The sequence below is a fragment of the Gossypium hirsutum genome, chromosome A08 (genome assembly GCF_007990345.1).
Source record: "Gossypium hirsutum isolate 1008001.06 chromosome A08, Gossypium_hirsutum_v2.1, whole genome shotgun sequence".
Taxonomy (NCBI): domain Eukaryota; kingdom Viridiplantae; phylum Streptophyta; class Magnoliopsida; order Malvales; family Malvaceae; genus Gossypium; species Gossypium hirsutum.
In genome coordinates, this window is record NC_053431.1 from 65,478,457 (window position 1) to 65,550,545 (window position 72,089).

At 35.3% G+C, this 72,089-nt stretch overlaps 1 long non-coding RNA gene, 1 other non-coding gene and 1 pseudogene across 2 annotated transcripts in view; 1 reads left to right on the forward strand and 2 right to left on the reverse strand.

Moving 5' to 3' along the window:
• Positions 1-1,028, reverse strand: part of LOC107952595 (uncharacterized) — a 1,095-nt gene extending 67 nt beyond the window's left edge. The window contains exons 1-2 of the long non-coding RNA XR_001698857.2: positions 972-1,028; positions 1-82 (exon numbers count right to left, since the gene is read on the reverse strand). The exon at positions 1-82 is cut by the window's left edge and continues 67 nt beyond it. This is a non-coding gene — a long non-coding RNA (uncharacterized lncRNA). The remainder of the gene's footprint in view (positions 83-971) is intronic.
• Positions 1,029-37,886: 36,858 nt separating this feature from the next.
• LOC121205420 (small nucleolar RNA R71) lies at positions 37,887-37,993 on the reverse strand. The gene has a single exon (XR_005900498.1). It is a non-coding gene; the product is annotated as a small nucleolar RNA R71 (small nucleolar RNA).
• A 615-nt stretch (positions 37,994-38,608) lies between these two features.
• LOC121205026 (uncharacterized) lies at positions 38,609-46,777 on the forward strand (annotated as a pseudogene).
• Positions 46,778-72,089: the final 25,312 nt, after the last annotated feature.

Sequence of the window (72,089 nt, forward strand, 5' to 3'; positions counted from 1 at the left end):
ACCAGAAGAAAATCAAACTCTCAGAACAGGTGGCCACTTCGAATTCCCTCACAGCTCCAAGCCCACTATGGTTGGGGATTTCCTGCGTGGATGAAAATAAAAGGGGTGAGTTTGGGGAAACTCAGTGTGTAAGGAAAACCCATTCAAAGCCCAAGTCAGCTCCAGCCCATTGGGCCTAAGCCCATTCAGGTAACAGTGGTACTGGGCCAGAGCCCTTTTCAGATTACAATAAACTGGGCCTTAGCCCCTTATTCAGATAACAATATGGCCCATAGGCCCATTTCAAAATACATGCAACATCAATAACATATGCAAGCCCATTTGGGGAGACTACTCAACCCACCAACCACTACACTCCACCCATACCAGCCATACACTCCATGTGGGGAATAGCTCAACCCACCTAGCCCACCACTCCACAGTTGCAGCATTGCTGCTCAGTTAACAGTAAATTGAGGCAAAGCTTCCAGTACGTGGACAAGCCACTTTCAGTACTTCCTCCGTCAATATCCCAATCCCATGCATCAGATAATAACAACATGGCATGCAGTAAATAACAACAGTCAAACATGCATTTAGGTCAATTTAACCCTAGGGGTATTTCGGTAATTTATCTACTAGGGGTAAAACTGTAAATTTTCCACTTTTAAAGGTATTTCAGTAATTTATCTATTTTAGGGTTTTTCATGCATATTCCTACCTTTCACGTACTACAAAATCATGTACCGAGGGTTTTTACCGAATTGGGCCCGTTGGCCCATCATTCCAATTTTGGCCCATTAAGCCCAAAAATATCGAGGGCACAGAAATCATGCACTTTGCAGTCCAAATTTTGCAGCTTACCAAAAACATTAATCGATTTACCTCACGAGCATTCGCACACTCGCAAATCTACAAAATACCGGTTTTCGGCATTTCGTCTTTTCGACTTTTGCCGATCCAGACTAAGAAAGAGGGTGTTAGTTACACACCTGTTTGCGACGATATGCTGACGAGATCCACACACGAACCGCCTACAATTGGATTACTAACACGTTAATCTAACTATTCAAATACAAACTACGTATTAACCCCTTACAATATTCGGCCAACCACACCTACAGATCATAGTAAGCTTATAAGAAATCAATAAGCAACTCATTAACAAATTTTTGTCAATGTTTACCACATAATCATAATTTCACTGCAAGCTGTCTTCCTGAGCAATAGTCACTAAATCATTTATAACTGGAGCTACGAAACTCCAAATCAAGTGCCGTTAATTTTCCCTGAAAATAGACTCATATATATTCTATCCATAAAATTTTCAGAATTTTTGGTTTGGCCAATAAATACCAGATTTTTCTTAAAGTTTCCCATGTTTCATTGTTTGATTAATCTGACTACTCTTTAGTACGAATCAAATTTCTCATCGTAAAGAATTCAAAATATGTTCTCGTTTATTTCATTTGAAACTAGACTCATTAAGCTTTAATTACATAATTTATTCACCTTCTAACTCATCTCTCACAATTTATGGTGATTTTCCAAAGTCACGTTACTGCTGCTGTCCCAAGCAGATTTATTACCAAATCACTCTTTCACACATAACTTGCATGCATGTTATTTAAACATGTATATCACCAATCAATCATCACATATCTATGATTTTACTTAAGTATAATCTCCATTTCATCATTTTAAAGCACAACATGTTAGCCGATTTTTCCCTTTAACATCTAAGGCACATGCATGCTCATTTGTTTGGCTCAACTTCACCTATCTTCCATTTTTTCATCAAAAGAACATGAAACAACAACCATTTCCTTCATTTTAAGTCATGACTAAATGCTCACAACACAACTAAAAACCAAAATATGCTTCAAGAGTTAAGGTAGAATCAAGAAGAACTCATGAACATCAAGATAGAAGCAAACTACCATGAACTTACCTTTAATTTTCTTCCCCAAGTGACCGAAAATTCAAGAGCTTTCTCCTCTCCTTTCTCTTCTCTAACTTTCGGCTATGATGAACAAAGATGGACAAAACTTTGTTCTTTTCACCCCTTTTTCTTTTAATAAAATTTCATATTTCATCCATTTAATTTTTTAATACAAAAGACATGAAATGCCCATCATGGAACATTTACCTAAACCATTATTATGGAACATTTACCTAACCCATTATCATGGAATATTTACCTAATCCATTATCATGGAACATTTACCTAACCCATTATCAATTTGTACCATGAATTATAGATATCAAGTGCTCATATTGTCTACAACAACATGATGGCTGGCCACTTCATGTAAAATGGGAGGTTTGTCATGCAAATCCTCCTATTTTGCACTCCTATTTATTTGGTCACTTCAATTTAGCCTATAGCATTTTCAACCATTTTCACATAGGTTCTATTTCATAATTTCACTCACAAATGACAAAATCAAAGCATGAAATTTTGCCAACATTCACAGAATTCCCGAAAATTGGGGCGTTACAGTTTCTCACCTGGAAACTCATTCAACATAAATCTCAGGAATTTCCCTTATAAAACACCACTTTGGTAAGGAGGAGGGGGTCGTAGGGCCTCGGTCTCAACTCTCATATACATGTAACACAGTTTTCATCATAGCAATCATATTTCAATTATGTCATTCATTTCGAGTAACTAACATTCATATTGATTTTACAGTCACATTTTGTAGTTATCTCATTTAAACAAGTGTACTTATACATGTATTTCAATGTTTCCTAGATAATATTACTTATCCATTCATTAAATCAGACAAGTCAAGCACATAATATCATATAAGGCCAAACAAACATGGATAAGTATATCACAGTCTAAACTTTCATCTTACACATCATCATATACATATCATTACAATCATATATATCAGTCCAAGCAATTTAATACATTTACTCAAGTTATACGAGCTTACTAATCATAATCATCCCAACCAATATACATGAATATTCATCTTATCAATATTTTTGATAAGTTACTCAAACACATGCATTTGTTCAAATAAATCAATCATATACATCATGGAATTATCTATTAATCATAGATAAGCTCATTTCACCATGTACACATTTCATGAATCCTCATTCGTACCTTTCCAAGTTTCAGGTCGTCATGACTATACTTTACTCGAATATTTTAGCATCACATTCAATATGGTTGGTGTAGCTCGGTTGGAGAGTACCTTTGTCTAAACAAAGTGGCTCTCATACGCATCGGGAGACAACACACTATCACGGATTGGTGGCATGTATAATTGGACTTTTACACATGCTAGGTTAGTCCGAGAATTGACTAAACCATAGCTCTGATACCACTAAATTAACACCCCTCACCCGTATCCAACGTCGGGACAGGGTTCGAGGCGTTAATGGACTTAAACATTCACAACAACACATAACATATTACCAACCATGCATGGCAAACAAGCATATGCACATCACCAATATCAAACATAACATAAATTCCTAGATTTATAAGTCAAAGTCATTAGCTCACTAAAGACCAATATATTTGGCCAAATTATAATAACACATGTTATAAACTAGGTCCCTATACATGCCACTCACTTGATATTTCTAGCATATGTGTTTATACTGTCAAGAAGTTGGCTTGATAGTGTGATGCTGCCTCCGAAGATCTCTAACCCTGAGCTAACCTGACAACATTAAAAGAAATGGAAAGGAGGGGGTAAGCTTTACACTTAGTAAGCTCGCATGAAATAATAATAAGCAATGTACAAACATGCTTTCCATAGTAAAATTAACCCAATTGTACATTTACACGTTCTGGTTAAGCTTCTTTCTTGAGTCACAGTCACTAAATCATTTATATTTGGAGTTACAGAACTCCAAATTAAGATACGAAAATTTCTCCAGAAACTAGACTCATATATCTTTCCACCATAAAATTTTCAGAATTTTTAGTCCAGCCAATAAGTACACTTTATTATTAAAAGTCTCCCCTGTTTCACTGTTTAACAGCTTCGACCTTTCTTCACTAAAATTTATTTATCTCATATACGAGACTCAAATAATGTCCCCGTTTGTTTATATTAAAATTAGACTCATAAAAGATTCTAATCATATAAATTATAGCCCATAATTATTTTTCTACAATTTTTAACAATTTTTCCAAGTCAGAACAGGGGATCTCAAATTCATTTTGAAACTTCTCACAAATATTAGAATATCACATAATATACAACTCTTTTGCTCCCCCTGTTTCTTTTAGATAACATAGACTCATTAAGCTTTAATTCAATAGTTTATTTTAAATTTAATTCAAATTACACAATTTTTGATGAATTTTCAAAATCACACAACTGCTGCTGTCCAACACAGTTTTACTACTAAAATTCACTCTTACATAATTTCACTTAATCCATTTTGTCTTATCGAAGTTCACTCAAATATCGAGCATATTGCTCAAAATTTTCTTAAACATATACCTGCACTTATTCATCATATAATCATGTTCACATGTATTTTTACTTAATCGATTTTCCCGCTGAATTCTTCGGAATAATAACTGATACTCAATTGCCTGAACCTATTTTCACACTTGTAGACAAGGCTATCTGGTACGCATAGTAGCCTGCACTTAGTACTACACATGCGACCAATTATTCGGTACACGTAGTAGCCTGCACTTAGTACTACAAACGTGGCCTAACCATTTGATACACGTAGTAGCCTGCACTTAGTACTACACACGTGACCTCACAATAGATCATTCATATCGTTTCTATTCCGAAGGCTCAACCGGGAAATTCCTCAATTTTCAACATGTTACAATTTATTCATAGTCCTTTTTCAATTTGCAATTTACAACAAATAATCATTCTATAGGCAGTCACATTTCATATGATAAAAAAATATAATAAAATAAAAAGAATCAATAAATTATTTACGTACAAACTTACCTCAGATCCAGAAATGGCAATTTACCATTCTAGTCCAAAACCTTGTATTTTCTCGATTTAAGCCCAAATCTCGATTTCCTTGATTATTAAGCTTGGAAGCTTGGCCAAACCCTAACCATGGCTGTTCTTGGTACATTCTGTTGTAGCAAGAAGAAAGGGACACATTTGGAGTTTAAAATTTGTCTTTTAATTCATTTTACTCCTAAATGACCAAAATGCCCTTTTTACTATTCTTTCAAAATTTACCCAATCAAGGCCATTTTTGTGCAATAGGTTATACAATGGTTTAATTTTCATTTAAGGGACCTCCCATTTAAAATTTCATAACAATTTGATACCTCTAACATGTAGAACTCAACATTTGCACTTTTTACAGTTTAGTCCTTTTCATTAAATTGAGTGCCCAAACGTGTAAATTTTCGAACGAAATTTTCATGAAATTATTTCGTGAAATCGTAGACCGTAAAAATATAATAAAAATAGAATTTTCCTCATCGGATTTGTGGTCCCGAAACCACTATTTTGATTAAGCCCAAAATCAGGATGTTACACCGTGAATCTAATTTTCCTTTAGCTCTATCCAATACAAGGGAGTTCGAAACTTCCGACCATACAATGCATCATAGGGTGCCATTTTTAAACTCGTCTGGAAACTATTATTATAGGCAAACTCAACAAAGGTAATTACTTTTCCCAACTACCTTGGAATTTTAGAACATAACATCTCAACATGTCTTCCAAGGTTTGAGTCACTCTCTCGGATTGGCCGTCAGTTTGTGGGTGGAAGTCGGTACTAAAATTCAATCTTGTGCCCAAAGTTTCTTGCAGTTTTCTCCAAAATCGTGAGGTAAACCTTAGATCTCTATCCGATATAATTGATAAGTGTACTCCGTGAAGTTTCACAATTTCAAAAATATAAAACTCAGTTAACCTATCTTGTGAGTAGTTGGGACATACTGAAATAAAGTGAGCAGACTTTGTCAATCAATTAACAACGACCCACACTGCATCTTTCGTTACAAAATCCACGGTAATTTGGTCCCATTTCCACTTCGGAACCATGACAGGCTGTAGTAATCCTGAAGTTACTTGGTGATCAGCTTTCACTTGCTGAAAAATTAGGCATCTCGCAACAAACTCGGAAATATCCCTTTTCATACCATTCCACAAATATATTTTCTTCAAGTCGTTATACATTTTAGTACTACCGGGGTGTACTGATAGACGACCACTGTGCCTTATGCAAAATCTTATGAATCAACTTGGTATCCTTATGAACACAAATCCTATCTCGGAACATCAAGCAACCATCAGAATCAATCCAAAAATCAGATCCAGTGCCTGAGTCGCACAGACCTCTCTTAGCTTGTAAATCATCATCACTATTCTGAGTTTCACAAATCTCTTGGAGAAACATCGGCCTATCTCTCAACTCTGCTACAAATGCACCATCATCTGATAAAGCTAACTGCGCACCTATGGCTCTTAAAGCAAATAAGGATTTTCTACTTAGGGCATCGACGACCACATTCGCCTTTCCCAGATGATAGTTGATTACTATCTCATAATCTTTTATCAACTCTAACCATCTTCGTTGCCTTTGATTTAAGTCCCTTTGAGTCATCAGATATTACAAACTCTTATGATCGGTGAATACTCGGCATGTCTCACCATACAAATGGTGTCTCAAATCTTCAATGCAAACACAATGACGGCTAGTTCCAAGTCATGTTTCGGGTAATTTTTCTTATGCGGTTTCAGTTGTCCAGATGCATAGGCTATCACTTTGCTTTCTTGCATAAGCACACACCCTAATCCATTCAAGGATGCATCACTAAAAATCACAAACTCCTTTTTAGGCTCAGGTTGAACTAGTACTGAAGCCTCAGTTAACAATACTTTCAATTTCTCGAAACTTTGTTGGAATTTCTCTGCTCACTTGAACATGACACCCTTTTGTAATGGCCTCTCCATTGGAGTAGCAATCATTGAAAACCCTTTGACAAACCGTCTGTAATAACTGGCCAAGCCTAAAAAGCTTCTGACCTCTATCACATTCCTCGACAGTTTCCAACCAACAATGGCTGAAATCCTACTCGGGTCAACTCTAATACTGTAATAGCCCAAAATTGGGTCTAGTTGGAACAGAGGTTTCGGGACCACAAAATCTGAGATAAAAATAATTATTTTATGATTATTTTGAGGTCTATGATATTATTTCATGATTGTGTGAAAATTTCGTGAAGAAATTCTATGCATAAAGTGCTCAATTTGAAGTTAGGGACTAAATTGAATAAGTTGCAAAACTTGCATTCTAGAAGTTTCTAGTACAAAATTGCTTTGAAATATTAATTAGGAGGTCTTAAATAGAAATTTGACCAATTTATAAGTGATGGAAAAAAATTGGACATGGATGGAATTTTTGAAAGTTTAGTAAGGAAGGGCATTTTGGTCATTTGGTAATTAAAAGAAATAAAAAGGGAAAATAAAGCCAAAATTTACTCATCTTTTTCATGGAGGCCGAAATTAGCATGGGGGAAACCATGGCTAGGGTTTTCAAGCTTTCCAAGCTCAATAATAAGTCCCTTCTAACCCCGTTTTTCAAGTTCTTTACGTTTTTGGAATCCCGGTAATTTGATTAAGCTTATTCTAGCAATAATTTAAGCTAGGGTTCATATTTGGAAAAATACCCATAGGTGAAATGTGTTTATTTTGCTGTTTTATGATAGAATATGAGGTTTTAAATTATGTTAGACAACTTGTGCTACTCGATTTTGAGTGAAAACGAGTAAAAGGGCTTAATCGGTTAAAATACCTAATAGTCATAAGTATATGTTAGAGTGAGAATTTGATGTTGCCATAGAAGGGAAAAGTGACCAGCATGTCATAAAACATAATAATAAGGGATGAAGTTTAATTCCCAAGCCTAGGGGCAAAAGTGTAAATATGCAAAAGTTTAGGGGCAAAATTGTAATTTTTCCAAAGTTTGAGTTAAGGATTGTTTTGAATAGTAAATTAATTAAATAAGTAAAATATGATGTTTTAGATCCCGGAAAATGAGATTTGAACCTAGAATGAGAGAAAAATCAAAAATTGGGAAAGTTGGTAAAATGATCGTTTTAGTATCGAGGTAAGTTCATATGTATAATAAGCATTAATTTATGAATGTTTCAATGTAAAATTGATATATTTATTATAATTTTCGAGGTGTTGAAAGTATGTAAGTTGGTATGATAATAATACAGCAATAATGCTGTAATTTATATTTGAAAGTTAAATTTAGTGAATTAATTGAATTATGTTAAATTAAATGATTATGGTGCCAATTTTATGAATTGATTTAAAAATATGTCTATGGTACATGAAATGCATTGAATTATCATACATAAATGTGATTTCTATGATTATGGATATTATGGGAAATTGTAAGTTCATATGATTTTTAATAAGGCAATGTGTAATTTAATGTTATTGCCTTGATATTAAATGAGATGTAAGTTTATATGTAAGTAATACATCAATATTACTTGTATTATGATATTTTATAATAATATTGGAAATATGTTTGTGGATAATTACTTGATTGGTGAAATTGTTGGAAAAGAGAGAGAAATCCCAGTTGAACCTTCGAAAAGATTGGATGATACAGATAGTTTGTAGCTAGGTCACATGTATGGTGCTGAGTGCACATCATGTGTACAAGAGAGCTACAAGACATTATGATGTAACTAGGTCGCATGGGTGATACTACGTGTACACCATGTAGACAAGAGAGCTACGGGATATATGTAGCTAGGTCGCATGCGTGGCTCCAGGTGAAGGACACCATGTAGACAAGAGAGCTACGAGATAAATTGGCTAGGTCACATGGGTGGTACTGAGTGTTCACCATGTGTACAAGAGAGCCGAACTCTATGATGGGTGGAGCTATGTCCTGAAACCACCAAGTATCGAGGATTGATCCGAAGTGTTCAACGGGAGACTTTCTATGTATTGCTTTGTGAGTTTTGTGATGAATAAGTGCATGAACTTGGTTATGTGAATGATGTGTTCATTAAGTGACCAGGATGTGGTAAGGTTATAAACAAGTAAGTTATACATGAGGATGATTTTATGGTGACCTTGTGATCATGGGTCTATACTTGTGATGTATGAAATGTGGTGAAAATGATTTGTGATATGTATGTTAAAATGAGGTTAATATAAAGAAAGTGTGAAAGAGTGAATTAGCAATAAACTGTTTTGGACAGTAGTAGCGAAGTGATTTTGAAAAATCACCAAAAATAGTAGAAATTGAATCAGAGACTGAATGAGATATTAAATTAAAGATTAATGAGTCTATTTTCATATAAAAGAAACAAATCAAGAAAAGGAGTTCTATATTTTGATATATTTATGTTTTTGTGAGACTGGTTCAGAATGATTACGTGATCCCCTGTTCTGACTTTGGAAAATCACAAAAATTTGGATAAAAATAATTAGAGGCTTAAAATTATATTTTTAAAATCCCTAATGAGTATATTTTCAATATAAATCAATATTTTCAATATAAATCAACAAGAACATTATTCGATTTCTGTATTGTGAGTGAATTAATTTTTAGTGAAGAGAGGTCAGAACTGTCAAAATGTGAAACAGGGGAAATTTCAATGAATAAACTATACTAATTGGCTAAACCAAAAATTATGAAAATTTTATGGTGCAAAGATATGTGAGTCTAGTTTCAGGGGAAATTTACGGATCTTAATTTGGAGCTCTGTAGCTCGAATTATAAATAATTAAGTGACTATGACTTGTGTGGACAGTTTGATGTGAGCATTTATTAGTAAATAGTGAAATCGTACTTACAAGAATGCTATATACATTAAGGATGTGGAATGGAGAGGAGGAGGAGGAAAATAAATATATGTGGAATACATGGAAACTATGGTATATGAAATATTGATATAATGAAATAAATGATATGTGTTTATAAGAAAATAGAAAGAGAATGATATGTATCATGACATGTATATATATATGACTAGTCTCAATGTAATGCTTGTAGGGTATGGAGTTGAATTAAAATGTTTTAGGCAAACATGTTATTTGCGCATCTGAATTGTGGTATTTTATAAAGATATGATCTAGTTTTAAATATGAATGCTTGATGATTAAGCTGAAGATATTTGGTAAGATGATAATCTTGGTATAAATGTATAAGTGGTACTATAATAAACAAGGTAAAATGAGTATGAGAGACACATGTATGATGATAAACAAATGCTATGTTTGTTTTTTAATTGAGAAAATTTAATCATTAAATGAATACCAATTTATATGCTTTTGATTTTCTATAAGTGTGTAAGAGATTAATGTAACAGCCCGATTTTGGGCCTAGTCGGAACAGTGGTTTCGGGACCACTATTCGAGGCCAGAGAAAATTATTTTAGTATTATTTTATCTGTTATAATATCATTTTATAAGTGCATGTAAATTTTGGTAAGTTAATTTTAGCGATTTCTAGTCCAATTTCGAAAAAAGACTAAATCGCGTAAAAGGTAAAAGTTGTATTTTAGTGCCTAAAGGTGTTAATAGACTAGAGAACTAAAATTGGAGGCCTTTAAAGGGAAATTGGACCCTTTTTAAGTGTGTGGCCGGCCAAGGGGAGACAAAAATTAAAAAAAAAACCAAAATTTATAGGATATTAGGTGACTTTTGACCAAATAGGTAATAAAATAAAAATAGGATGATATCATCCCTTTTTCATCTTCTCTCCACCGATTTTTCCAGCCAAGAAATGGGTTTTGAAAGCTTCATATTTTCAGCAACTTTGAGGCTTAGCAAGTAAGTGATTTTAATGTCTTTCTTGAAGATTTTTACATTTTTGTAACCCCTAAATCAGGAGCTTTCATAAGAGGGGACTATTGTGCAAAATGATGAAGAGTCTAGGGTTTTGCCATGAGAGTAAATGTGTTGTTTTTTGTGTTTTTATGGAAGATTATGAGTTCTAGTTGTCTAATAAACAACTTTTGTGAAAGAAATTGCATTAAAACACCTTAAAAAGGGCTAGATTGCTAAGTTGTAAAATGAGTTGTAAATGTGTGAAATAGTTGAAATTATGAGTTGCTATAGTTATGAAAATGGTTCATCTAGACTCAAGGAGTAAAGAAATGTGATAAAAATTATTTTACGAGCCTAGGGGTAATTTGGTAATTTTGGTAAAATATAGGGGCAAAATTATAAAAATAGCCCAAGTGTGTCAATGGACTAATTTGATCAGTACATTGTTTTAATAAGTTGAATGTGATGTTTTAGATGATGAAAATCGGGATTTGGACCTAGAACGGAAAGAAATCGATTAAGGGATAATTACGTCTTTTTTTTTTTACCTTTGTGGTATTGAGGTAAGTTCGTATGTAAACAATACCATGTTATACATGTATTTAAATGTTATCATTACATGAATTGTACAAATATTAATGTGTATGTGATTAATAGAAATATGATAAGACAAAGCCTTAATAGACGAGGAAAAATCCCGTTTGAACATTTGGAATAGAATAGGATACGAGTGACATGTCACTAGGAATTATGAGTCTAGATGACTAGCTCGAGAGTGAGCATTGAAATGTCATGAGATATGAGGTAGCTTTAGCTACAATTGAGGCACTTATGTGCAAAGGCTTTTCCGAGTATCCAATTAGTATTCCAAGTGTTCAACGGGTAATCCAAGGAAAGAGTTGATGATGGTCCCAATGAGGTAAGTCATTGGTGAGTATGCACTTGAGTTATGTTACGAGTTGTGCAAGTATGTATACTAAGCCTATGAGAATGCCTTGATATGTGATGGTCTATGATGCATAATATGTGTTCTTACCATGATGGATGAAATGATGTTGTATTAATTTTGTGAACAATGATCATGAATGAGTAACTTAGCCTTGACAGATTTGAGTTACTGCAGTAGTGTAACTTTGAAAATACAGTAAAAATAGTGGAAAATGAGTTAGAGGCAGAACAAAATATGGGATTAAATCTTAATGAGTCTATTTTCAAATGAAAGAAATAGAGGAAGAAAAAGAATTCTATATTGTGTGATATTTGAATTCTTGTAAAACAGGGTCTAAATGAATTCGAGATCCCCTATTCTGATTTTATAAATTCACCATAAATTGTACAAAAATTATTAAGAGTCATACCTTACATGCATGGATTCCTTATTGAGTCTGTTTTTACGCGAAACAAACGGAATGGTCATTGGAATTCTTTACAGGTAGAAATTCGGTTCGTAGTGTACAGGTGTCAGAATAGTCATACCCTGAAACATGGAATACTTTAACTAATAAACTGTACTAAATGGCTCGACCAAAAATTTTTAAAATTTTATGGAAGAAATATAAATGAGTGTAATTTCGGGGAAAATTTATGGAACTTAATTCGGAGTTTCGTAGCTCCAGATATAAATAATTTAGTGACTGTTGTGGAGGAAGACAGCTTGTCGTAAACTTGAGAATATGTTGTAAACATTGATAAAACTGTTTGAGTTGCTTATAAGATACTGATTAGAACCATATGTGAATTTTGAATTGTGATGGTAAGAAATGATACACTAGTGAAATTTGAAAGAATGAAAGTTAATCCGGAAGCTTGTAAATACTATGTTTATATGAGTTTGAGTATAAACGGAGTAAAATGATATGTGTTTGTGCATAATCGGCCAAATAGTATTGTACTCAGAAAGTGTTATGTGATTTCGAACATTTGGTTTGTTTTTAAGTTCAACTGTTTAAATTGCTTAAGACTTACTAAGCTTATGAAAGCTTACTTTGAATGTTATGTTTCTCTGTTTATTTTTGTAGATCGTTGACTCTTACTATTAGCACGGGGATCGTCAGCACTTCGTCACACTATCTACTATTGTGGTTATCATGTGTTTTGGACTTAGCTTATGGCATGTATAGGTTAGACTATAAGTAGAATGATATTTTGACTATTGTATATAAGCCATGCGAATATGGCATCTTATAGAAGTTTACTTTTATAAGTTTTAAATTCGATCTTTGTTTGTATCTATTAGTTATATATATAAATGATCTTTTATTTAAGAAAAGGCTCAAAATTTTACTGTTCTGATCCGATTCCTAATTTCTGGTAACGCCTCGTCCTATTCCGGCGACGGCTACGGGATAGGGGTGTTACATTTAGTGATATAAATGTAACAGCCCGATTTTGGGCCTAGTCGGAACAGTGGTTTTGCGACCACTATTCCGAGGCCAGAGAAAATTATTTTAGTATTATTTTATGTGTTATAATATCATTTTATAAGTGCATGTAAATTTTGGTAAGTTAATTTTAGCGATTTCTAGTCCAATTTCGAAAAAAGACTAAATCGCGTAAAAGGTAAAAGTTGTATTTTAGTGCCTAAAGGTGTTAATAGACTAGAGAACTAAAATTGGAGGCCTTTAAAGGGCAATTGGACCCTTTTTAAGTGTGTGGCCGGCCAAGGGGAGACAAAAATTTTAAAAAAGCCAAAATTTATAGGATATTAGGTGACTTTTGACCAAATAGGTAATAAAATAAAAATAGGATGATATCATCCCTTTTTCATCTTCTCTCCACCGATTTTTCCAGCCAAGAAATGGGTTTTGAAAGCTTCATATTTTCAGCAACTTTGAGGCTTAGCAAGTAAGTGATTTTAATGTCTTTCTTGAAGATTTTTACATTTTTGTAACCCCTAAATCAGGAGCTTTCATAAGAGGGGACTATTGTGCAAAATGATGAAGAGTCTAGCGTTTTGCCATGAGAGTAAATGTGTTGTTTGTTGTGTTTTTATGGAAGATTATGAGTTCTAGTTGTCTAATAAACAACTTTTGTGAAAGAAATTGCATGAAAACACCTTAAAAAGGGCTAGATTGCTAAGTTGTAAAATGAGTTGTAAATGTGTGAAATAGTTGAAATTATGAGTTGCTATAGTTATGAAAATGGTTCATCTAGACTCAAGGAGTAAAGAAATGTGATAAAAATTATTTTACGAGCCTAGGGGTAATTTGGTAATTTTGGTAAAATATAGGGGCAAAATTATAAAAATAGCCCAAGTGTGTCAATAGACTAATTTGATTAGTACATTGTTTTAATAAGTTGAATGTGATGTTTTAGATGATGAAAATCGGGATTTGGACCTAGAATGGAAAGAAATCGATTAAGGGATAATTACGTCTTTTTTTTACCTTTGTGGTATTGAGGTAAGTTCGTATGTAAACAATACCATGTTATACATGTATTTAAATGTTATCATTACATGAATTGTACAAATATTAATATGTATGTGATTAATAGAAATATGATAAGACAAAGCCTTAATAGACGAGGAAAAATCCCGTTTGAACATTTGGAATAGAATAGGATACGAGTGACATGTCACTAGGAATTATGAGTCTAGATGACTAGCTCGAGAGTGAGCATTGAAATGTCATGAGATATGAGGTAGCTTTAGCTACAATTGAGGCACTTATGTGCAAAGGCTTTTCCGAATATCCAATTAGTATTCCAAGTGTTCAACGGGTAATCCAAGGAAAGAGTTGATGATGGTCCCAATGAGGTAAGTCATTGGTGAGTATGCACTTGAGTTATGTTACGAGTTGTGCAAGTATGTATACTAAGCCTATGAGAATGCCTTGATATGTGATGATCTATGATGCATAATATGTGTTCTTACCATGATGGATGAAATGATGTTGTATTAATTTTGTGAACAATGATCATGAATGAGTAACTTAGCCTTGACAGATTTGAGTTACTGCAGTAGTGTAACTTTGAAAATACAGTAAAAATAGTGGAAAATGAGTTAGAGGCAGAACAAAATATGGGATTAAATCTTAATGAGTCTATTTTCACATGAAAGAAACAGGGGAAGAAAAATAATTCTATATTGTGTGATATTTGAATTCTTGTAAAACAGGTTCTGAATGAGTTCGAGATCCCCTGTTCTGATTTTATAAATTCACCATAAATTGTACAAAAATTATTAAGAGTCATACCTTACATGCATGGATTCCTTATTGATTCTATTTTTACAGAAAATAAACGGCATGGTCATTGGAATTCTGTACAGGGAGAAATTTGGTTCGTAGTGTACAGGGGTCAGAGTAGTCATACCCTGAAACATGGAATATTTTAACTAATAAACTGTACTAAATGGCTCGACCAAAAATTTTGAAAATTTTATGGAAGAAAGATAAATGAGTCTAATTTTGGGGAAAATTTATGGAACTTAATTCGGAGTTTCGTAGCTCCAGATATAAATAATTTAGTAACTGTTGTACAGGAAGACAGCTTGTCGTAAACTTGAGAATATGTTGTAAACATTGATAAAACTGTTTGAGTTGCTTATAAGATATTGATTAGAACCATATGTGAATTTTGAATTGTGATGGTAAGAAATGATACACTAGTGAAATTTGAAAGAATTAAAGTTAATCCGGAAGCTTGTAAATACTATGTTTATATGAGTTTGAGTATAAACGGAGTAAAATGATATGTGTTTGTGCATAATCGGCCAAATAGTATTGTACTCAGAAAGTGTTATGTGATTTCGAACATTTGGTTTGTTTTTAAGTTCAACTGTTTAAATTGCTTAAGACTTACTAAGCTTATGAAAGCTTACTTTGAATGTTATGTTTCTCTGTTTATTTTTGTAGATCGTTGACTCTTACTATTAGCACGGGGATTGTCAGCACTTCGTCACACTATCTACTATTGTGGTTATCATGTGTTTTGGACTTAGCTTATGGCATGTATAGGTTAGACTATAAGTAGAATGATATTTTGACTATTGTATATAAGCCATACGAATATGGCATCTTATAGAAGTTTACTTTTATAAGTTTTAAATTCGATCTTTGTTTGTATCTATTAGTTATATATATAAATGATCTTTTATTTAAGAAAAGGCTCAAAATTTTACTGTTCTGATCCGATTCCTAATTTCTGGTAACGCCTCGTCCTATTCTGGCGACGGCTACGGGATAGGGGTGTTACAATTAAGGTTGACCAAAGCTTGGAAAATAGCCTATGTATATTCCACACAGGTAGAGACACGACCATGTGTCTCAGCCGTGTATGGAACATGACTTTGGGACACGGGCGTGTGGAGCCTTAAAGCATGAAATTTTCAAGATTTTCGTAAGTTCTCGGTTTAGTCCCGAACCCTTTCTAAAGTATGTTTTGGGCTTCGTAGACTCAAATAAGGGACTATGTGTAAGTGAATGAACGTTTTGAAATATGAATGAAATTTTTTGGCCCATATTTTAGTTTAATGTTTGTATGTTTGTCCGGTAACGCCTCGTACCTTATCCCGGCCTCGGATACGGGTAAGGGGTGTTACAAATACCGTCCCCTAAAATAATATCTCCTAAAAACCCGACTTCGCGAAGCCAAAATTCACTTTTATTAAACTTAGCATATAATTGCTTATCTCTCAAAGTTTGCAAAACCGTGCTTAAATGCTCAGCATGTTCGGTCTCATCATGAGAATAAACCAATATGTCATCAATAAACACTACAACAAATTTATCCAGATAAGGCCGAAATATTCTGTTCATTAAGTCCATAAATACGGAGGGAGCATTGGTTAACCCAAAAGGCATGTTAAGGAACTCATAATGACCATACCTCGTCTGAAATGCAGTTTTTCGTACATCTGACTCCTTTACCCACAATTGATAGTAACCAGACCTCCGGCCTATCTTTGAAAATACCGTGGCTCCCTTCAACTGATCAAATAGATCATCAATCCTTGGCAAAGGATTCTTGTTCTTTATCGTTACCTTTATGAGCTGTTGACAATCTATACATAACCTCATCGAACCATCTTTCTTCTTCACAAATAACGTGGGAGCACCCCATAGTGAAAAGCTCGATCTCATAAAACTCTTGTCACTCAACTCCTATAACTGAATTTTCAACTCTTTTAATTCTTTCAGGGCCATCCTATATGAGGCAATCGAAATAGGTGCAGTGCTGGGAAGCAAATCAATACCGATCTCTACTTCCCTAATAAGAGGTAACCCACGCAATTCTTCCGGAAACACATCCGAATACTCACATACTACCGGTGCCGACTCAATCTTTGATTCAGACTCTTTAGTGTTCAATACAAAAGCAATGTAAGCTTCATAACCCTTTCTTATGCATCTCCGAGCAGACATAGGAGAAATCACTATAGGCATGCTATTTAATTCACCTGGTTCAACCCGAAGAACATTACCATTCTCGTATTTTAGTTCAATCAATTTTCTTCCACAATTTACTACCACATCATGAGTGGTCAACCAATCCATACCAAGAATTACATCAAATTCGTCAAACGGCAATAGCATGAGATTAGCCGGAAAACAATGACCCGTAATTGTCAAAGGGCAATTCTTATACACTTTATCAACTAACATATACTTGCCTAATGGGTTTGAAACTTTTATCACGAATTCAATAGATTCAACAAGCAAGTTCATATCAAATACCAATTTCATGCAAACATATGAATGGGTAGACCCCAGATCAATCAAAGCAACAACAATAGTATCATAGATAGAAAATGTACCTGTAACGACATTAAAAGACAAAGCCTCTTCACGAGCGCGAATGGTGTAGGTCCTTGCAGGTGCCCTGCCCTCGGGTCTCACAGCAGACTCCCTAAGTGCACCCTTACTACTCGTTCCACTACCCGGATTCTTCTGAGGTCTTCCCTTATTAGTAGTGTTATCTAATCTTGTTCCTTGAAAATTTCCTCTTTTTGTCCCCTCGGGACAATCCCTAATAAAGTGGTCAGGGGAACCGCACTTAAAACAAGTCTTATCACCCCTCGGCACTCACCGGGGTGACGTCTCCCGCACTGGGGACATTCTGGTCTATTGGGTTGGGCATTCCCAATACTAGCTATTGAAGTGGTTTAAGCTTTCGAAACCGTGTACTGTGTACCCCGGTTCTTGCTCGAATACCCAACAAAAGATTTAGATCGAGTATTGAACTCTCTCAACTTTTTGAATGAAGATTGAAAAGATTTACCCAGTTTCCTCTTCTTCAAGTCTCGGGACTCCAAATCGGCTTTCCGCTTTTCTTTACACAATTCTTCGGCCTTGCCTGCTCTATTAACCAGGACCACAAACTCTTTTAGCTCAAGGATACCAACCAACAATCGGATATCTTAGTTTAACCCATCTACAAATCTTTTACACATGATGGCATCAATAGATATGCATTCTCGAGCGTATTTGCTAAGCCTCACAAACTCATGCTCATATTCGGTAACTGTCATCTTACCCTGTTTCAACTCGAGGAACCCCTTTTTCTTTTGGTCCATAAACCTTTGACTGATGTACTTCTTGTGAAATTCCTCTTGGAAAAACTCCTCAGTCACTTTCTCCCTCAGCATAACCGGCACGAAGGTGTTCCACCACTGATAGGCTGAGTCTCTTAGAAGCGATACAAAGCACTTCATACACATTTTCAGTGTGCACGACAGCTCATTAAAGACCCGGATTGTGTTATCGAGCCAAAAATCTGCTATTTCCAAATCATAATCTATATTAGCTCAAAACTCTTTGGCTCTTTGCTTTCTAATTCAGTCAACCAGAGATTTTTCCCTTCTCACCATCTCAACAACTTGGGAAGCTACAAGGGTAAGCTGAGGAATAAGGGGGGGTGGGGGAGGTTGAGCACCCGAGTTTGTTTGAATAAACTCGATGTACCAGTCATTCATTATCTTTAGGAAGGCTTCTCTAGCCTCTCTTTCTAGACTTATGGCCTCGGGTCTACTATCGGAAGGCGCTGCTCCTTGAGTGGGAGCCGACGCATTACTCTCTATATCGTCACTATATATAAAACACAATTTGAATTGTAAGGAGTTGTCACACTATCATAATATACATATGGCATGTATATCTAGACTCTTACACTCACTATGTAGTCCTAGAACTAACTAAACCGTAGCTTTGATACCAATAAATGTAACACCCCTTACCTGTGTCCTACGCCAGAATGAGGTACGAGGCATTACCGGTCTTTAACATATACTTTATCGCAAATCGGGCCATACAAATTTCATCCGATCTTAAAAATATTCAAACACAAACACAATGTCCCTTCTACGGCCCACATGGCCTTTAACATGCTTCAAGTGTGGTTTCGAACTAAATTGAAAGCTTCTAAAATTTTACAACACTTAGGAAAAATTTTCCAAGTTGGAAGAGTCACACGCCCGTGTGGGTAGGCCATGTGGATTTCACACGACCATGTGGTTAGGACACGCTTGTGTCCTCAACCCATGTAACTCTCTATTATGATGTCAACATTAATCAAGGGTCACATGGCCAGGTCACACGCCCGTGTGCTAGGCCATGTGGCGAATTAAATTTTTACATTTAAGGTGCAGACTTCACATGGCCTGGGCACAGGCCCGTGTCCTGAGGCCGTATCTTCCACACGGTTGAGACACACGGTCGTGTCTCTGCCCGTGTGTTTACTACCATGCATATTGACTTGCAAAATTAAGGTGCAGGGGACACATGGCCAGACAACACGCCCATGGGGCTGATTGTGTATCACACATGACCTAGACACATGCCCGTGTGTCACCCGTGTGGAGAACTTTGAGGCTATTTTCCAAACCCTTTTGTCACCTTCACTGACACATGAACACTCACAGATGTCAATGGTGATTATAACGGCATAAATAGGTTACTTAAACATCCATAGCTTTAACTCATGCATGACAATTACATGCGAAAGTATACATATTTGGGACTTCATAACTTATTAGGTTCTTTGGGACTCCATAACTTATTAGGTTCATTCAAAACATTACCTTACTTTAAACCATGCTATAACTCAACCGAGTGACATCAATCATCCATCAAGCATAGATTCCATATTTTTATCATTCGTTGTCAACAACCAACTCATCACACACGTTAAGGGTAATAACACATCTCATGCATGCATCAATATTTAGGGTTGCAACCCAATAATCAATTTGAGCCATATTTTATGGCCATATACAAAATGAATTAGTATACCAATATGAGCCATCATTTTGGCTAACCAATATGACACATATAAAAAAATACTAAGTCCCCTATACATGCCATACTTAAATGTATTAAACCAAATATACCCTAAAAGATTTGTTGATAGTGTGACTTGAGCTCCGACTCCACGAACCCCGAGCTAGCTTGGTGATGCAAAGAAAAAGGGAAAAGATAGAGGGGGGTAAGCATAAAGCTTAGTAAGTTGTATGTAACTAATAAACAACATATATCATAAAATTTTATGAATTAAACATACTACTAATTACCATCACAGTAGCAATTTACACACAATGGACATAGTGAGCATTGATAATAAATGTCATTGAACTTCATAACTTATCTTACTCTTTCTTACTCATGCTAAAATTTTCCATCATGAATCGAATTCCATACTCATGACATTTACGTACATACCTGTACTACTCATAGCTTATTCATATTTCTCCATCTCTTAACCTTGATCTTGAATGGCCCGTTGAACCACTTGGAATACGAAAGGATGTTCGGGATTATCATACACCAAATAGGGTGCCAAAGCCATGTCCTAGACATGGTCTTACATGGAACTACTCATCGATGCCATATCCCAGATATGGTCTTATACAAAGTCTCGAATCGGTGCCGACGCCATGTCCCAGACATAGTCTTATACGAAATCACTTAACGATGCCGAAGCCATATCCCTAATATGGTTTTACACGGGATCTCGTATCGATATTGATTCCATGTCCTAGACATAGTCTTACACGGGATCTCATAAATCATGGTGTCATGATATCCAAATCCTAAGTATTCCTTAGGGTCACCCGGGATTTTCGAGATACAAAGCTATCATCAAATTGTTGTTGAATCATCTCAAGTCAAATTCCATAAAGGCATATACACACATTTCAAACAACATCAAGCATTAAATACGTGATAATGAAATTGTTGAATTACCTACACACAACTTACCTCGGTCTCGAAATATTGCTAACTTTAGTTTTAGTCCAAAACCTTGCTTTTCCTTCGGTTTAGGTCCAAACTTCGTTTTTCTTATCTATAATACCAAATTTAACTTGTTTAATAATCACATTGTTCAAATCGACCCCTAATTCATACTTTAGTAAAATTATCTATTTATCCCTAACTTTTCACTTATTTACAATTTAGTCCCTAGGCTCGTAAAATAAAATACATGCATTTTCTTTGTTAGCCGAATTCTCCTTATACTCATAACAGCCCACATTACTCATTAAAAATAGATTTTTATCACTCAATTTACACTATTTTCAATTTAGTCATTTTTAGGTGTTTTCATGCAAAATTTCTTAGTAAAAGATGTTAAACACACATCAAGCTCAATATTCCTTCATTAAACATCAAAGAACATGCATGTCACACATGGGTAAATTTTTAAACATAAACCCTACTTCAAAATAAGGGTGAAAATAGGTAAATCAAGCTACGAGATCTTAAAAAAAATGTAAAGAACATTAAAAACGGGCTAGGGAGCACTTACTATTGAGATTGAAAATGTCAAAAACCCTAGCTATGGAGAGCTTAGAAATTTTGGCAACCACATGAAGAAGATGAGCCTTTTTGCTTTAATTTTCCCTTTTTATTCTTTTAATTACTAATTGACCAAAATGCCCTTAAGGCATTTCTTTCAAATTTTTCCCATGCATGTCCATTTTTGTCCAAAATTTTAGAAATTGGTCAAATTGCTAATTAGGACCTTCTAATTTATAATCTAAAGCAATTTCATGCTTGAAGCTTCTAGAACACAAGTTTTGCATCTTATTCCATTTGGTCCTTAGGGTTCAATTGGACATTTTATGCACAGAATTTCTCCATGAAATTTTCACACAAACATGCATACCTATCATGGACCTCAGAAAAATCATAAAACAATTATTTCTATCTCAGATTTGTGGTCTCAAAACCACTGTTCCATCTAGGTCCTAATTTGGGATGTTACATATTCCATAGCATATCTACTGAGTCATGAAAATTCCTGTTCATAATCTACTACTGACATCTCGCATTGTTTTAGCATAAAAAACTCATGTTTTCTATCTTCAATGCATAATTCACCCACATACTTTTTTTGAAATTCTCTTTGAAAGAAATCCCAGTTTACTTGTTCTACTGGTGCATGTCGTATTGACTCCCGCCATACTTATGCTTCCCCTTATAATAAAGAAACAACACATAATAAACTTTCCCGGGGAGTACATTCAAGCTGATGCAAAATTCTTTTTGTTGATTCCATCCAATTTTCAGCAGTAGAAGGATCGACTCCCTTTAAACCTAGAAATTTAGTGGCACCATACTTACGTAATTATTTTATCAGGGCTTATCGAGTAGTAGGAGTAGATGTCATAGCAGATACAGTTCTTGCTACTCGTTGAAGGGCATCAGCTATAACCCTAAGTAGCTGTGAATCATCTCTCTCTCTAACATTACCTCTTTCGACATTAGGTGGTTGATTTCTTACTAGATTTACACTCGGTGTTACTGACTCAGTTTCATCCCTTTCATATGATTCATCATCTCTAATCGCCTGAATCGTAACAAGTAATAAATATTTATAATGAAGATCAAACCTAGACTAACTATTATCACGACAAAAAGGCAAGCGCATCTATCGAACAATAGTATAGTAATGGCAAGACCGAGATATCGTACCCAAGAGAACCAAAAGTACTAGTAATAACTATCGTTTTATTATCTAGCCTAAGAACAAAAGGGTTTGTTTTAATTAACTAATTGTTTAAACTAATTAACTGATTTAATTAAAGCAAAGAGAAAATTTGGAAAAAAACTTGAAGAAAAGAAATTGATAAAGACGACACCCAAGGAGGAATCCACCTAGATTTCACTTGTTATCTGACTCTGAACTGGATGATTTATTCACTTGACTTGATCCGTGAGATTCCCTAACCTATGTTATTATCCCTTTCGAGACCAATAACGTCTAACCCTCAGTTGAATTAATCGAAATTTCTTTCTTAATTAAAACCCCTAGGGAAGCAGTAAATCACTCTATGGACTCCCATATTAGGTTTCACCCTAATCTGGTAAAATCTTGTAACCTTATTTCTAGGCCTTCAATCAACTCTGCTTGATTATGCCAAATCTACTCTTAGGCAGGGTCTATTCCTCCTCTGCATAAGCACATCAAATCATGAATTAATACCCAGAATATTAACTCAAGCATTAAGAACACATAATTAAGAAAAAATCAAGTATTTATCATACAGTTCAGATAATAATAACAAGATCCATCATAGGTTTTATCTCCCTTAGGTATCTAAGGGGTTTAGTTCATAATAAAATAAGAGTACATCTCAAAAGTATAAAAATAATAAAACATAAAGAAAAATCTAAAACCCCTGAAGGAATTCTGAGAGAGATCTTCAGTCTTGGAGTAGCTCCAACTTTTGAGATGGATCGTCTGGCTTTCTTCAAGTAATTCCTGGCGTGTGGTTCTGTATTCCAAAAAAGTTCTAGAAAGAGCGGCCCCTTTCTAGGTCACACTGAGGGTGTTTATATAGGCTTTGGATTGGCTTTTTTTTCCTCCCTAAGTACCCTTTTCCGTGTAAAATACAACTTTTTGAAAAAGGGACACGCCCGTGTGCCACGGCCGTGTGACGTGATTACCAGGCCGTGTTCGATCCGTTGAGTTACACATGGCCGTGTGGGCTCAATGGCCAGGCCGTGTGAATTGTGAAAACCTTGGTCGACACCCCCGAAGGACACGGACGTGTGAGATGCCCATGTGGGAAGGCTTAGGCCGTGTCATCTTCTTGATTTGGTCCGTTTTGTCCTTTTTTAGCTCGTTTTTGGCTCCTTTCGACTCTTGGTGCTCTCCTGAGTACAAAACATGAAATAACCGAATTAAGAGCACCAAAATCCACAAATATAGTAATAAACATCCATAAATATGCTAAGTATTTGGGGTATAGATATGTATAATTTGGCGTTTATCAATCTCCAGTATACAATTCTTGATCAGTATCAGTGTAACAGCCCATTTTTAGTGAAATCAGAATAGTGGTTTCAGGACCACAAATCCGAATTAGAAAGAAAAAATATTTTTATATTTTTGCATGATTTACATTTAGATAGGAATATCATGTGAAAGTTCTAGTAAGAAATTGTTATCGATTTAGTGCTTAATTACGAAAATGACCAAATTGCATAAAAGGAAAAAGTTGGATTCTAGTAGCTAGAAGGATCAAATAGGTATGAAATTCAACACTTGAGGTCCTTATATGGTAATTAGACCATTAAAGAAAAGTTAGTAGATATTTTTGATGATTCATCCATGGGAAAATAAGAAAAGGGAAATGACTAAATTGGAAATAGAAATAATTAAAAGATGATAAATAATTAAAATAAAATTAATATCATTTTATATCATCTTCTTCTCCAAATATTCCATGAAAACCCTAGGAAAGAGAAAACAAGCTTTCTTAGCTTAATTGGGTAAGTTTTCTTGTCCCATTTTTAGTAATTTTTATATTTTTAAAATCGGGATAGTTTAATCTACCTATTTGAGGGATTAATTTGAAAAGTTTTAAAAGTATAGAAATTATGTCATGGATGAATATGCTAAAAGTTGTTGATAGATAAACATCTTTTACAAAGTGATTTTTCATGAAAGCATTATTTAGGGACTAATTTGCAAAGTTAAATTGAAGAAAAATTCTGAAATTTATGGAATACATGTGCTGCAAATTGTATATTGAAATTTTGGTTAGGCTTGGAATAGGGAGTAAATTGCATAAATCATTTTCCGAGCCTAGGGATGAAATTAGAATTTATGGAAAGTTTAGGGGCAAAATGGTAAATTTGCCTAAGATGTAAATTAAGTTCAATTGAATATGAAATGTGATAAATTGATGATTAAATTCATTTATATAGATCTGAATAACTCAAATTCAAAGTTAGATCGAAGAAAGGAGAAAGTTTAGGGTTAGTAGATCTATATATGCGAACAAGTGTCGAGGTAAGTTTGTGTAACTTAATTGAGCATGTAAATATGTTGAATTGAATGTTATATTTGTATAGAATGTGATTTATATTTATGTGAATTAATTGTATGTTATAATATAAAAATTGAATACATGTTTGATATTGTTTGAAAGGGGTTAAGTTCCATTTGAATATTGGATTTCAATAGACAAATGTGCTTTCCCCTATTGAATGAGGTCCTGCATTGGTTGCTGATGGGATTTAGCTTGGATGAGTAATCCTATTGACCTCATTACAGAAAGGATTTAGCCTGGACTGGTTATCCTGATATAAGCCCTCTTGCGCATATGTTATAGAGGAATTAGCCTGGACGGGTAATCCTGATTAAGCTCTTATGAGCATATGTAGGAAACAGGATTTAGCTTGGACAAGTAATCCTGTTATATGATATGTGGCTCAAGAGTGTGCTTTCTGATTAAGTGCCTTAATAGGTACTCTTGAATATGAATTGACGGGTTATTGAATTGTACACCTTGAGTGTACTATTTGAGTATCCATTGGAATTTCAATGATTCAACGGACAAAATACTTGACATGATATGAGAATTATGAGATGAAATGAATAATGTCTTGAAAGAATATAGCATGATGAGCTCATCTATGTTTACTTGATGTATATGAGAATTTTGAAACCAACATGTTTGATTGAATGCATGTGTTTAGGCAATTTTGCTAAGTTGATGGAAACATGTTATTATATACTTAATTTTAATAAATGAGATTGGTAAGTTTAATTCCAGTTATACAAACATACTAAGCATAATATGCTTACTAGGTTTACTTTTCTCTATTTTATAATGCTTGGAAGCTCGCAAAAGTTGGTGAACTATTGGAGCATCATCACTCTATCCATAAGCTTATTTTGGTATAAATAGTAAACTTATTTTGGTATAATGGCATGTATTGGTTAACTTGACCATAGATGGCTTGAATATGTTATTTGTAATCTAGCCATTGGAATGGCTAATAATGGTTTGTTTTGGTACTTATAAAGCATTATGTCATGATAAATACATATATGTTAAATATGGATGATCAAGTGATGTTTAATGTTCAGGTTAAACTAAAGTAAGATTATAAACATAATTATATATGCAATGATATATCATATTAGATGTTAGAATTTGCTTGAAATTAATGCTTGAATTGGTTGGTATTTGGATATAAGTTTTGGTGCAGGATATTGGTAAATTTTGGGTGAGAAATGAAGCTAGAAATAGCTTTATTTTGTTCGCACGGGTAGGCACATGGGCATATGTCTAGACCGTATGTAACACACGGCCTGGTATATGGGCGTGTGGTTAGGCCGTGTGTCCCCTACATCTTAAATTCAAGAAACAAAATGTTTAGAATTGAGCACACAGGTAGAGACACGAGCGTGTGCCTCAGTTGTGTGTGCTACATGGCCTAGAACATGGGTGTGTGTTTTGATCGTGTGAACCCTACACCAAATTTTTGAAAATTAAATTGATTATACGGCCTACTCACACGGGCGTGTGGCTGGCCGTGTGGCACAAGTTAGAGAGTTACACAGGGTCGAACACGGCCTATAGCACGAGTGTGTCCCTGGACCATAAGGGCTTGTGTGCCCTGCATTTAAGAAAATTTTACAAATTTTGCGAAAATTCTTTGAGTTCTCGATTTAGTCTTGACTCGATTATAATACTCATATCAGGCCCCGAGGGTCCATTTAAGGGACATTATGAATAATCTCGAAAAATGAATAATAATTGTCATGAATTATCTTCAAATGTTATGAAAAATTTAATAACGCTCCATAACCCTATTCCGGTGACGAACATGGGTTAGGGGTGTTACAATTAGCAATATATTCATCCGGCATCTTTAACTATAAAACAGAAACAGATAAATATATTAGCATCCAATCCTGACTCAATTCGACTCAATTATGGCATGTACCTCTAAGCTCAATTTCGAGCTCGATTTAGTCCAAAAATCGGCTAAACCTAAATAGCTCTGATACCACTAAATGTAACAGCCCCTAACTCCTATCCGCTACCAAAACAGGGTTACAAAGCATTACCAGATATTTCAGAACAAATACGAACAATCATATAATAATATAACATACACATCATAATTTAATCATAAAATCTTTATTGAGCCCTCGAGGCCCAAATTACGTGTTAGAAACAAATCGATACTTAATCGGAAGTTCAGAAATTTTTTTGTGAAATATTAAAAAATTTCCTAAAAAATTTTCCTAAGTACAGGGCTAACACTCCCGTGTTGTCTAGGGACATGCCCGTGTGACCCTAAACACGCCCATGCTTCAAGCCGTGTCTAACCCCGTGTAGCTCTCTGACTTAAACAAAAATTAAGTGCAGTTTTCACACGGCCGGAACATATGCCTATGTCTCTGCCCGTGTGGTAATACCTGAGCATTCTGTTTTAAAATTCTTAAGATGCAGGGGACACACCATCTAACCATACACCTATGTGTAAGTTGTGTGTCTCACACGATCTGGTCACACGCCTGTGTGCCAGGCCATGTGGACTCAAAATGTGCCTTATACATCAAGTTTACCAACCCTGCAAATCTTGAACCTCAAGCAACACAAAAATAAACATTCAACCAATCCAAAACACATTCAAATACCTCTAGTACATGCCAAATTTATCAATCTAAGGACCTAATCAAAGTACCCTCATGGATACTCTATTCATATTATCAAAAAATTTAATAAGTCATCAATCAAACCAATTTCTACATCATGCCAATTCAACTTAAATTTTTGCCTATTTGTATTCATTTTTTCATAAATTTAAACTTTTCATATTAAAAGTTAACATATCACATATATTTATCTAACAACAACAATCATCATCTTATAATTTCATTTACATTTACTTCTCAAAGTGACATACAAAACATCCTAGGTACATGCCAATATCAAAAGGAAATAAACTTCACCACTTGAGTTCGGGATCGGGTCTGGATGCTCATTCGATAATTCGGCTTTAACCTAACCTGTGCCTGAAAACAAAACATACGCTGAGTATAAAACTCATTGGTATTTTTATAATCTGAATACTTTAAAGGAAATAACATTATGACACATGCACTTTAAACCAAATATAAAAATTAGCCAATCAATAATTCATTTTATACATTTAACCTTCATTTCTCATCAATAGCTAATTCAAATAGCTTTTCTCACTTTGATTCACATATCATTTAGCAATAACAATACTCTTTTAATGAACCCTTGGTTCATGCATTTCATTTGTACAATTCAATTCAATGTCCAATTTCAAATTCACATTCAATACCATTCAATATCAATCTTTTTGCCAATTCATTTATTTACCCCTATTAACATGACCCAGGCTTTGGCGGATACATGGATCCAACAAAAACACACCAGTATGGCACCTAGTGCCTCATCAGATAATTCGACGTAATAAATTGACACCCAATGTCTCATCGGCCTTGCCGAAGTAAGTTGGTACCCAGTACCTCATCGAAATGATCCAAAGCAATAATTTGACACCAGTGTCTCATCAACTCGAAGTCGAAGTATCCCTAAACTCTTCCAATCCTATGGCATGCCATTATATCCAACTCAGCCCGATATAGTCAATAGGGTTTTCAAATCACTTTTCAATTTCCAATCATACACATTCAATAATCACACATTATATCATAATTCAATTCGATTCAATACAATTCAATACTAATACTCACCTCAATTCCACTTACCATAAATATATTAATAAATATGATAATTAATAATTAGCTTCGGATTATAGAAATATAAACCGTAATTCTCAAGTTACTCCTCGATAATGTTGTCTTTTCCTTTCTTAGTCGAGATCTTTGGCTCAACGTTAGCTACGGGAATCAAAAAATTAAAATTTATCAATACACTACAATTTAATGTTGAATATTTCAATTTATACACAACTTTTGCCTAAATTCCAATTTAGTCCTTAAATCAAAACTAACTCTTTTTCTTCCAAACTAATTTCATATCTTATTCAATTTCCTCTTTAAAGTAATTTCAACTCTTTAATTTCACCATAAAATCCTAATTTTGAAATTCTCTCAATTTAGTCCTTATTACTTAAAATTTATGATTTAATTTACAATTAAATCCCTTTTCACTTCTAACTTGGAATTCTATCAATTTAACCCTTAATACTTCAATTTATTCGACATGAACAACATCTAAAAATTCACTAACTTCTAAAATTTCAACTTAAATCAAGTAGTATTTTGTTCTAGGATTCCAAAAACATCAAAATTACAAGAAAAAGATTAAATTGACTTACCAATTAAACTTAGAACCTTAAAACCTTAGTCTCCTTTTTTCTTTTCCTTTCTATTTTCTTTGTCTCTTTTTCGTGCCTTCCTTTATTCTTGTTCTTCTTTTTCTTTTGTTTCTTTATTATTTATTTCATGTTTTATTTAATGTATTGTAATAATATAATGTAATATAATAATATTTTATATATGCTTAAATATTAAGTATGTATTTAATATAAATAAATATATGTATATTATACATACACATGGAATTATACTTTTCATACATTTGTCACTTATGATTTATTTACTAATTTAGTCCCTTCACTTTTCTTTTAATCCATAATTAAACTTTCACCCTTTATTCAATTTAGTCCTTTCACCTAATTAACCTTAATTCAAGCTAATTCACCTAACCAAAACCTAATTAATCACACAACTATCTTCGTGAATGTTTTTAATTAATATTTATGAATTTTTTTCACGAAAGTGGAGACCCAAAAATAAAATTTTCCAATACCTGTAAATTTTGGGTCATTACAATTTTTCTTTGTTCTTCTTTTCTGCAGTGGCTCGATGCGTGGTAGTGTCCAACACAACAGCTTTAACTTCATCCTCATCTTCATCTTCTAGATCTGATAACAACTCTTTAGGAAAAGTATGGAATACAGGCACGAGCTTGGTAAAGTTTTTTAGAAGAGATTTCTTGATGGCATTATCCCTTCTTCTGACTAGCCCTAAAATAAAGCCATTTCGTCTTGAGCTCTTCTGATATCAGTAACTTTCCTCATTTATTACTTCTCCATCAAACAAAACTGTTGTTTTAACATCTCAAGAGCATCGAGCACTTGCTACCAGAAATCATTGTATGATATGGATAGAGTGGCATGGGTACCAATAGGTAGAAAAAAGGTTGATGTAGAGCCAGGATGCCATGGCACTTCTTCCTTTGAAAATCTCATGGTAATCTATTTGATGATGGCTCTTTTATTAGGGATTTTGTCCTCATTTTCTTGGATAGGGACATTGTCTCGTTGAGAAAGTGTAGTAATGAGAGATGGAAAATTCAGGGTGCCTGTATTCTTTTGTACACAACGGTAAACTTCTTTAAATTTTTTTTCCAATATTTATCTGTCTTTCAGTCATAATATAGTGCAGTAACAACATGTGTTACTTTGAAATAGTAGAGTTATGAATGGAAGGGTTATGGTGAGATTTAAGAAAATTATACCATACCCTACAATGAGGCTTCAAAGAAACTCAGTTGATACAGTAGCAGTTATTTCGAGAAACTGTCCGTTTGGTTCCTTCCACGCATAAATCCTAAGAACTTGATTGAGTCATTTTGTTGTTATTGTCTTGGCAAATTAAGAATGTTCATTAGGGCCTTCAAGTAAACCATATTGTGTGTTGATGGAGTATTCGTCTAATAACACTAAAGCACCGTGTACATAGATGAAAACATTAGCTAGAGAGGTTAAATGGGAATAAAATTCCTTTACAATTATTGTGAGAACACTATTAAGATGAAGGCAAAGAAGTTGCCATTCATGTTTCTCTATCACGAAATAAATTGCTTCAGTGTGTCCCATAAAGGCCATGTCTTGAAAAAGAAAACCTTTTTTCATAAAAAGGGTGGCTTTGATGTGTTCGTGTTGTATTTTTCTTCAGCGGGTTTGTTGAAAAATGTTCTTAGAGGCATAGAGGCTGATGAACATGGCATACGTTGAGCCATTTGAGAAGAAATAGTAATTGTAAAAAGAAAAAAGTTAAGACCTTTATAGTTATGGAGGAAAAACTAAAAATGGTAAAAAATAAGAAACTGAAAATAACTTGGAGAAAGAAAATGAATCGACTAGGGTAAAAATGAGATAGAATATAACAGCGATGTGGAGGATAAGACTAGCCTAAAATTATGGCCTGACCCTGTAAAAAGAAAAAAGTTAAGACCTTTATAGTTATGGAGGAAAAACTAAAAATGGTAAAAAACAAGAAACTGAAAATAACTTGGAGAAAGAAAATGAATCGACTAGGGTAAAAATGAGATAGAATATAACATCGATGTGGAGGATAAGACTAGCCTAAAATTATGGCCTGACATGGTAAGGTAAAAATTAGGTGGGAAAAGAAAAAAATAATATAAAAATTAAGCTAAAAGTTTGCAAGTATGTTAAACGAGCTAACTATTAAAAAGCCTGAGCCAAAATCTACCTGCAATAAAAGAAAGAAATAAAAATTAATTAAACCGATAAAAGAAAGAAATCAAAAGCAAATTAATTAAATAAAACCAGACAAAAGAAAACACTACATAGTTTGAAAAGCAATGGAATCTTTATCACGAAGTATGGGAGCTCCCCAATAATGCTTCAAATGTTGGCCGTTGACTTTGAAATTAAAGCCAGTCTCGCCATTTTTGACTTCTATGGCTTCCTGAGGGTAAACATGCACTATATCGAATGGGCTAGACCAACGAGACTTCAATTTGCTACGAAACAATTTCAGCATAGAATTGAACAACAACACTTGTTTCCAGGTTCAAATTGTCGTGGAAAAATCTTCTTATCATGCCATCTCTTTGTCTTTTCTTTGTACAGTTTGTCATTCTCATAAGCTTGAGCTCTGAATTCCTCCATCTCATTCAGCTCTAATAGTCGGTTAATGCTAGCATTAATCCAATCCATGTTCAATTTCTTAATTGCCCAAAATGCTTTATGTTCAAGTTCAATAAGCAAATGGCAAGTGTAACAGCCTGATTTTGGGCCTAGTCAGAACAATGGCTTCAAAACCACTATTATGAGCTAGAGAAATTATTTTTAATGTTATTTTATGTGTTATAGCACGATTATATGGGTACATAAAAATTTTGGTGAAATAATTTTAGCGATTTCATGCTTAATTGCAAAAAAGGACTAAATCACATAAAGGGCAAAAGTTTTGTTTTGCTAGCTAAATATGTTAAATAGCTAGAGAACCAAAATTTGGGGTGTTTAAAGAGCAATTAGACCCTTAAAAGGTTGATGGCTGGCCATAGGGGGGGCAAAAGAGTTGAAAAGTGAAAAAAAAATTGGTATGGTTGGTATTTGATGACATATACGAAGACTAATAAAAAAAATAGCCACCCTTCTTCTCCATCTTTCTCCACCAAAAATTAGGGAAGAAAAACCTCCATGGGAGCTTGAAAATTTCAGCAACATAAACCCATTTCATGTAAGTCATTTTGGTGTTGGATTTTGATGTTTTTGATGTTTTTTAGATTCTTAAAGCATGATATAGCTATTTCTATCATTAATTTGAGGTAGGGTTTATGTTAAAAAATTCGTCCATGTGTGCCATGCATGTTCTTTGATGTCTAATGGAGGAAAATGAAAGTTTGATGTTAGATAAACATCTTTTGTTAAGTAATTTTTCATGAAAACCCTAAAAGGACCATTTTGTGAAAGCTGTAAAATAAGTTGTAAATGTGTGAAATAATTGAAATTTTGAGTTACTATAGTTATAAAAATAATTTGGTTAGGCTTGGTAAAGAAGAAAAGTTGATAAAAATTGATTTACGAGCCTAAGGGTAAAATCGTCATTTTTGTAAAGTCTAAGGGCAAGACGGTCTTTTAGCCAAATTATGAATTATAGAATGTTTTAATTAATGTAATGATTAAATGAGTGAATTTCATCATGATAGATCAAGAAAAATCGAGATTTGGGCTTAAATCGGAAGGTACAAGGTTATGGACTAAAATGGCGTAATTAGCCGAAATTGCATTCGAGGTAAGTTCGTGTGACTAATGTAAGCATGTTATCCATATTATTGCTAATATATTTGAAACTTATCTTTCTAAAATTGAATTGAGTTATATGTTGGTGATATTATGTATGAGAAAGTGATGCCAAACGTTAATGTTTTGATAAAATGAGTATTGAGATGTTTTATTGTTATCAAGAATATACATATATGCTTATTTGATTATCATGAAAGTATGAAATGTATATTGGAAGTGTAAATGACATTATGAGCAAGTATGACGACAATGTGTTAAGTAAGAAATCCCGTTTGAACCTTAGGAATAGTCTAGGGTCCACGTGATATGTCATGAGAAACAATGTGATCTGAACTCATGAGTTGTGGTCTGAGTTCATGGGATAAGTGATTTTTGTAATGTGGGTCCGGGTGCTGACTTTGTGTATAGACCCATGAGTAGCTCAATGCAGGCATTACATAATAAGTGATAGCTTTGGCTACACATTTTGCACGCTATGAGTTGGTTCTAGCTGCGTATATGGCAATTATGTGCAATGTTTTCATGTATCCAATAGTATTCCGAGTGTTCAACGGGTAATTTGAGGTATAAGTTGACGATGGTTCCATTGAGGTAAATCAATGGTGAGAATAGTTGTAAGTTACGTTTCATGTCGTACAGGTAGGTACACTAAACTCATGTGTAATGGCCTTGATACATGATGTTTTTAGCAAGAATGAGAATATGTGAAGAGTAAGTTAAATAGGTTTGAATGATATGTAAATTCATGTTTGTTGTGATGACCTTATGATTATGGGTTCATGCTTATGATGCATAAATATGTATTTTTACCATGATGGTAGAAATGATTTGCAAAGGTGTTATAAATTTAGTGATCATTAAATTGCATTAAAACAGTTTTGGACAGCCGCAATAGTCCAAATTTGAAAATCCACCAAAAATAGTAGAAAGTGAGTTAGAGATTGAATAAAATATGGAATTGAATCTTATTGAGTCTAGTTTCTTATAAAGGAAACAAGGTAAGCAAAAAAAATTCATATTATGAGATATTAAAATTTTTGTGAGACAGAGTCAGAATGAATTTTGAAATCCCCTGTTCTAAATTGAGAAAATCATTGAAAATTATAAAAAAATAGTTGTAGGTTATAATTTATATTATTAGAATTATAAAGAGTATAATTTCAAAATAAATATATGGGAAAATCATCTGAGTCCCGTATTATGAGAAAATTAATTTTTAGTGAGTAAGGGTCGGAAGTGTCAGACAGTAAAAATGGGTGAATTTAAAGAATAAAATGTATTTATTGGCTGAGCCAAAAATTCTAAAAATTGTATGGTAAGAAGATATGTGAGTCTAGTTTTAGGAAAAATTGGTAGATCTCAATTTAGAGTTTTGTATCTCCACATATAAATTAAATAATTTAGTGACTATGACTCAAGAAAATAGCTTGATCTGAATATAAGTAAAAGTACAACTATAGTTGTATTATCTTGAGAAGCAAGTTGATAAATTACTTATTATTTTCAAACGGTCTTACTAAGCTATAAAGCTTACTCCCCCTTTCCCTTTTCTTTAGTGTTGTCAGGTTAGCTCGAGGTTGGAGATTGTTAGGGGCAGCATCACACTATCAAGCCATCACCCTAGGAGTATTAGTACCTATGTTAAACGTTTTTAAGTGAATGACATGTATAGGGACTTATCTTTATGATATGTGTTACTGTGAGTAGCCAAATGTTCTGGCTCATATTGATTATGGTGTGTAAACCTTTCTATCTATACTATATCTTCATGCATATGATGTGATGATGTGATTGTTGTTATTTTCCATGCATGGTTAGTAATATGACATATGAATTGGATGCATTCTTTATGACCATTTGAGATAGTCATAGTCATGAATTAATTGTGTAATATAGAAATGGTTTGATAATGTTTGAACATGGATGTTTAATGGATTGGTTAGAAACCACAGACCAAAAGTAAAAGTGGTCATATATGTCGGGGCAAGTGAATATGTATCGTTGTGTCTTGACTTGACATTATGTGAGTATGTGAAACATGTGCACGACGATGTTAATGTTATGAATGCGTCATATTGCGGGATGCTAAACCATTAAAATGATGTCATAATATGTGTCCTTGGTGGGTATAAAGATGTGAATGATTATGAGTAACATAAAGGCTTCGAAAATAGCCCAAGTGTTGGCCACACGGGCTGAGACACGGCCGTGTGTCTCAACCATATAGGGGAACACGGCCTTAGCATACGGGCTTGTGGCCTGGCCGTGTGGTTCAAATTATTTACTAACGTTATAAACAGAGAGTTACACGGGCTTCGGATTGGAAACACAAAAATTTATATACTTTTTCATACCCATTTTACTTAAATTCATGCAAATCCGGTTAAATTCTTGTCAAAAAATAATTAAATATTATAAAATAATTGAATTGTGTTAAAAATATAAACAATGTGAATTTAGTTAATTTTATACTTAATTTTGATTAATTTTGACTATTTTCGACAGATTCGCGCAAAGGGCGAAAATTGGCTCGGCTGACACTACTGAAAGCACAAAACCGAGAAGCAATTAGAAGTTTCGAGGCACATTAATTTCCAGCCTAAGATGGTCTAGAAATATGTTTTAATTCATAATTTAATAAATTTTAATTTTTTCCCCATTTAATTTGGGTTAAATAAATTAATTTTAGTTAATTATAGAGAAAGGGTCCAGTTGAACAGCACTGGTTGAACCATATTGAGTGAACCGAACCAGCCACTAATTGGGCAGTCCAGAATCGTCCATATGCTGACTCAAATCAGCATTTTAGCTGATTAAATATGTTTGCAAAAAGGCCCGTGAAGAACTATCAAAATGCATTCAAACCCCTCTAATTGTGGCTTTATGAAACTGCCCCAAGCTTAAAATAGCAAAGTTGAAACTCTCAACTTTGCCATGTGTGTGGCCGGCCAAGGGAGGTCGCTTAGGCTGATTCTCTCATTCCTTCTCTCACTTTTCTCTCATTTTTCCACCCCATTTCTCTCTTGTTCAAGTGCTGATTACTTCTCTTGGGAAAGAGGCTCTCATCAGCCATTTTGGAGCCGAAATTAAATGTTCATAAGCCACCTTGATAGCCGAGGGCAACGAAGAATGAAGAATGGAGCAACTAGTCAAGCCACGGAGAAACACCGGATTTGCTTCTTGTTCCCTATCTCTTTAATTTTTGTTGTTGTTTTGACGAACATGTTTATGAATATTTATGCTATTGAAATGCTTATTTTAATCAATTTAGCTTAAACTTAAGTTTGTGTTGGGTTGATTATAGTCTGCCTGCTTGAATTGTTAAAATGATGTTTATGCTGTTATAGGCCTCGGTAAATTGCTTGGTTAAGTAAAATCATGCCTAAGTTATTCTTGCGTTACAACTGTGAGGTAGCTAATGGATTAATTATTTAAATAGATTGCAATTGTAATTAATTAACACAGTACTTAATCAGTGTTTATTCTTCTAAGGTAGCTGAAGGTTAAATTAGCAATGTATCTGGCGATATTATTGCCTTGCATAACTTGCAAGATTATTGTGATTAAACTATTTCAAGGTAGGGATGCCTTGTTAGCTCACATAGTATTTTATATCCTAATTAGATTTAATTAATCGTTTGAATTGACATAAGGATATGCAAGAGATTAGTTCAGTTTAATGAGTATGTATGTGCAATAACATGTTTGCTTACTAGAAACTGTTTAGTCGGTTGAATTGACATAGGAATATGTTAAGAGATGAATAGATTTTTGTATGTGAGTTTGTTCATAAGTTAGCAAATTACCGGGTTGCTGTAAATTTATTTGTAACAATGTAAACATGAGTTTAATAATTCTGAGTTCAAGAAATATAATTAATCCAACACAAGTATGTTACCTTGATTAAATCTTATTTGAAATCGTGCATTAGAACTCCTTTGTTTTATTTTTAATTATTTACTTAGTTTTTTTAAATAGTTTTTGAGCATCTTTTAAAACCAAATTATTTTTACCTCACCAAAGTGTTTTACAATTAATTTCATTAATAATTCTTTTTACAGTCCTTGTGGGTACAATAACTCGACATTCACTTGTCATTTTATTACTTGTTGTGATTGTGTACACTTGCACATTTTTGTCGTTCCAAGTTTTTTGCGCCGTTGCGGGGATTGTTTTAAAAAAAAGTCATTATTTGTGAATTTGTTAGTTTTACATTTTGGTTTATTTTTCTGTTTAATTTTTAACTTAATTAATTTTCCTTTGATAATTTTAGGTGTTTATGAGTATTGACCAGATTATTGACTTACTTCCTGTAGACCCTGAGATAGAACGAACCTTTCGATAGCGAAGAAGACAAGCGAACCAGAGAAGGACTAAAGGAATGAATTTTGAGAATATGAATCAAGGAAACAAAGCAAACCTTGCCTAAAATCCTATCCTTATTGCTGACGATAGGGATAGAGCCTTAAGAGAAAATGTTGTGCCAGTATTTAACGATCTTAATTCGGGCATTAGGAGACCCAAAATCAAGGTACAACAATTCGAGCTAAAGCCAGTCATGTTCCAGATGCTTCAGACGGTGGGCCAATTCAGTGGAATGCCTACTGAAGATCCTCATCTTCACCTAAGACTATTTATGGAGGTGAGTGACTTTTTCAAATTAGCTGGAGTTCCCGAAGATGCATTACAATTGAAGTTGTTCCTGTACTCACTAAGGGACAGAGCTCGAGCCTGGTTGAATTCATTGCCACTAAACTCAATTTCTACATGTCAAGAGTTAGCCGAAAGATTCCTCATGAAATATTTCCCGCCAAGCAACAACGCTAAGTTGAGGAACGAGATCACTGCCTTCTAACAAATGGATGATGAGTCCTTGTATGAGGCATGGGAATGATACAAAGAACTATTACAAAAATGCCCTCACCATGGAATCCCATATTGCATCCAACTTGAGACATTTTATAATGGTCTCAATGCTCACACGAGGATGGTAGTGGACACTTCTGCTAATGGTGCTCTCCTTTTTAAGTCTTATAATGAGGCTTACGAGATCATCGAGAGGATCGCCAGTAACAATTATCAATGGCCAACCAACCAAGCCACGTTAGGAAGATGAGTCACTAGAATACATGAAGTGGACGCTCTCACTTCACTTGCATCTCAGGTATCTTCAATCTCTTCAATGCTTAAGAATCTTTCGCTACTGGGTCTAATAGTTTTGTAGCCCAACCACCTCACCAATTTGAGAGTATAGCCTGTGTTTATTGTGGGGAAGGACATTTGTTCGAAGAATGTCCATCGAACCCCGAATCCGTATATTACATGGGTACCCAGAACCAAAACCGAGGAAAGTAATGACTGCAATCCAAATTCTATAACCCATCGTGGCGAAACAACCCGAATTTTTCCTGGAGTAACCAAGGGGCTGTAACCAGTAACAACTATGCTCAACCTAGACCGACTCAGCTACTTAGCTTTTCTCAACAAGCTCTGAAACCAGTTCAGGCTGAATCATCCAATAGCTTAGAGAATTTATTAAAGGCATACATGGCGAAAAACGACGCCACTCCAAGGAATTTGGAGAATCAAGTGGGCTAGCTTGCTACTGAACTTAGGAACTGACCATAAGGTACTTTACCTAGTGATAAGGAGAATCCAAGAAAATCGGGGAAGGAATATTGCAAAGCGTTAACATTGAGGAGCGGAAAGACAATAGAGCCCAATACTATCGAAGCCGAAAAGGGGACAGCTGATGCTCAAGACTCAGAGGAAGTTCAACCGAGTGTTGAAATTCTCATTTCACAAGAACCAGAATTTGTAAAACCCGACAAGGTAATTCTAGAACCAGCTAATTTTGATCAACTAACAAATCCGTTAGATGTAGAATTGTCGCAGAAAATGAATCAACCAGTTTCAGTAAAGAAACCTCCACCACCCTACCCTCAAAGACTTCAGAAGCAGAAACAGGAAATTCAATTCAAGAAATTCCTAGACGTACTCAAGCAACTTCACATCAACATCCCATTGGTTGAAGCACTTGAACAAATGTCAAACTACGTCAAACTCATAAAGGATGTCCTATCCAAGAAACGAAGACTTGGAGAATTTGAGACGGTAGCTCTGACGAAGGAATGCAGCGTATATCTTCAAGACAAAATACCCCCAAAGCTGAAGGATCTTGGATGTTTTACCATACCTTGCAACATTGGATCAACATATTGTGGTAAGGCACTATGTGACTTGGGTGCAAGTATAAACTTGATGCCTATGTCAATGTTTAGAAAGTTGGGGATAGGTGAAGTTAGACATACTACGGTTACACTTTAACTAGCAGATCGATCCTTAGCACATCTAGAAGGAAAAATCAAGGATGTATTGGTACGTGTAGATAAATTTATCCTCCTTGCTAATTTTGTTATCCTAGACTTTAAAGCAAACAAAGAAGTGCCAATTATCCTAGGAAGACCGTTCTTAGCAACCGGAAGGACCCTTATTGATGTGCAGAAGGGCGAGCTTACGATGCGTGTTCAGGATGATCAGGTAACATTTAATGTTTTTAAGTCTATGCGATTTCCTGACACAATTGATGATTATTCTGCAGTATCTGATTTAGAGGATTTAATAGTGGAAAAGGAGCTCAACTATGTTGAGGATCCATTGGAACAAATTTTGACATCAGATCCTCCAAATGATGAAGAGGAGGATGAATACTTAGCTTTGTTAGAAGCTAATCAAAGGGGATTTAATTTGCAATCCTATGTTGAGTCTTTAGAGTTAGAGAAGAGGGAGTATACCCAACCAAAAGCGTCAATCGAGGAACCACCTAAATTAGAACTCAAGGTATTACCTTCACATTTAAAATAGTTTATTTAGGTAACGTTTCTACTCTGCCTATGATTGTTTCAGCAGAATTAACTACTGAGCAAGAAGAGAAACTCATCTCGGTGTTGAAACAATTCAAGAAGGCTACCGGATAGACCATAGTCGACATCCGCGGTATTAGTCCATCTGTATGCATGCACAAGATTATCTTGAAAGATGTCGAAAAAGGGACGATTGATGGACAATGAAGACTAAACCCCATCATGAAGGACGTGGTGAAAAAGGAGATTATCAAGTGGTTAGATGCGAGTATCATTTATCCCATCTCAGACAGTTCATAGTCTGGTCCAGTGCGTGCTAAAGAAGGGAGGTATCACAGTCGTAGAGAACGAGAATAACGAGTTAATACCAACTAGAACAGTTATAGGATGGAGGATTTTCATCGATTACCGGAAGCTAAACAAGGCGACTAGGAAAGATCACTTTCCTTTGCCGTTCTTGGATCATATGTTGGATAGACTCGCGGGCGAGACTATTACTATTTACTCGATGGACACTCAGGGTATAATCAGACTACAGTAGCACCGAAAGATCAGCATAAGACAACGTTTACCTGCCCGTACGGTACATTTGCATTTAGATGCATGCCATTTGGTTTATGTAATGCACCTGCTACATTTCAAAGATGTATGATGTCTATTTTTACTGACATGGTTGAGAAGTACTTGGAAGTTTTTATGGATGACTTATTAGTATTCGGAGATACTTGCGATGATTGCTTAGCCAATCTAGCTAAGGTACTAAGGCGATACGAAGAAACAAACCTAGTACTTAATTGGGAAAAGTGACATTTCATGGTGCGAGAAGGAATTGTTCTAGGGCATCAGATAACGAGACATGTGATCGAGGTAGATAAAGCAAAGGTAGATGTTATCGAGAAACTCCCACCTCCAACATCTATAAAGGGTGTTAGGAGCTTTTTGGGCCACGCGAGTTTTTATTGAAGATTTATCAAGGACTTTTCCAAAATTGCTAAACCCTTATGCAAACTATTAGAGAAGGACACGACGTTCAAGTTCGATGATGAATGCTTAAAAGCTTTCAAGGATTTGAAGAGTCGATTAGTTACGACACCCATAATCGTCACACCAGATTAGGATTTTCCTTTTGAATTAATGTGTGACGCAAGCAACTTCGCGATAGGAGCTGTCATGGGCCAACGAAGGAACAAAGTTTTCCATTCCATCTACTATGCAAGCCAAACTCTTACAGGAGCTCAACTGAACTATACGGTAACAGAGAAAAAGTTACTTGATATTGTATTTGCTTTTGACAAATTTCGATCTTATCTTGTAGGTACCAAAGTAACTGTTTATACGGACCCCTCGACAATTAAGTACTTACTTGCCAAGAAAGATGCTAAGCCGAGACTGATCGATGGGTGCTTCTACTTCAAGAGTTTGATCTAGAAATTCAAGATTAAAAGGGAGTAGAAAACCAAGTTGTAACACCCCTAACCTATATCCATCACCGGACTAAGGTTACGGGGTATTACCGGACATATTGGAACATTTCGTAATCACCTTACAATCAAAAGTCAAACATAAGCATAAAGTCCATTTCTTAGGTCAATGAGACCTTAAACATACATTAGGAAGAGGTCAGAACTAAACCGAACCTATTCAGAATTTTTAGAACTTAACCAATTCTTTCAAACTACTCAAGCCACACACCCGTGCGACTAGGCCGTGTGTCACACACGGGCACTAGACACACACAGGCACTAGACACGCCCATGTGAACAAGCCGTGCCAAAACTAAGTCCTATACTGACTTTTTCACACTGCCAATAGGCACGCCCGTGTACTATGGCCGTGTGATACTTAGCTAGCTACTAACTTATGCCCATGGCCATATAACACACCCGTGTGTCAAAGCCGTGTGATTTTTAAGAGGTTACTGCCAAACAAACACGGCCACAAAACACGCCCGTGGCCTTTGACCGTGTGGCACAATGCAGGCTTGGATTAAGCCAGCTTGCCACCCCTTTATGGGTCAACCTACAACAAGGAAACAAACATACATGTACAACCCAATCAACCATTCTTTATGATAAAACATACATCATTCATGCCATAGTTGCAAATTAACATCACATATCATAAGCCTTTCTCAACCATAAGTTCAAACACAAATTAGCCAAATCACATGACTAAATATATATACATAACAAAACATATTTCACAACTACTAGCCTATACATGCCATACTTCAAATATTTACATTTTAAAAAGTACCAAAATGAGATCGATAGTGTGATGATGATCCTCGACTATCCCTGATCCTTCAATAGCTACGATAACTGTAAAATAAACAGTAATCACACAGAGTGAGCTTTCAAAAGCTTAGTAAGCTCTACTCAAAACATTTATAGTATATGAACATAAAATGATAACCTATGAGTATTTGAACAATTTCAATCCATATAACTATATCAACTCAATGAGATTCATATACATAACATCATCTACCACTTAGGCATTATACATACCTGAAGCTTCCAGTACTTATTCACTTTTGTACTTTCCTCATGTCGAACGTTATAAGACTTTCCATAAGTTATTCGTATTTTATACATCAGCACACTTAGTGCTATAAGGTTAGCCAAAGCTAAATATTTCCGTACACTTAGTGCCATCTCAAATAACTGACTAAGTTGGTATCGTACACTTAGTGCCTCAAATAGCCGAAGCTAGTTAAATCGCACACTTAGTGCCCAAGCTAGTTTAAATCGCACACTTAGTGCCAAAACTTTCGTTTCATCACCATATTATCCAATTCAATTATATACAACCTATGTATAATAAAGATATCAAAACATGCTTAACATCATATTTTAAGTACGAACTTACCTCGTACTCAAAATTTGTCGACTCGGACTATCTACTCGATAACCTTCGACTTTCCTCGATCTAAGTCCGAATTCCTCCTTTCTTGATCTATAGGTTTTCAAAATTAACCCTTTTATTCACCAATTAATACAATTCCATCTATAAACACATATTTAGGGAATTTTACAATTTAGCCCTCATATTTTCACATTTTAACACTTTAGTCCCTAATTCACAAAATCACAAAATACACATAATTTGCATATACTTATGCTTGGCCGAATTCTTCTAGTACTCATACTAGTCTACAAATTTCATTTATTTCACATTTTAGTCCCTCAAAATAATATTTTCACAAATTAGCCCAATTTACTCAAATTCAACTAAAATCCAAAGACAAAACATGTAAACTCAACATCAAGCTTTCATATTTCACCATTTAACAACACAAAACTCATGAATTCATCCATGACACATTTTCAAATCATCAAAAAAATCAAAAATGAGGCATGGGCTTTATAGTACACTTAGCAACGATTTCAAAAACGTAGAAATGATAAAAAATCGAAGTAAAAACGTACCCAAATTAAGCTTCCAATGTGTTGAAACCTAAAAGCCTTTATTCTTTCTTTTTTTCTTCAATTTCGGTGGATGAACACATATATGACATGATTTTCTAATTTATTTTCATATATATTACTTTAATAAACATTTTCCCATTTTGCCCTTTTATAAACAATTATAAATTCACCGAACACATGCCCTTAGAAGTCCATTCAAACTTCCAATGGTCAAATAACCACATAAGGACCTTCACTCTAGAAGGCCAACTCAAATAAGCATTTAAACATCTAGCACACAACTTTTATATTTTATGCGATTAGGTCCTTTTTACAAATTAAGAACACAAATAGTTAAATTTTCACACGAGACTTTCACACATGTCAATTCACTTACCAAATACACAGAAATTAATATTAAAATATTTTTTTAACTCGAATTTATGGTTAAAAAACCACTATTTCACCTAGGGTCAAAACCAAGCTGTTACACAAGTAGCAGATCACTTGTCCAGATTGGAGCCGCAAGAAGGGAATTCTCCTATTATACCAATTCAGGAAATGTTTCCAGATGAACACATACTGAAGGTAAGTCATGTCCATAGTACCCCTTGGTTTGCTGATATTACTAACTATTTAGCTTGTGGTTTGATTCCAATTGATAAGACTTATCAACAAAGGAGAAAGTTTCTTCACGATGTGAAGTACTATTTCTGGAAAGAGCCATATTTGTTTAAAACTTGTGCAGATCAAATGATTAGGAGATGCGTGGTAGAAGATGAAGTACAAAAGATTTTATACCATTGTCACTTAGCTCCGAGTGGGGGACACTTCGGAGGTACTCGTACGACGACCAAATTATTGCAAGCCGGATTCTTTTGGCCAACACTATTCAAGGATGCATGTGCGTAAGTAAAGAGTTGTGACCGATGTCAAGGGTCGAAAATGTCACCAACAGAAATGGGATACCTCGAACAAACATCATTGAGGTGGAATTGTTCGATGTATGGGGTATTGACTTTCTTGGTCCTTTCCCTCCGTCTTTTGGTCACAAGTATATATTGGTAGCAGTAGACTATGTGTCCAAGTGGGTCGAGGCTGAAGCTTATCTGACAAATGATGCTAGGGTTGTAATTAAGTTCTTACAGAAACACGTGTTTACAAGGTTTGGAACCCCAATAGCCATCATTAGCGATGAAGGGTCCCACTTCGTGAACAAGTAGTTAAGATGGTTATTAGACAAGCACGGGGTGAAACACAAGGTTGCAACAGCTTACCATCCACAGATGAATGGGCAAGCTGAACTGGCAAATAAGGAAATCAAAGGCATACTTGAGAAGGTAGTTTGCCCAAACCGATGAGATTGGTCTAAAAGGCTGGACGATGCTTTATGGGCTTACTATTCAGCATGCAAGACGCCTTTAGGGATGTCACCCTGCAGGTTGGGGACTTTGGAAAAGCATGTTATCTACCCTTAGAGTTAGAGCACAAGGCTTACTGGGCTCTTCGACAACTCAACTTAGATCCTAAGCTTGCTAAAGAGAAGCAGATGCTCCAACTCAATGAGCTAAAGGAACTCCGGCTATTCTCCTACGAAAATTCCAAATTACTCAAGGAGAAACTTAAGAAATACCATGACAAGCACATTCGAGTTCGAGAATTTGAAGCAGGTCAGCGAGTTTTGTTATTTAATTCCAGACTAAAGTTCTTTCCAGGTAAGCTAAAATCACGTTGGTCCAGTCCATTTCCTATTCATCCCGTCTATCCATACGGAGTTGTCGAGCTCCAAGGTAAGGGAGGTAATTTTCAAGTTAACGCTCAGCACTTGAAACACTATTGGGGAGATAAGTTTAAACGGGATGAAATTTCGTTCATTTTATCGGATGTTTAAAATTTTCTTATTTTCCTTTTTAATAAATGATTTAGGGTATATTTTTAGGATTAGCATGTTTAAATAAATTCTATCTAGGAGATTGGAGCTTAAGCGGGACCGTTTGTAACCCCTCCAATCTTTCTTGGGAATTTCCTAAAATTATTCTCTAAATAGAAATTTCAATTTTTGATTTTTCAAATAAAAGGGTGAATTTTGATCCAAGTCTTAAATTGCAACTCAATTCCAAATTTTCATTAAGTCTAGGACTTAATTGAATCATTTTTAAAATCTGGTTGCTCTTTTCGTAAATAATAAAAACTAGATGCCTCTTTTTGTAAATATTTTCAAAAAGCTTCTAGAATAAATGTTTTTAGTTTAAAAAAATGATAATTATTAATATGTAATTATATCTGTTATAATATATATTAATTATTATCAATTTTAGGATTTTTGATAAGTTTTTAATGATAATAAGAAGATAATCTTTAATATATAATTATATCTATTATAATTTATATATTAATCTTTATCAATTAGCATAGAATTAGGATTAATTTTTCATATCTTATCTTTGCTTAAATAAATAGCAGTTAATAATTTAATAAGCATATATCTAATTATTAATTGTTGTTATCTTTGCATAGGATTTGAACTTAGAATTTTTTAAATTGTTTTAAGAATTCTACTCTAGTTCCTATTTTTCCCTCTATAAATACCATACATCTTCTCATTCATCTAACACTCAAAACTCAAAGCACTAAAACACCAAAGTGCCGAAGCCCCTAGCCACAGTAGTACCCAACAGTCGGCCAGCACAAGCCCATCTAGCGCACACTACGCGCGTATTGCCTCGTGCTGCTTCAGCCTTAGCTTGTACCAGGCCTTTATCCCGCGCGCCCTGCATGCGACCAAGTGCTACCTGCTGTCGAACGTCCGTGTCACTACTTGCTTCCAGCCCTGCTACGCATCACTGCTCCCATACGCACCACTCCTGTATGCCCTAGCTACTTGTGCGGCATTCTTTATTCATCCACCCTAAGCCAACAAACCCTTCAACCCTCCTTATAGATTCCCATATTTTCCTTCATTTTTATTATTATTTCCTAGAGTTCTTGTATTTTTACAAAAAAAAAGGTTAAACATGCCTCGCAAGAGAACTCGTGCTTCTGCTCAAATTGATGAAACACAAAACAAGTTCCACTGTGAAGAAGCCAGAGTTAGATACAAAAGTATCTTAAAAAATCAACAGATGCATCCAGAAAAAGGCTTTACATTAAAGGAAAGCAACTATAGAGACTTTATGGCAAGTATTCGTCAAGTTGCTGAAACCCTCAATTGGGAGCTGTTTTGTGAAAATAGACCTAGTGTGAATGAGGAGCTAGTTCGTGAGTTCTATGCAAATTTAACTTCAAGCAAGATGACAGAAGTCCCAGTTCACAGAATCAAGGTACTGATAAATTCAAATGCTATTAATGAGTTCTTTGAATTACCAGATTTCGAAAATGACGAATATTCCACATTGATAAGCAATATCAACCTGAAAATTTGCAAGAAATTCTCAAGGAACTGACAGTTTAGGGTTCTGCATGGACTGTGTCAAAATCAGGAATCCACACTTGTTGAAGATAATATTTGACGCTACTCGTGAAGGTATGGTTTTACTTCATCCGATTCAACCTTATGCCTAGCTCACATGGGACTACAATCTCATTAGAGTGAATGGTCTTATTGTACTGGATCCTAACTGGAAAGACCATTGATGTGGGGAAGATCTTCTTGAGACAGATACGGAATTGTGTAATTAAACGCTCTGGCCCTGCTCACTTCCCCTTTACAATAACAATTTTATGCTTGAAAGATGAAATTATTGCGAATGTAAGGAAGACGGGGTATAGCCAAGGCACAATCATGGATTGGGACCTTTACCGAGTAGCTAGAGACTCAGTTCTACAGAAGCGAGTTGAAGTAAGTGAGGATTCGGAGGACCCTGATGAAGAAGAAGATCCCACGATGCAATCATTTGAAGTCCTTGATAAAGTAGAATCAGTGGAGCCAGAAGCTAAACCTGATACTGAAACTTCAATGTTTAGAGCTCAACTGCCTAGCCCAGACCTTCGAGATGAGCTATCAAAATTGATGGACTAAATGCAACATATGCAATGGTAGCAACAAGCCTACTAGAGATACTCAAAAATAAGGGATGACTCGATGAGAAGTACTTTTAAGAAAATATACAATGACCCGTTTATTTTTGCGCCTGAGTTTCCAGATTTCATATTTGAACCATGGAATCCATTATCAAAGAAGGAGCGAAGCAATTCATGTAAAGGCGATAGTGGTGGAGCAAAAGATGAGTCAAATTCGGAAGGGTCTACAAATAAATAAAGGGGGGATCTTGACTTTACTTTATTTTTGTTCTTAGACTATTTTTAGGATTAATTTTAATTAGGAATCTTTTATCTTTTGCATAATAAAACAAGAGAGGAAAATCACTAATAAAATGTGAGCAAGTCACAAAGTATAAAGTGTGGTAATAGATATATACATGTCTAGGATTGGATTTAGAAAGAGCTTGATACTTAAGCAGTCAAATTGACTCACCTCCTCATTTCTAAAATCCTACCTGGTGTATAGCATCTGTTCACTTTAAACAATCAGGACATTGTTCATTTTAAGTTGGGGGGACTGAAAATTTGGATTATTTTCACTCAGAATAATTTTTTTCTTTTAATTATGATTAGGATATATTTTGTTCAAAAATTTGAATTTTGTTAAGTATGCTCAATTTGAGTATGAATAAATTTCTATTATTTCAATAAATTATTATGTTAGGTTAACAATGACATGAATGTATTTTTAATAAAGCATGCAAATTTGTACCATAAAATTTTTAGTTCTTTAGGAATGTTAGGTATGCATGAAAGTTTAAGTCTTTATAATTGTCTTAGAAGTTTCTTGAGGCGAAATCCTAGGGAGAATGGAACGTTGTAAATGATTTAGAAAACTATTGTTTGGACCGATTGAGCCTTTTAAGCGCACCATGGTAAAATTTTATCCTTTGAAACCCAACTTTGAGACTATATGACCTAATTTTATTTCAACCCCTGCAATAATTAGCCATTACTTTTCGCTTAATGATCTTAAAATTGTCCCAAACACTAGACTTAGTAATATTCAAATGTACTTCAAAAATAAGTTTGGGGGAGTTGAAAAGAAGTATCAATTGCTCGAGAATTGCAGTACACAAAGTAAGTGCTCTTGATTAAAAAAAATAAAAAAAAGAGAGCACATGCATTTGAAAGAGATGTACAAAAGAGCATATGAAAGTCAAGTTGGTGTATCGAAGGTAAAAACTCCGAAGGTTCGATTGACGCTGAGTCTAGGGTTTTTTTAAACCAAAATTTATCCATCTTGGACCTATTTTTAGCCTAGCCACGTTACAACCTTGATAAAAACCTATTGATTCAAAGTCCTCATGCAACCTACATTAGTGGAGAGAAATTGCTACGATCAACATATGAAGACATAAGTTAAGCTTAGTGATTGCAGCTTAGTCTTGAATAAAGGAATAAAAATCAAATTGGTAAGGGTTAACATGTCTTTATTACAAAAGCGTTTAGTCTATATTTTTCTATTATAATAAGTTGTTGAACTTAATTTGAACAATATACATACTTAAGTAGCATAACTATCAGATTTCTTGTCTTTGAGCATAAGTATTTTAAATTCATAATTTTGGGGAAAATGTTGTTCTGAAGGAGTTTTTCAAAGGTGTTTCCAAGAGATTGTTTTCAAAATTTGTTCATTACTCGGGATGAGCAATGAATTAAGTTTGGGGGTGTTGAAACACAAAAAATTATATACTTTTTCATACCCATTTTTACTTAAATTCATGCAAATTCGGTTAAATTCTTGTCGAAAAATAATTAAATATTATAAAATAATTAAATTGTGTTAAAAATATAAACATAGTGAATTTAGTTAATTTTATACTTAATTTTGATTAATTTTGACTATTTTCGATAGATTCGCGCAAAGGGCGAAAATTGGCTCGGCTGACACTATTGAAAGCACAAAACCGAGAAGCAATTTCAAGTTTTGAGGCACATTAATTTCCAGCCTAAGACGGTCCAAAAATGTGTTTTAATTCATAATTTAACTAATTTTAACTTATTCCTCATTTAATTTGGGTTAAATAAATTATTTTTAATTAGTTATGGAGAAAGGGTCTAGTTGAAAGGAACTGGTTGAACCATATTAAGTGAACCGAACCAGACACTAATTGGGCAGCACAGAACCGTCCATATGCTGACCCAAATCAGCATTTTAGCTGATTAAATTAGCTTGCAAAAAGGCCCTTGAGGAACTATCAAAATGCATTCAAACCCCTCCTTTAATTGTGGCTTTATGAAACTGCCCCAAGCTTAAAGTAGCAAAGTTGAAACTCTCAACTTTTCCATGTGTGTGGCCGGCTAAGGGAGGTCTCTTAGGCTGATTATTTTTTCTATTTTTATCTGTCATATTCAGCTATAAAAGCCACCCCTTTTTGATCATTCAAAGCATCCCTCATCCATCCCTCATTCCACAACATTCTCTCATTCCCTCTCTCACTTTTCTTTCATTTTTCCATCCCATTTCCCTCTTGTTCAAGTACCGATTTCTTCTCTTGGGAAAGAGGCTCTCATCAGCCATTTTGGAGCTGCAATTAAATGTTCATAAGCCACCTTGATAGCTGAGGGCAACGAAGAACAAAGAACGGAGGAACTAGTCAAGCCACGGAGTAACACCGTATTTGCTTCTAGTTCCCTATCTCTTTAATTTTTGTTGTTGTTTTGACAAACACGTTTATAAATATTTATGCTATTGAAATGGTTATTTTAATCAATTTAGCTTAAACTTAAGTTTGTGTTGGGTTGATTATATTCTGCCTGCTTGAATTGTTAAAATGATGTTTATGCTGTTATAGGCCTCGGTAAATTGCTTGGTTAAGTAAAATCATGCCTAAGTTAAAAATAATTATTTAACTTAAAAATAATTGCGTTACAACTATGAGGTAGCTAATGAATTAATTATTTAAATGGATTGCAATTGTAATTAATTGACACAATACTTAATCAATGCATGATTATTCTTTAAGGTAGCTGAAGGTTAAATTAGCAATGTATCTAGTGATATTATTGCCTTGCATAACTTGCAAGATTATTGTGATTAAAGTATTTCAAGGTAGGGATGCCTTGTTACCTCACATAGTCTTTTATATGCTGATTAGATTTAATTAATTGTTTGAATTGACATAGGGATATGCAAGAGATTAGTTCAGTTTAATGAGTATGTATGTGCAATAACATGTTTGTTTACTAGAATCTGTTTAGTCGGTTGAATTGACATAGGAATATGTCAAGAGATAGATGGATTTTTGTATGTGAGTTTGTTCATAAGTTAGCAAATTATCAGGTTGCTGTGAATTTATTCGTAACAGTGTAAACATGAGTTTAATAATTCTGAGTTCAAGAATTATAATTAATCCAACACTAAAATGTTACCTTGATTAAATCTTATTTGAAATCGTTCATTAGAACTCCTTTGTTTTATTTTTAATTATTTACTTAGTTTTTTTAAATAGTTTTTTACCATCTTTTAAAACCAAATTATTTTTACCTCACCAAAGTGTTTTACAATTAATTTCATAAATAATTCTTTTTACAGTCTCTGTGAGTACGATAACTCGACATTTACTTGTCATTTTATTACTTATTGTGATTGTGTACACTTGCACATTTTCGTCGTTCCATGGATACGGGTGTGTGAAACCCACACGGCCAACCCACACAAGCGTGTGACTCTCCAAAGTGTGAAAATTTTGCTAAGCATTACAAAAGTTTCATATGATTACGGTTTGGTCCCGAACCACCCCGAATGTATGTCTTGGGCCCCGTAGGCCCATGTAAGGGATGTTAAGCATATGTATTAAAGTTTTTGTTAATTTAGATGAAATTTTACGGCTCGATTTCTACATGATTTTTGTGTTTAAGTCCGTTAATGCCTCGTACCTTGTGCCAGCAAAGGACACGGGTAAGGGGTGTTATAGCAAGGCTTCCCATGGATGAGCTTGAAAGGTAACGATGTTGCTCTAGCGAGCCAGTAGATATCATTCCATGATGCTACCTAACTCCCCTAAATTCCAATTTCAAACCACTCATTCTTTCAATACGCTAATTATTTCTATCTCCATCTACCCTTTCAAGGTGAATTCCTCTATACTTCATGTTAGAGTATATCCAAAGACCAATCATGAGATGATTGTAATCATACACTTGTTTTACCTTGTTTGTTAATATAAGATATTTCCATTGTTATCTTAGTTTCTTTTTCCATGTGTATAAAAAAATGATCAATAATAAAGTCCTAAGAATAATCATATTATTTTTAGAAGGTCTTTAGTCAAGTTTTATTGTGGGCTTAGACAATAACAATGCATTGAGGCTAATGTGTAGTTGATTGATGACAAAGTATTGTCATTGACATAGGGATGCCAAAATAAATACATGAGTAAGTGTTAGAGAACAACATAGTGGATTGACCTACCATGAGTATGTTTCTTGGATTATTATGTAATAGTCACTGATCTGTCGGAATTCGGTGTAGCAGATTAAACAAGTTTTTGCATTTAAGGAGCTTAAATACAAGCATTTTCATTATGTTCTAGTTAAGTTTTCATAGTTTTATTTATATTCAATAAAATGTGCAAATTGAGTCTTTTATTGACCTTAGGGGCCAAAAGAGGCCTAAAGGTGAGCTAATGTACTTTGTGAGTTTGTAGGAGACCATTAGAAAGCGCACTAAATAAATATTGGTCGCTATGTCACAACATAAGGAACAAAATGAAAAAAACTCTAGTCTGCCTTCAATGTCGCGACACAGACTGAGGGTGTCATGATATACCCATGAAGATGGTTGTAGAGGAGCATACTAGTTGCTATGTCATGAAACAGGTCCTAGTGTATCATGACATCAACTCTATGACGGAAGCTAAACACAAAGTAATGGCATTTTTGTCTGCACAATTAAACTTTAAAGCTCGAGAACATCAACTAACCTAGGGTTATGGATGATGGCCACCTGAAGGCTATAAATAGGCTCATTTGTAACTTGTTATAGACATCATTTCTTTAGCTTAGATTCTCTGTGTAAAATTTAGTTAAGTATTTCCTTTCATTCTTAGGTTTTAGTTTTATTTAGTTGTTCTTATCGATTTTAAGAGATCTGAATTGTGGAATCATTCAACTCTATTGCTTGGAGGTTAATCTCAATACGATCAGGCTCTTTTCTTCACTCTATCTTGTCCATTTAATAAACATACTTTCTCTTTACATCGATTATATATTGTTTATGAACGCCATGAGGAACTAATCCTTCTCTGCTAGATTAGTGACTCGAGGTAAAATTTGTTAACTATTTTGTAGGGTTACTTAATGGATCAGCTGTTTGGGAAAGGGAGAATGTGAAACAAACCCTAGGCTTGACAACCCTTGGAAGTCATCAAGGTGGGAATTAACCTAAAATTGGTATTTCCCATCCATGAACACCTTAACCCCAAATCAATCTGGACTGTGAGGTCAGAAGATAAGTAGTTCTTGTTGACTCGTTATGTTAGTGGAAGATCGGATGATCCTACTAGGGTAGTGACTAGTTGATTGAAGAGGAAACCCGAAACAACAGTTGGTGGTACCGAAGTGAGCTAATCACCCATAAGTAGATTTGATTTATTCTTACTTTTTAATCTCCTAAATTTTATCTTTTATGTTATTTTATCTTTATTACTTTTACTATAAAAACCTCAAAAATCCTTTTATATTCTTCGTACTATAAGTAAATTAAAAGTACTAATTAGATGTTTCGATGTTTAGGCTTATATTGATGTAGTACTTACCTCCCTTGGGTATGATCCTCAGAGTACTCACCTACTTCATTATAAAACTACATTACAGCTTGACCCGTATACTTGCGTATATTGCATTGTCTTTCTATATTTGTATTGTAGTATTCACACTCTGGATGTTAGTACTTATGAAGATGGTCAAATTGTTGGTGCCGTTGCCAAAAAGGCAACATGAATAGGTTTAAATATTTATTTTTGCACTTAATTAGAAGAACTAAAAAAATTTTGAGTTATAGATACGATTCACACATAGGTTATTAACAATATGCAGGTCCTGGGAACATTATTTGATGTAAATTGGCTAAGGTCTAGCATTTCCCGACCTATTATTCATAGTTCACATTTTGAATTAAGTTCGACTCTACTAACATGGATCTCAAATAATGTCAGGTTCACCAGTCACATTAATGAAGATCCCATCGCATTCTTGAGGAAATTTGACCTTATATGTAGCACTGTTAGTTATGCAAGAATTCCGGATGAGACTATAAAGTTATTATTGATTCCATTTGTGTTAGATGGAAAGGAAAAAATGTGGCTAGAAGCACTTCCTCTAGACACTATCATGACATGGAATGATTTTGTGCAGTTATTCCTTCGTTGGGTGTTGCCTATGACTAATGTACTAAGTAGTTACACGCAGTTATTTTATTTCTAGTAGGGAATCACTGAAACTTTGGGTCAAGTGCAGAAAAGGTTCAAGGTAATCCTTAGGTCTATATTAGGTAGAGGAATACATTTTGCAGTTTAAATACAATATTTTTACTTTTGGTTGGATAGTTAAAATAGACAAAAAATTGATATCATGATGGGGGGAAGTATTTGGACGAAAACTCAAGATGAAGTAATAGAAATATGGGAAAGATACAACAACAATAAATCAACTTGGGAAGAATATCCTGAAATACAAAATCAAGAACTGGAATTTATAGGACATAGAGAGCAAGAATGTAATCAACTGAAGCTCAATGCAAAATAATCAACGGGTTACGAAATAGAAGAGGATGGGGTTAGGGCAGAATAGAAGAATCATCACATGGTAAATCAATTGGACTAGCGGAGACAAAGTAAGGAATAGTTGGAGCAAATTATCCCAAACTCAGTGAAGATGGTACTGCCCATTGTGAAACCCCCAGAATTAAAAATAAAGCTATTACCTAATTATTTAAAGTATGGATATCTGGGTAAACAAAATACTTTACCAGTATTTATTGTTTCAAGTTTAGACACAAAACAAGAAGAAGCCTTATTAAATGTCCTAAAATGCAAAAAAAATGTAGGATGGACAATTGTTGATATTAATGGAATCAATCATGCGTTTTGCCAACACAAGATCGGATTAGAGGAAGGAAAAAGACCTGTGGTAGATGTTCAGCATAGACTTAATCCAGCCATAAAGGAGGTGGTCAAAAAGGAATTGCTTAAATGGCTAGATGTAAAAATTGTTTACACTATTTCTGATAGTGAATGGGTTTGCCCAACCTAGTGTGTTTTGAAGAAGAGAGGTCTAATTATAGTCGAGAATGATAACAATGAGTTAATTCCCATTCAAATAGTTACAGGTTGGAGAGTATGCATTAATTATCAGAAATTGAATGACGTAATGAAAAAAGACCATTTTTCGTTGCCCTTTATCGACCAAATGTTTGATCGGTTAGTAGGAAAGGACTATTATTGCTTCCTTCATGGGTTTTCAGGGTATCATAAAATCCTAATTCATCCTTATGATCAAGAGAAAACTACTTTCATCTACTCTATCGATATGTATGCCTTTAAAAGAATGCCTTTTGGTCTATGTAATGCTCCAGCAACCTTCATGAAATGCATGACCATGATCTTTATTGATATGTTAGAAGAAGATTAGATGTTTTCATGGATGATTTTTTCATATAAGGGGACTCTTTTCAAGAATTCCTAGATAACCTTGAAAAAGTGTTAAACAGATGTGAGAACTAACTTGGTGCTCAACTGGGAAAAATGTCATTTCATAGTGAAAAAGGGACTGGACCTAGTGTGACAGCCCTAAATTGACCCTAGTCGGAGAGTGGTTTCGGGACCACGAAACCGAGTCTTATAAATAATTAAAGATTATATTCTGTGTTTATGATGTGCGTAAATGCTTGTGTGATAGTTCCATACTTTAATTTGGTCAGTGGATGTGAAATTTATTAGTAGGAACTTATGTGAGACAATTTAGAAATATGCTAGGCAAGTGTTCAAGTGGCCTATTAATATATGTGGGAAAGTGATTGTCCTTGCATGTCAAATTAGCCAAATTAAAGCATAGTGGCCGGCCATGCTATGGGTAGAAACATGTCACAAACATGTTAGGTTAGTGATGTATGTTAGAAAAAATAAAATAATGAGCATGGTAATTAAATAATGAAAGGGAGGAGTGATGAAAAAAAAATGGTCTCATCCATGCCCCCCCTTTCCCGTGAATGGAAGAAAGAAAACAAAGAAAAAAAAATGTGTGTTCATCCTTGAACATCTTTGACCGAAATTCAAAAGGAAAGAAAGGAGGAAATATTGAAGAGGTTCGGCCATGCATGTAACTAGGCTAAGGTATGTTTGAGGTTGCTCCATGAGATTCATGTATATTTTAGTAGTTAGCTTGAGTTCTAACTAGCCCATGGTTCAAATCTTTACTATTTCATGGAGATGATATTCGGCTAAGGTGGATTTGTGTTGATATCATTTGCATGCTAAAAGTGAAGCTTTGTAATGGTGCATGTGATGGTGGATTGATGATTCTTGAATCTTCTTTTTAGCATTTTTGAGTGAGACATTAAGTTCTTTGTTTAACCATGACCAAAAATTGAAATGGTATGGTGTTGTGATGCAGTCAGCCATGGTAGGAAGTAGAAGGGAAAATATGGTTGTTGTTAGATGAAGTAGAGTCTAACAAATGAGCACATATGTGCATTAGTTGCTAGATGGAGAAGAATCGGCTAGCAAGTTGTGTGCTAAGGCCGAATATAATTTTTGTATATTAATGAGTAATGCATGTGTTGAATTGATGGAAAGGGAGAGGATGCTTTACTAGTGTATATATGTGTATGGGCCAAGTTTTGAACTTGAAACAAAATGGGGTTTAGTCAATACAAGTGACCATACTTGTAGAATGTATTGAGTGTTGCAATCGGCCTCAACATAGACATGTATGTTTAGCCACATGAATGAGTACATAAGTTGATGTGTATGTTCGGCCATAGGTAAGCATATTGATGGCTTTCTCTTGACTTAGAAAATTCAGCTAAGGGGAATATTAGCTAATATGTTGGATTCGATTCGTGATTTCGTACATATGTGACTCTAATGTCTAATGTATATATGGACTAAGTACCTTGAGGTTCTCTTTTGATGTTCAAATGAATTGTGTTAAATTGCTTAATGTGATTAAAAATGCGCATGACCATTGTGTATTTGAGCTAAAGGGTGGCCATATGACCTATTAAACTCCTTGTCATATTCGGCCATAAGCTAGCATAATGAGACTTTAATAAGTTAAATTTGTTTGAATTAGCTCAAGAGCTTAGAGGACAACAGTTGGATAAGGGGAAGGAAAAAGTTATCGAATAGCCACCGAAATCGTTCGACCACATCCGAGGTAAGTTTTTGAGTAATGGAACTTAGATTATGATTTGATTAGATCATGTTTTAAGCAAATCAAAATCATGCTCTTTGTATGTGGCTATTGAGCCGAAATTTCAAGTGTGATAAGTGTCTTGTGTTTGAGCTTTGGTAATGAAAATGAAATACGGATGTGTCATGATCTATTGATAAATGTAAATGGTTATTCGAATGATGTCCGGGCTAAGCCCCAAAGGCTTTGTGCTAAGTGACTATATCCAGACTAAGATCCGAAGGCATTTGTGCGAGTTACTAATTCCGGGCTAAGCCCGAAGGCATTGGTGCGAGTCACTAAATCCGGGTTAAGTCCCGAAGGCATTTGTGCGAGTTACTATAACCGGGCTATGTCCCGAAGGCATTTGAACGAGTAGCTATATTCGGTTAAATTCCGAAGGTACATGATTCGGGAACGAGCGATCTTGCTGTAAAAATTTCAGTTAATACGCTTGTAAAATCCCAACAATGAGGTATGTTTCGTATGTGCATTGGAATAGTTGATTCCCTTCGAATAATATTCGCTCAGTCGAAGTAATGAGCTTCCGGTATTTGGCTAAGATGATCCCTTCTGTATGAATATAGGGGTTGGAATGTGAAGTAGGAATGATTTGAGAAAATGTATATATGGAATTATCCGTTTACTTATATGAATGCTATACTTCTGATGTGCTTAAATTCTTTGCTCAAAACTTACTAAGCATTTAATGCTTACTCCGTTTCTTTGATTCTCTGTTTTATAGATTTTGGTTCTTCAGCTATCGGACTCGGGATTTTGAAGTCGAAGTCGCCCAAAAGCTCCTTTTGGTATACTTTTGGTTGAACTTTGAAATGGCATGTATAGGACTACCCTTTTGTTGTTGGTCATGAACCCTTCGGTTTTGTGTAAATTTGGATAGCCATGCGAAAATGGCTTAAATATACTTTGATCATAGCATTATAATCGTTTTGTATGTTGTCCGTTGAGAGGTATGGAAATGTTGGTAACGGTTAGCCATGGGAATGGTTATTCATGATCACTTTTGGTATATGTATGACAAACTCTAGTTGATCCATGGAGGATCATGAAATAGGTAAAGTTTACCTTAAAAAAATAGATGCTGGCAGCAGCAGTGATGTGGATGTGAAAAATCACTAAAAATAGTAGGAATGGAGTTAAATAGTGAATAAATTATGTAATCGAACCTTGATGAATATATTTTCATAGGAAGGTAACGAAACGTTCATATGAACAGTATATTATGAGATGTTAAAGTTTTCGTGAGACAGGGCCAGAACGGTTTCTGGATCCCCTGATCTGACTTTGGAAATTCATTATAAATTAACCAGAGATAATTAGAAGTCATGCCTTATATTTATAGATTCCTTTTTGAGTCTAGTTTCATTAGAAACAAATGGCATCAGTGTTGAAGCCCTGTACAGGGAGATATCCAAGTCGTAATGCATGAAGGTCAGTGTAGTCGCACCCTGTAACAGGGGAGACTTTAACTAATAAACTGTACTAATTGGCTTGACAAAAAATTCTAGAAAAAAATTGTAGATGGATATATGAGTCTAGTTTCAGGAAAAATTTACGAAACTGGTTTTCGAGTTTTGAAACTCAAGATATGATTTTTAAGGCGAAAGTGATGCAGTAACCAGCTTGTCTGGAACTTTTTAAATGGACAAAAAAAAAGTGAATTTAGTCTGTAAACCCCTCGAGTCCGACTCCGGCGACGGTCTCGGGTACGGGGTGTTACAATTTTATTGGTATCAGAGCTACGGTTTAGTCGATTCTAGGACTACCGTAATACGTTTGGGTCTAGCTATACATGCCATTATGTGATTATTTGATAGTGTGGTGATTTCTGACAATTGAAAATGTGTTTATTATAGTAATGGATCTCGATCCCGACCGAGCGGTAGCTGATGATCTTGAGAGTGTAGCGCCTGCTCCCACACAAGGGACAGCGCCGGCGGACTCTCAACCTAATGCTAGTAATCCGAACGATGAAGCTAGACAAGCTTTCTATAGCGTGATGAATGATTGGTTCAACCAATACATTTGAACTAATACGGCTGTTCCACAACCTCCATTCCCGAAAAATACCACCCCCGCACCTACAATACCTCCGGTAACTGACCAAATAAGGTCAAATAAGCCCCCAGTTGACAGAATCCAAAAACACGGGGCTACTGAATTTAAAGCTACGGACAGCGATGATGCCGAGCAAGCTGAATTTTGGTTGGACAACACTATCCGGGTAGTCAATGAGCTATCTTGCACACCCGATGAGTGCCTAAAGTGTACCATCTCCTTGCTACGTGATTCTGCCTACTATTGGTGGAATACGTTGACTTCTGTTGTGCCTAGAGAGCAAGTAACTTGGGAGTTTTTCCAAACCGAGTTTCGAAAAAAGTATATCAGTCAGAGGTTTATGGATCAAAAACGGAAGGAATTTCTTGAACTTAAACAAGGTTCCATGTCGGTTACCGACTATGAACGAAAATTTGTAAGGCTTAGCCGGTACGCACGAGAATGCATTTCCTCAGAAGCCGTAATGTGTAAACGTTTCGAGGATGGATTGAATGATGATATAAAGCTGTATGTTGGCATATTGGAAATCCGAGAATTTGTGGTACTTATCGAGCGAGCTTGCAAAGCCGAGGAGCTCAGTATGGAGAAAAGAAAAGCTGATATGGGAGCAAAGGAGTTTCGTAAGAGGTCTTCGGGGAGGCCCTTTCAACAGTCATCGAAGAAGTTTAGAGATGATTTGGGCCGATCTAGGGACACATTGGGTTTTTCTAGACAAGACCGTGATCGACCCCCTGTGAGTGCACGAGTCACTTCGGTCGCCAGTGTTGGAAATGATCATCGAGACAGAACAGAGTGTCGGTATTGCAGTAAATGGCAGTCGGGGAGCTGTAGATTCCATGACCGCTCTTGTTACAAGTGCGGGTCAGCCGACTATTTTATCAAAGATTGCCCGGGGTTGTCTGAACAGAATGCAAATCAGAGTGGGAAACCGGGTGCTACCATTGCTCGGGGTAGACCATCTAGAAATACGGGCAATGCTAGTGGTGGTCAGAGAGGATCTAGAGATGCTGCGACCAGATCTGAGGCTCGTGCTCCTGCTAGGGCTTATGCTATTCACGCACGCGAGGATGCTTCCTCGCCAGATGTTATTACCGGTACTTTTACTCTCTTTGATACTAATGTGATTGCTTTGATTGACCCTGGTTCTACCCATTCTTATATATGTGAAACCTTAGCATCCAGTAAGACTTTACCTATTGAGTCTACTGAGTTCGTAATTCGGGTGTCAAATCCCCTGGGTCGTAACGTGCTTGTCGACAAAGTGTGTAAGAAATGTCCCCTAGTAATTCGAGGTTCCTGTTTTCCGGCGGACTTGATGCTTTTGCCGTTTGATGAATTTGATGTTATCCTCGGTTTAGATTGGTTGACTGTGCATGATGCGGTTGTGAATTGCAAAAGCAAGACTATTGATTTGAGGTGCACAAATAATGAGATAATCCGAGTTGAGTCTACGGGCTTAAAGGGGTTGCCAGCTGTAATATCATCAATGTTGGCTCAGAAATATGTAAGAAAGGGGTGTGAAGCATACCTTGCGTATGTACTTGATGACAAAGAGTTAGAAAGGAAACCCGAATCTGTGCCGGTGGTTTGTGAATACCCGGATGTTTTTCTTGAAGAATTACCGGGTTTACCACCTGTTCGGGAGGTAGAGTTTGGTATTGAGCTTGTGCCTGGGACTACGCCAATTTCGATAGCTCCGTATCGTATGGCACCAACCGAGTTAAAAGAGTTGAAAGCTCAGTTGCAAGAATTGACGGATAGAGGTTTCGCTCGACCAAGTTTCTCACCTTGGGGTGCACCAGTATTGTTTGTGAAAAAGAAGGACGGAACCATGAGGTTGTGCATCGACTATCGTCAGCTGAATAAAGTGACAATAAAGAATAAATATCCGTTACCGCGTATTGATGATTTGTTTGATCAACTAAAGGGAGCCTCAGTGTTTTCAAAGATAGATTTGAGATCGGGTTATTACCAGTTGCGAATTCGAGATTCGGATATACCCAAAACTGCTTTCAGAACGAGATACGGTCACTACGAATTCTTAGTGATGCCGTTTGGGCTCTCTAATGCCCCTGCGGTATTTATGGATTTGATGAATCGGATCTTTAGACCGTATTTGGATCAGTTTGTAATTGTGTTTATCGATGATATTTTGGTCTATTCGAGAAATGAAACCGATCATGCTGAACACCTGGGATTAGTGTTGCAAATTTTACGGGATAAGCAGTTATATGCTAAGTTCAGTAAGTGTGAGTTCTGGTTAAGAGAGGTTAGCTTCTTGGGCCATGTGGTATCCGCATCGGGTATTCGAGTTGACCCGAACAAGATTTCGGCCATACTTAATTGGAAGCCTCCGAGAGATATTACTGAGGTTCGGAGCTTTTTGGGACTTGCCGGTTACTACCGACGGTTCGTAAAAGGTTTCTCGATGATAGCCACACCCATGACGAAGCTACTTCAAAAAGATGTTAAGTTCGACTGGACGGAAAAATGTCAGAAAAGTTTTGATCAACTGAAAACTTATTTGACTGAAGCTCCAATTCTAGTGCAGCCCGAATCAGGCAAAGAGTTTGTCATTTATAGTGATGCCTCCCTACTTGGGTTGGGTTGTGTATTGATGCAAGAAGGTCGAGTTGTGGCCTATGCGTCAAGACAACTGAAGCCACATGAGAAAAATTATCCGACCCATGATCTCGAACTAGCTGCCATCGTATTCGCTTTGAAAATTTGGCGACACTACTTATTTGGGGAGAAGTGCCATGTATATTCGGATCACAAAAGTCTCAAATATTTGATGACTCAAAGAGACTTGAATCTACGAGAAAGACGTTGGATCGAGTTGTTAAAAGATTATGAGCTTGTCATTGACTATCATCCGGGAAAGGCTAATGTCGTTGCGGATGCCTTAAGTCGTAAATCACTGTTTGCTTTACGAGCGATGAATGTACACTTGTCCGTTCTATCGGACAATGTGTTAGTGGCAGAATTAAAGGCCAAACCATTGTTGATTCATCAAATTCGTGAAGCTCAGAAAGTTGATGATGAATTGGTTGCAAAACGGGCTGAATGTGTTCCGAATGTGGAATCAGAGTTTCAAATTGATGATGACGATTGTTTGAGGTTCAGAAATCGGTTGTGTGTTCCAAGAAATTCAAAACTCATTTCGATGATTCTGAACGAAGCTCATTGTAGCCAAATGTCAATTCACCCGGGGAGTACGAAAATGTACCACGACCTAAGACGTCAGTTTTGGTGGCATGGTATGAAACGAGACATTTCCGATTTTGTCTCGAAGTGCTTAGTATGTCAACAAGTGAAGGCGGAACATCAAGTGCCTACGGGTTTACTCCAGCCGATCATGATACCTGAATGGAAATGGGATCGAGTCACGATGGATTTCGTATCTGGGTTGCCAGTATCGGCAAGTAAGAAAGATTCGATTTGGGTTGTTGTGGATAGATTGACTAAGTCGGCTCACTTTATCCCCGTACGCACGGATTTTTCATTGGATAAACTAGCTGAATTGTATGTTTTTCAGATTGTAAGATTACACGGGGTACCGATTTCTATTGTGTCGGATAGAGATCCAAGGTTCACCTCGCGATTTTGGAAGAAATTTCAAGAAGCTTTGGGTACCAAGCTGCATTTTAGCACTGCTTTTCATCCACAAAACCGATGGTCAATCCGAGCGGATAATTCAGATACTTGAGGATATGTTGAGATGTTGCATCCTCGAGTTTAGTGGTTCGTGGGAGCGGTATTTACCTTTGATTGAATTCGCTTACAACAATAGTTTTCAATCAAGTATTAAGATGGCACCTTATGAGGCTTTGTACGGGCGTAAATGCCGTACGCCATTATTTTGGACCGAGCTCGGTGAAAGCAAAATTTTCAGAGTGGATTTGATTAAAGATGCTGAACAGAAAGTAAAAATAATTCGTGAAAGTCTGAAGGCAGCATCAGATCGTCAGAAGTCGTTCGCGGATTTAAAACGAAGAGATATTGAGTATCAGGTGGGAGACAGTGTGTTTCTTAAGGTATCGCCTTGGAGGAAGATACTCAGATTTGGCCGTAAGGGCAAATTGAGTCCGAGATTCATTGGGCCGTATGAGATCTCCGAACGAGTTGGCCCAGTTACATATAGGTTGCTTTTACCCCCTGAACTTGAAAGGATCCACAACGTTTTTCATGTTTCGATGCTTCGACGTTACAGATCCGATCCTTCGCACGTAATAAACCCCTCCGAGGTCAAAATTCAAGCCGATATGAGTTATGAAGAAGAACCGATTCGTATCCTAGCTCGTGAAGTGAAAGAGTTGCGAAACAAAAGGGTTCCGTTAGTAAAGGTGTTATGGCTCAAACACGGAGTCGAAGAAGCTACTTGGGAAACCGAGAACTCTATGAGAGAACGATACCCAAACCTATTTACCGGTAAGATTTTTAGGGACGAAAATTTCTTAAGTGGGGGAGAGTTGTGACAGCCCTAAATTGACCCTAGTCGGAGAGTGGTTTCGGGACCACGAAACCGAGTCTTATAAATAATTAAAGATTATATTTTGTGTTTATGATGTGCGTAAATGCTTGTGTGATAGTTCCATACTTTAATTTTGTCAGTGCATGTGAAATTTATTAGTAGGGACTTATGTGAGACAATTTAGAAATATGCTAGGCAAGTGTTCAAGTGGCCTATTAATATATGTGGGAAAGTGATTGTCCTTGCATGTCAAATTAGCCAAATTAAAGCATAGTGGCCGGCCATGCTATGGGTGGAAACATGTCACAAACATGTTAGGTTAGTGATGTATGTTAGGAAAAATAAAATAATGAGCATGGTAATTAAAAAATGAAAGGGAGGAGTGATGAAAAAAAAATGGTCTCATCCATGCCCCCCCTTTGCCGTGAATGGAAGAAAGAAAACAAAGAAAAAAAATGTGTGTTCATCCTTGAACATCTTTGACCGAAATTCAAAAGGAAAGAAAGGAGGAAATGTTGAAGAGGTTTGGCCATGCATGTAACTAGGCTAAGGTATGTTTGAGGTTGCTCCATGAGATTCATGTATATTTTAGTAGTTAGCTTGAGTTCTAACTAGCCCATGGTTCAAATCTTTACTATGTCATGGAGATGATATTCGGCTAAGGTGGATTTGTGTTGATATCATTTGCATGCTAAAAGTGAAGCTTTGTAATGGTGCATGTGATGGTGGATTGATGATTCTTGAATCTTCTTTTTAGCATTTTTGAGTGAGACATTAAGTTCTTTGTTTAACCATGACCAAAAATTGAAATGGTATGGTGTTGTGATGCATTCGGCCATGGTAGGAAGTAGAAGGGAAAATATGGTTGTTGTTAGATGAAGTAGAGTCTAACAAATTAGCACATATGTGCATTAGTTGCTAGATGGAGAAGAATCGGCTAGCAAGTTGTGTGCTAAGGCCGAATATAATTTTTGTATATTAATGAGTAATGCATGTGTTGAATTGATGGAAAGGGAGAGGATGCTTTACTAGTGTATATATGTGTATGGGCCAAGTTTTGAACTTGAAACAAAATGGTGTTTAGTCAATACAAGTGACCATACTTGTAGAATGTATTGAGTGTTGCAATCGGCCTCAACATAGACATGTATGTTAGGTCACATGAATGAGTACATAAGTTGATGTGTATATTCGGCCATAGGTAAGCATATTGATGGCTTTCTCTTGACTTAGAAAATTCGGCTAAGGGGAATATTAGCTAATATGTTGGATTCGATTCGTGATTTCGTACATATGTGACTCTAATGTCTAATGTATATATGGACTAAGTACCTTGAGGTTCTCTTTTGATGTTCAAATGAATTATGTTAAATTGCTTAATGTGATTAAAAATGCGCATGACCATTGTGTATTTGAGCTAAAGGGTGGCCATATGACCTATTAAACTCCTTGTCATATTCGGCCATAAGCTAGCATAATGAGACTTTAATAAGTTAAATTTGTTTGAATTAGCTCAAGAGCTTAGAGGACCACAGCTGGATAAGGGGAAGGAAAAAGTTATCGAATAGCCGCCAAAATTGTTCGACCACATCCGAGGTAAGTTTTTGAGTAATGGAACTTAGATTATGATTTGATTAGATCATGTTTTAAGCAAATCAAAATCATGCTCTTTGTATGTGGCTATTGAGCCGAAATTTCAAGTGTGATAAGTGTCTTGTGTTTGAGCTTTGGTAATGAAAATGAAATACGGATGTGTCATGATCTATTGATAAATGTACATGGTTATTCGAATGATGTCCGGGCTAAGTCTCGAAGGCTTTGTGCTAAGTGACTATATCCGGACTAAGATCCGAAGGCATTTGTGCGAGTTACTAATTCCGGGCTAAGCCCGAAGGCATTGGTGCGAGTCACTAAATCCGGGTTAAGTCCCGAAGACATTTGTGTGAGTTACTATAACCGGGCTATGTCCCGAAGGCATTTGAATGAGTAGATATATCCGGTTAAATTCTGAAGGTACGTGATTCGGGAACGAGCGATCTTGCTGTAAAAATTTCAGTTAATACGCTTGTAAAATCCCAACAATGAGGTATGTTTCGTATGTGCATTGGAATAGTTGATTCCCTTCGAATAATATTCGCTCAGTCGAAGTAATGAGCTTCCGGTATTTGGCTAAGATGATCCCTTATGTATGAATATAGGGGTTGGAATGTGAAGTAGGAATGATTTGAGAAAATGTATATATGGAATTATCCGTTTACTTATATGAATGCTATACTTCTGATGTGCTTAAATTCTTTGCTCAAAACTTACTAAGCATTTAATGCTTACTCCGTTTCTTTGATTCTCTATTTTATAGATTTTGGTTCTTCAGCTATCGGACTCGGGATTTTGAAGTCGAAGTCACCCACACTATCAAAGCTCCTTTTGGTATACTTTTGGTTGAACTTTGAAATGGCATGTATAGGACTACCCTTTTGTTGTTGGTCATGAACCCTTCGGTTTTGTGTAAATTTGGATAGCCATGCAAAAATGGCTTAAATATACTTTGATCATAGCATTATAATCGTTTTGTATGTTGTCCGTCGAGAGGTATGGAAATGTTGGTAACGTTTAGCCATGGGAATGGTTATTCATGATCACTTTTGGTATATGTATGACAAACTCTAGTTGATCCATGGAGGATCATGAAATAGGTAAAGTTTACCTTAAAAAAATAGATGCTGGCAGCAGCAGTGATGTGGATGTGAAAAATCACTAAAAATAGTAGGAATGGAGTTAAATAGTGAATAAATTATGTAATCGAACCTTGATGAATCTATTTTCACGGGAAGGTAACGAAACGTTCATATGAACAGTATATTATGAGATGTTAAAGTTTTCGTGAGACAGGGCCAGAACAATTTCTGGATCCCCTGATCTGACTTTGGAAATTCATTATAAATTAACCAGAGATAATTAGAAGTCATGCCTTATATTTATAGATTCCTTTTTGAGTCTAGTTTCATTAGAAACAAACAGCATCAGTGTTGAAGCCCTGTACAGGGAGATATCCAAGTCGTAATGCATGAAGGTCAGTGTAGTCGCACCCTGTAACAGGGGAGAATTTAACTAATAAACTGTACTAATTGGCTTGACCAAAAATTCTAGAAAACAATTGTAGATGGATATATGAGTCTAGTTTCAGGAAAAATTTACGAAACTGGTTTTCGAGTTTTGAAACTCAAGATATGATTTTTAAGGCGACAGTGATGCAGTAACCAGCTTGTCTGGAAATTTTTAAATGGACAAAAAAAATAAGTGAATTTAGTCTGTGAACCCCTCGTGTCTGACTCCGGCGACGGTCTCGGGTACGGCGTGTTACACCTAAGGCATCAAATATTAGGAAAAGGTTTGGGAGTAGGTAAAGCGAAAATAAAAGTTATCAAGTATCTTTCAAATTTGAAAAATGGTAAAGGTGTTCAAAATTTTTAGGCCATGCAAGATTTTATTGGAGATTTATAAAAGATTTTGCTCATATTTCTAAACCTCTAAATCAACTTCTCCAAAAAGAGACACCTTTCATATTTGACCAAAGCTGCGTTAAAGCTTTTGATCTCATCAAAGGAAAACTCGTATTTGCTAATCATTACCCCAAATTGGTTAGAACCTTTTATTATTATGTTTGATACTAGTGATTATACAGTAGGTCTAATGTTAGGACAAAAACATAATAATTTATTTAGGGCTATTCATTATGCTAGTAAATAATGAGTTCAACACAGTACAACTACACTACAATTGAGAAAGAAATGTTGGCAGTAGTGTTTGTGTGTGAAAAATTTTGACCCTACTTAATGGTGAACTGAGTATATGTGTATATTGATCACTCTACGCTAAAATAAATCATGAAGAAAAAAGAAACAAAACCCAGATTGATGAGATGGTTTTTATTACAAGAAGGGGGACTAAGAATCAAATTGCAAATCACATTTTCGGAATTGAAAACCATTTACAAGAGGAGGAAATCAAAGACATTAAGGGGACCTTTACAGATGAAAAATTATTTAGAGTAGACATTGATCAATCAAGACCAGGTAGGCATCAACACCATGGTATGCAGATTATGTTAATTACATTGCAATGGGGACTTCCCAGCACAGACATCTTGGCAATAGAAAAAATGGATAGCTCATAAATAAAAAAATTAAGTTTGGGAGGAACCATATGTGTTTCGGTAATGTGCAGATCAATTAGTCCAGTGATGTTCAACAGAGGAAGAGATAGAAGATATTTTACAAGGTTGTCACACATCTCCTTGTGGAGGGCATTTTGGTGGAAAAAGGGCAGCTCAAAAAAGACTACAATTAAGGTTTTATTTACCAACAATGAATAGAGAAGCAATGAATTTGTCCAAGGATGTGATAGGTGCCAGGGAATTGGAAATATATCTAAAAGGGATGAAATGCTGCAAATGGGGATATTTGAGGTTGAAGTGTTTGATGTTTGGGGATTAATTTCATCGAACCTTTTTCAAGTTCTTTCAGAATCAGTATGTCCTCCTGGCTGTAGATTATGTCTCAAAATGGGTCGAACCTGTCGCACTGCCTACTAATGATGCAAAATCTATAATGAGTTTCTTTAGGAAAAACATATTTTCCAAGTTTGGTACACCACGAGTACTGGTCAATGATGAAGGATCTCATTTTTGTAGTAAGTAGTTCAAAGCAACATTGGCTAAGTACAACATAAGACATAGGATGACAACGACATATCACCCATAGGCTAATGGGCAAGAAAAAGTATCCAATTGGGAAATAAAGTAGATTTTGGAGAAAACAGTAAACCCAAGCCAGAAAGATTAGGCAGCCAAGCTAGACGATGCATCGTGGGCTTACAAAATAGCATATAAGACTCCATTAGGCATGTCCCCATATAAGATAGTTTGTGGTAAGAACTGTCACTTACCAATCGAATTTGAGAGGAAGGCATATTGGGCAATCAAAGAGTTAAATATGGATCCAGAATTAGCTAAAAAAGAAAGACTATTCCAACTCCAACAATTGGAAAAATTTTGATTTATGGCCTACGAAAGTGCTAAAATTTACAAGGAAAGGAGCAAGCTTCGACATGACACAAAGATTAGAAAGCAAGAATTTTTACCGAGACAGAAGGTACTACTATTCAACTCAAGGTTAAAATTATTCCTTGAAAAGCTTAAATTAGACAGACAAGTCCATAGACAATACAATAGGTAACTCCTCATGGGGCAATAGAGTTAACCAGAAAAGGGGGCCAACCCGTCATTATTAATGGCCAACAAGTAAAACATTATTTTGGAGGGACTATTAATACTGTAGTGGAAGAACAAACCTTGCAGTGTATGTAACAACCCATTTTTAGTGAAATCGAAATAGTAGTTTCAGGACCACAAATCTGAGCCACAAAGAAAATTTATTTTTATATTTTCACATGGTTTACATTATGTTAGGAATGTCATATGAAAATTCTAATAAGAAAATTTTATCGATTAGGCACTTAATTATGGAAAGCACCAAATTGCATAAAATGCAAAAGTTGGATTCTAGTAGCTAGAAGGATCAAATAGATATGAAATTCAACAGTCGAGGTCCTTATTTGGTAATTAGACTATTAAAGAAAAGTTAGTAGATATTTTTGATGAATCATCCATGGAAATTTAGAAAAAGGGTAATGACTAAATTGGAAATCAAAATAGTTAAAAGATGATAAATAATTAATAAGAAACAAAATCATTTTATATCATGTTCTTCCCTAATATTCTATGGAAACCCTAGGAAAGAGAAAACAAGCTTTCTTGGCTTAATTGGGAAGTATTCAAGCCCCGTTTTTAGTAATTTTTATATTTTTGAGATCGGGATAATCTAATTCATCTATTTGGGGGATTAATTTGAAAGTTATCAAAGTATAGAAGTTACACCATGGATGAATATGCTGAAAAGTTGAAATTTATGGTAGAAAATGAAAGGTTAGTGATAGAGAAACTTTTACAAAGTGAATTTTGATGAAAATGTGATTTAGAGACTAAATTGTAAAATTGTGTAATTTGAAGAAAAAATTTAATTTTATAGAATATATGTTCTGTAAATTTTATATTGAAATTTTGGTTAGGCTTGGAATAAGGAGTAAATTGCATGAATTTTATTTTTTGAGCCTAGGGATGAAATTGGAATTTATGAAAAGTTTAGGGGAAAAATGGGAATTTTGCCTAGGAGGTAAATTGAGTTCAATAGAATATGAAATGTGAGAAATTGATGATTAAATTCATTTATATAAATCCGAATAACTCAAATTCAAAGCTAGATCGAGGAAAAGAGAAAGTCTCGGATTAGTAGATTTTTCTTGTACAAACTATTACCGATGTAAGTTCGTGTAACTTAATTGAGCATGTAAATATGTTTGAAATTAAATGTTGTATTTGGATTAAATGTAGATTATGTTTATGTGAATATTATAAATGTATGAAGTGATCATATGTTCGGAAATGTTAGAAAAAAAGGGTTAATTTCCGTTTGAATATTGAATCTCGATGGATATATGTGATTTCCCATATTAATGAGGTCCTACATTTGTTGTGGACGAGATTTAGCTCAGACGAGTAATCCTATTGACCTCATTACAGACGGGATTTAGCTCAGACGAGTAATCTTGTTATAGCTGTCTCGAGTATTCTGTTAAATGGTTCTTACGAGTATCCTGATCGGTATCATTTGTTGCACATTACCACAGCCCTTTGTGAGCGTCCTGACATACGATCGATTGTGATCTTGCATATAATGCTGACACAAACACAACTCTTCATGAGCGTCCTATTAATCTCACTTGAACCCATTGTTACCTTATCCAAAGCTCCCAGATATTATCTCTTCGGAGATATTTGAAAGGCTCTATGAGCTTCCTGAGTAAAAAAAAATATTATGAGTTTCTTGATTAGCTCGGATAAGTGTCCTGTTACATGATTACATGGCTCGATTGAGCATATTGACATGTGACTCGAGAGTATGCTCCCTGAATAAGAATTGACGGTTAATCCATTGACATTTCTATAATTCAATGGGCAATACTATTGACATGAGAAAAATGATGAGATAAATAGAAACATGCCCTGAATGTTTTTGAATTATTTGATAAAGGATTATATGATGAGCTCATTTACGTTTATTTAACAATTACATGTATTATATGACTAACTTGCTTGATTGAGTATATGTGTTTAGATAAATCTATCAAAATGATGAAAGCATGTTAATTATATGCTTAGTGTTGTTAAATATGATTGGCAAGTTCCAATTCCTATTATACGAACTTACTAAGCATATAATGCTTACTAGGTTTTATTTTCTCTGTTTTATAGTGCTCGGAAACTCGCGAAGGTTGGAGATTGGTTGGAGCATCATCACTCTATCGACTAGCTTGTTTTGGTATAAATAGTAACCTCATTTTGGTATAATGGCATGTATAGGTAATTTGGCCATTGTTGGCACATAAATATTGTTTGTAATCTAGTCATTGGAATGGCTAGTAATGATTATGTTTCGGGATATCTATTAAGGTAATTCTATGGCATTATCATGAGTACATATATTATGGTTTGATTGAGCTATGCTAACTGAATATAACTATTGAAGATAAGATCATAAATAGGTATGCATGTAATGATATACTATGTTAGATGTTAGAATTGGCCTTATTATAATGCTTGGATTGGTTGACATATGAATGCAAATTTTGGTGGAGGTTATTGGCAAATTTGGGTGAGAAATAAAGTTAGAAAATGACTTTATTTTGTCTACATGGGTAGACACAGGGGCGTGTGTCTTGACCGTGTGTGACACACAGCTTGGCACATGGGCATGTGGTTTGGCCTTGTGTCCTCTGTATCTTAAATTTGAGAAACAGAATGCTCAGAATTGAGTACACAGGCAGAGACAAGGGCATGTGTCTCAGTCGTGTGTACTACACGGCCTAGAACACGGGCGTGTGCCTTGGCTGTGTGAATCGTGGACCTAATTTTTAAAAATTAAATTGATCACACGGCCTACACACACGGGAGTGTGGCTGGCCATGCGGCACAAGTCAAAGAGTTACATGGGGTCAAACACAGCTTGCAGCACGGGCGTCTGAGCCCTGCCCCTAGGAAAATTTTAGAAATTTTGCAGAAAAGTTTTGAAATTTTGCTAAAAATTTTATGAGTTCCCGATTTAGTCCTAACTTGATTCTAATACTCATATTGGGCCTTGAGAGTCCCTTTAAGGGACGAAATGAATAATCTCAAGAAATGTATAATAAATGACATGAATTATCTATAAATATTCTGTAAACTTTAATAATACTTCTTAACCTTATTCTGGCGACGGATACGAGTTAGAGATGTTACATTTATTTGTATCAGAGCCACGATTTAGCTGATTCTTAGATTGAACGTAGCAAGTATGAGTTTAGCTATACATGACATTATATAATTTTTGATTGTGTGATATTACTAATCATTTTAAATGTTTTTTTTATATATAGGAATGTCATCCAACCAAGCTAGAGCTGAATCCGAGGAAGCTGAGAGCAATGCTTCAACTTCAGTTCAAAGAGCTACATCTCGTAGTGAAAGGCTTGTATTTGAGGGCCGAAGTGAGGAGGCAAAACAAGCCTTCTTTCAAATGATGAATGAATGGTTTACTCAGTATATAAGAACAAATCCTGCTATACAACGACCTCCCCTACTTGCTCCTCAACCAGTTCTTGAGATGCCACAA